This window comes from Cryptomeria japonica, chromosome 4 (assembly GCF_030272615.1).
Source record: "Cryptomeria japonica chromosome 4, Sugi_1.0, whole genome shotgun sequence".
NCBI lineage: Eukaryota > Viridiplantae > Streptophyta > Pinopsida > Cupressales > Cupressaceae > Cryptomeria > Cryptomeria japonica.
In genome coordinates, this window is record NC_081408.1 from 291,922,175 (window position 1) to 291,994,263 (window position 72,089).

Below are 72,089 nucleotides of genomic sequence, written 5' to 3' on the forward strand. Positions count from 1 at the left end.
AGTTCCTCAAAACCCTTATGGGTTTTGAGGAACATTTTGTTAGACACAATGCACCACTGAGAGGGGGGGTGAATCAGTGGTTCTTAATATTTTTCCCATCAACTAACTTATGTGAGTATACTGGTTATGGGATCTAACATGATGGAGACATACCGATTAGTAAGGAGACCAACTACAAATAATCACATGCAAAGAGGCATCTCCTAACACTAGGATGTACGAGGAAAACACAAGATGGGAAAAACCTCGGTGAGCAATGTTGCTAGAGTCTACTGCTCCAGTCCAGCCTCACAATGAAAACACTGTTACAAAGTTTAGGGCACTAACACAAGGAGCACCAACCCCTGCCTAATTTATGGTCTACAACCCAAAGGAGATACAACCCCTGCACTAAGCTACAACTCAGTGTTCACAATATAAACATCAAATACATAAGCTGTTATCTTGTTACAAGTGAATCTTGCAACCATTTCATACAATCTTCCCTGTCGGTAAGGTATCTCCTCTGCCTTACTTGTTCTTTGCTCACTCTGACTGAATCTACACCAACTAAGTCACTATCCTGCTGGATCTTCTCTTCTTACTCACTTCTCTCTCTCTTCTCAGTGCTACTTCTCACTGGTTCACCTTTCTCTCTGCCAGTATGGATAGTACTGCGTCTGCTCTTCTACCAGTTGAACACTTCAACCTTGTTCTCTTTCCTTCTTATACTCTTCTCATATATTCATGGAGCACTTTGTTGTTTTTCTCTTACATGAAGAAGTAACACTTAGTCACTTTGCAATAGCATGAGCTTCTACCATTCAGTAGCACCAAGTATCTCTTAAGCTCACATATTTATGACCCAGACTTTATGCCAAAAACCAATTCAAACTTGGAACCTTAGGGTTTTCTTCACTGATCATGAGACACATCAAATCCAATCAAATCTGATTACCTCACAACTCAGAGATGTGTATCTACACATATCTACAATTTACATGCCTTTTAGAACACACCTTCCTTCTTCAACAAATTGCAATCAATCTTTCAACTTTTCTCAGTCAATCACCATAAATGGCCCAACTATCTCATTTGCCTACTTCGATTTGCACAGCCAATTTGTCTTGGATCTTGATCTACACAACTCTACAACTCTTCCTCAATCTTTGCAGTCACCATTAATATCGAACCAATCAAAACTACCTCACCGACCTTACTTCACTGACGTGTGCATGTTTCATCTGCCACTTCATGCACGTTTTCCCTTTCATCCTTATGTGGCATCACTGTCAGTATCCACCTCATCACACTATTCTATCAGTTCATGCCTAGTCACCAAAGACCCACATAACCGGTTTCGTCTATCGGTAAGCAAACCCTACTGGCTTATGACACCTTTCCAATTGTCCTTGTCAAGACCTTGTCAATTTTGTTAGTGTAACCCTAAAATCGTTCTTTAGACATGTCAATCCAATATACACACATTCTCATCAGGTAGGAGTCTTTTGCACCTGCACCTTGTCAATATTACCAGTGGGCTTTCATACTAGTTACCACTCTTGATGATACCATGTCATCAACATTGAATGAGTTGCATCTTTATCAGGTGAGAACCTTATCTTCCTTGTATCTTCTCTAATGTTTCACCAGTTGACATAACATGTCAACTATCACCAATGCAAATTTCGGTTAATGTGTCTTCTAGAGGGCAACATGTGTTCCTTCTTGTAGATGAGACACATTGATGACACCAAGTCATCATACTCCAATTGTTCTACATAAACCTCTCTTTAGTATTCTGGTATCACATGTATATTCTTGCATACTCTCCATCATTCTCTTTCATCAACCTAATTCTATTCTCATCTGGTTTGTCAAGATGACAAATACATCATGTCAACTCCATATTTATCCTTCATTGTCCTGGTAGCACACCTTGCATGTCCGGTGTGTATTTTTGATCTCATACTCCTACTTCTCTTCCGGTGTACCAAGCAGTATTCTGCCACTATAGCATGACCAACGCTCACCATGTAATCTCTTCACCTTGGATGTATGCAACATCCTCTCGACAACTTCTTGTTCACTAACTGACATCAATGTTAGTGATACTGGTAACATCCTATACTGGTTGACATCAATGACAACATAGTGCCAACAATCTCCCCCTTTGGCATTGATGTCAACACATGTAGTATCTGATATACTATAGTAACTTTCTCCCCCTTTGAAAACAATGGCAAAGGGCACTGTCAGGAGAATATTCCTCCTTGTATCTACCGAGCACTGAAAAAACTTTTTCTCCCCCTTTTTACCAGGTGCATCTCCCCCTGATCCTCAAATATCTGGTCTTCATTTCTCATCTACCAGATCCTAAACTGATACTTATCTCAAAACCTATAATATCCACCCTCATAACCCATAGGTCACATATTCACCTTGTTGACTCATAAAGATGCATGCACATAGGATCTGCTACTAGGCCACCATATGTCATTTAGGTCCTTTTCGATGACACCTGAGACATAGCCACATCCATCCAAGCCATCAGAGTTGCTACAATGACCCCTCAACTAATTGACTTACATAACCTAGCAACACTGATCATCATCTATGCTGGTAACATGCTTCGCATACCGGTCTCTTGTTTCTACTGGGTCACTTTCCTCTTTACCTTCATTTCCCATTTCCAATTTCCTCTGCTACCATTCATTTCACCTATAGCAGTAGATCATCTTCCATGTGTATTCAAGGCAATAACTACTCACACACATTGCCATCTTATTTTCTTCCTCTTACCGGTAACAACTTGTTCATCTTCTTGACCACTTACAACTAAGGGGTGAATGATTTGATCAATATGTAACTCCCCCTAAGTCTTGCATCTCCTTTAAGCCATATGAAATAACATTTGTGCATTTTATGCACAATTCCGATCCATGATCTTCTTCCTCCATATCTGCTTGATCTTATTTTTCTTCCCCTTTTTAGTCCAGGGGGCAGGTTTCTTCTTCTCCTACTAATTGATCCTTGCACTTCTGAAATCTCCATTATAGTCGAAAGTAGTGCTATAGTATCATACAACATCCATCCCAACCTCATGAGTGGGGAACCTTCTAACATACTAGTTAGCTCTTCTTCCTTTGACCATGTCATTTTGGCTGGTTACCGGTTTCTTTGAATTCCTTGCATGTGTAGGAATACTTTTCATTTTGTTCCATGCAGGTCTTTGCTACTCATATGTCCTATAACTACATTTGAGTTGATTAGGACGGTTCCACCGGTTTCCATAGGAAGGTGATTTCTTCTTCCTGCATTCATAATTTCTATGGCCAAAACCATTGCAGTCATAGCATATGACATTTGCATTTCTAGGAGTAGTGAGTGGATTCTTGTTAGCATAACCGGGAGTGGGCATATGCATATTTCTACAATATGATATTTTATGCTTAAATGCATTTCTTCTCTTGCAATCTAACAAGCTATTCCTAGGAGGAATACCCAATCTATTCTTAGGCCTTATTTTACATTCATCTACCCTATAATCAAATTCTTTACATTTAAAGCAATATCCAGAGAAAGGTGGCTTATTACTTACAAATTTGTTCTGCCAAACATGAGGTGATTTTACCAGTTTGACCTCATTATTTCTGTTTCTCTAGGAATGGATCCAAGGTTTTCCATTCTCTGTCGGTCTTCCATCAGATCCCTCCTTCTTCCATGCTTGGCATGATGTGTGGGTAGAAACATCTTCCTGTCTTCTACTGGTGAAAGGCTTTCTAGGTTGTCTTCTCATGTTCTTACTTCCAGTGAAGCTATCTTCTCCTATTTTCCTTTTACCTTTCAGGTTTGCATTGTTCCTCCATGCAACACCAGTCTTCATTCTCAGCTCAATGACCTCACCGATTGTAGTTAGATCTACCTTCTTTCTTGGAGTATCTTTGACTGTGAAGGTTTTCCTTTTCCCATTTTCATTTGAGGAGACAAATAGAATACCTTTGTGGGAGGTCTCCTTGCTTTTAGAGTATTCACTAGCAGCACATCCTAATCCTCTAGTATCCTTGGAATATTTTTGTTTACTTAACATTTTGTCCAAGGGCTCAGTACTGCCATCATATTTCTTTCTTAGTTTAAGCTCGTCTTGGAACTTATCCAACTCTAATGTGAGCTTTGCAATTTCATCCTTAAGAGCCTGATAGTCCTTTTCTTTAGTCTCCACCTCTAGCTAGAGATCCTCACATATTCTCTCCTTAGCATCAAAGATTAATTTCAACTCACCAGTCAATCCTTTTGCTTCTTCTAGTTGAGATGTTAATATGCAGATGTTATCATTTGATTATTTAAGGAATATTCTCAACCTACTACATTCATCATTAACTGAATCCTTGTAATTTTTAAAAAAAATTCTAACACTTTGCAGTTCATCTAGTGCACTTACTAGTTCACATTCAAGATCTACTTCGGCTTCATATTCATCATCATTCCCAAACACATCTTGCTAGTGGGATCTATCAACCTTGTCATACTTTGATGTGTGTGCATCACTTTTTGTCTCTTGTGCCATGAAGAGATGAGTTTCATCTTCATTGAAATTGTAGCAACTGATAGATCTGCTGTCAACACTTGCACTTGTGTCAACATTGTTGTTCTCCATGCTTCCACAATCCGATTCAGTAGTGCATGGCTCATTTTCATAAAGCATCTTCAGTCTATCCCATAGAACCTTTGGTGTTTTACATATGTCCACCTATGAGGAGACATCACTGGTGAGCCCACTAAGTATAGCCTTCATGGCTTCTTCATTATATAGGTGTCTTCTTTCTTCTTCAGTGCTAGTGGGGGGACATACAATCTTAGGGAGACCATTTACAACTACCATCATGACATCAAACCCTAGGGAGGATAGGAAGACTTCCATTCGGCAACTCCAAATAGAATAGTTTGAGCCATCAAACACTCAAGCAGGGATTGACATTAAACAAACCATTGTGTCCTTATGCCAAAATCTACCCAAGTTGGAGAACACTCTTCTAACTAGAAACCTATGCTCTGATACCAATTGTTAGACATAATGCACCATTGAGAGGGGGGGTGAACTTTTGGTTCTTAATCTTTTTCCCTTCAACTAACTTATGTGAGTATACCGCTTATGGGATCTAACACAATGGATACATACCGGTTAGTGAGGAGACCAACTCAAAATAATCACACACAAAGAGGCATCTCATAACACTAGGATATATGAGGAAAACCCAAGATGGGAAAAACCTTGATGAGCATTGCTACTGGAGTCTACTACTCCAATCCAACCTCATAATGAAAATATTGTTACAAAGTTTAAGGAACCAACCCAAGGAGCACCAACCCCTACCTAATTTATGGGCTACAACCCAAAGGAGATATAACCCTTGCACCGAGCTACAACTGAGTGTTCACAATATAATCATCAAATACATAAGTTGTTATCTTGTTACAAGTGAATCTTGCAACCATTTCATACAATCTTCCCTATCGGTAAGGTATCTCCTCTGCTTTACTAGTTCTCTGCTAACTCTGACTGAATCTCCACCAAGTCACTATCTTGTTGGATCTTCTCTTCTTACTCACTGCTCTCTCTCTTCTCACTATTGCTACTCACTGGTTCACCTTTTTCTCTATTGGTATGGACACTACCGCTTCTGCTCTTCTACCAGTTGAACACTTCAACCTCATTCTCCCTCCTTCTTACTCTCTTCTCATATATTCATGGAGCACTTCATTATTTTTCTCTTACATGTAGAAGTAACACTGAGTCACTTTGCAACAACACGATCTTCTACCATTCAGTAGCACCAACTATCTCTTAGACTCACGTATTTATGACCTAGACTTCCTACCAAAAACCAATTCAAACTTGGCGCCTTAGGGTTTTCTTCACTGACCATGAGACACATCGAATCCAATCAAATCCAATTAGATCACAACTCAAAGATGTCTATCTGCACATATCTGCAATTTACATTCCTTTCAGAACATGCCTTCCTTCTTCAACAGCCTGCAATCAATCTTTCGGCTTTTCTCAGTCAATCACCATAAATGGCCTAGTTGTCTACTTTGCCTACTTTGATCTGCACAACCAATCTATCCTAGATCTTGAGCCACACAACTCTACAACTCTACCTTGATCTTTGCAGTCACCATTGTCGAACCAATCACAACTACCTCACCGACCTTACTTCACCGACCTGTGCATGTTTCATCTGCCACTTCATGCACATTTGCCATTTCATCCTTATGTGGAATCATTGTCGGTATCCACCTCATCACACTATTTTGTCGGTTCATGCCTAGTCACCAAACACCCACATAACTAGTTTAATCTAGTGGTAAGCAAACCCTTCTGGCTTATGAGACCTTTCCAGTTGTCCTTCTTGTCATGACCTTGTCAATTCTGCCATTGTAACCCTCAAACTGGTCTTCAGACATCTCAATCCAATACACACACATTCTCATTAGGTATGAATCTTCTACACCTGCACCTTGTCAATATTACAAGTGGGCTTTCATACCAGTTACCATTCTTGATGATATCATGTCATCAACTTTGAACGAGCTCCATCTTTATCAGGTGAGAACCTTATCTTCCTTGTATCTTCTCTGATATTTCACCGGTTGACATAACATGTCAACTATCACCAATGCAGACTCTGGTTAATGTGTCCACTAGAGGGCAACATGCACTCCTTCTTGTTGATGAGACACACTGATGACACCAAGTCATCATACTCCAATTGTTTTGCATAAACCTCTCTTTAGTATTCTTGTACCGCATGTATATTCCTGCAAACTCTTCATCATTCTCTTTCATCAATCTGATTATTTTTTCATCTGGTTTGTCAAAATGACAAACACATCATGTCAACTCCATATTTATCATTCACTGTCCTGGTAGCACAACTTGTATGTCCGGTGTGTATTTTTGATCTCATACTCCTAGTTCTCTTCCGATGTACCAAGCAGTATTCTGCCACTACAACATGACCAATGCTCACCATGTAATCTCTTCACCTTGGATGTAAGCAACATCCTCTCGATAGCTTCTTGTTCACTAGCTAACATCAATGTCAGTGATACTGGTAACATCCTATACCGGTTGACATCAATGACAACACAATACCAACACATTTTATTTTTTAATAAAAAATTAAAAGTTTCTCAAAACCTTTATGGGCTTTGAGAAACATTATTTTTTGGTGTAGGCCATGGCTTTTGGCCATTTTCAACATCAAAACCCATAGAACAACAGCAAGGAAAATCCAAAAAAACATAGAACCGGCATAGGTTTGCAACTATTTTGGATTTTCCCAAGATTGAGAGCATTTTTCAACAATGGCACCTCATCAAACATGTAAGATTTTATTGGTTTGATTGTTTTTGTTTGCATTGTAATTGAAGTATGGGTTTTTAGTTGATTTAAGTTTTGTTTTTATTAATTTGATGTCAGATTCTTCAAGCAATCCCCAAAAATGAAAGAGACAACAAAGAGCTCCTCCTACACAAGCAACACAAGAAAACCCTATAAACATTGCACAAGAGATACATGAAAACTGTCAAAATCCTCAAAATGCTTCTCCTCAACAACTACTGCCACCCTGAAACCCTCCACATCCTCCATTAGATCATGTAGATGCCACACAAGAGGATCTCATCAATTGCCTTACACAAAATAGTGCCCAAATTTCTATATTGGTGAATAGGTTTAGGTTCATGGATGGATAGATGTCAAACATTTTATACGGATGGGTTGTCATATGATCAAGTGAAAAAAAACGGCATAGGTAAAGATGACATATGTACTCTTTTCACCGATCCTTTTACTAGTAACAACCTAGAACTAAATAGGACTTCGTTTCCTATATATTGGTGTGTTCATGCTAGGCTGAAAGAAGATTTTTCGGATAGGTGGTATATGGTCTTTGACCAACCACCTTGTAATAATTTGGAGGTGCCTCTATACTTTTTGAGAAAGTTGTATTGTGAGTTTATCCTTGGTGAGAAGCCGAATTAATTTGACTTTTAACAATTTCATGGTAGAGGGAGAAGCTCTACGCAGGATAGACCTGGGGGCCATAGGGTGGTAGAGCGACAACATAGGAGGTGTATAGCTCCTAAACCCATGGTTCATGTTATTGTCCCTATATCCTTGAAGGAGTCTATGGAATTACATTCTTTAGGCAACTGCATCATTGACTGATATCATTGTTCATCATGGCACACAGTTGGTCAGAGCAGAGGATGTACTAGCACCTGCGACACCTCCTTCATCAGCAACACCTCCTTCCTTAGTGACACCTCCTTCATCAACAACACCTCATGCATCATTTGGCATGAGCCAACCCATTCAGCATGTGTGCCCCACCTGCCAGGGCGTATGTTTTGGTGTAGACACTAATGCAGATGAGGATGGTTCAACATCTCATTAATGTAAATGTTGCGAGATTAGATGCCATGCTTCCATTGCAGAGGATGTGGCCCTCACTGATGAATTGATCAATATGTTGTACCCTTTCTATCAGACATGGGTGCATTCAATTCTGTTTATGACATGTTATCAATTAAGTGACTAAATCTTATAAAAACAAATGAATTTTTATTTTTAGAACAATTTAAAGTGACATATAAATAAAATGCATTATAGGGTGCAACAAGTGGTTGGAGTACACCACATACTTTTCAATCGACTCCATGATCACGAGTAGTTTCACCACCAACGGTAAAGATTTGTAAATTTGTTAAAAGCATAATATCACATTGGTTTCAAAATATCTTTTGTTAATTATATGTATCATTACTTGGTATTTTATAGGGCTTATTAGTGGCTGAGATGTCCCAACTTGATGATATCATGCTTTCGGCCATTGACTTTGGCCAAGATAGCTATGTGGTACCATTTAGATTTATATATTTTTGAGTTAAGTGATATATTAAATACATGCTCTTTTCCCTTATGTTAATTTTTTCTATTAGTTTACCCCACCTGCCTCGAGGACATCTCATGTGAGAAAGACATCCTCTAGCACTCTGAGGCAGAAAAAGATATCCTCTTGGACACCCAAATGACAGAAGGTAATTCAGTATAATTTAAATTCATTTGTTGAAATGTCTTATGATTAAACATGTATATGTAGATATTGATAAATGCACTTAATTTATTTGTTCTATATACAAAAACATATGGGGTTTATGGAATTAATGAATGCACCTGATGTTGATGAGGTTCAACAGAGGGAAGAGGTGATATCTTCATATTCACTTTGGATTGCATTCTTGCTTGTTTGAAAAAAATAAATCCTTTTATGTCTATATCATATGTTATCATTTTTCATACAAGAAATGGTAATAGCTGCATCAGATTTGACTAGGCCTCCTAAGGTTACAGGAGAACTATACGAGGCTTCAGTGTGCATTTCTTCTACATATGTTAAACATATTTTTTTTTATCTAGTTTTTCAACAACTTTGGGTTATTAACTTGTTTGATTGTCTTTAACCTATTATAGGCCCCTTCCAAACTTCCTACTATTATTCTACCATTCCATTTTAGTAGAAGTCCTACATGTATATTATGGGATCCAACATGACCAAGGGAAAAGGTATGTTTGTCTTAGATCAACTCCTTTTCATTAAGTGCACAACCGAGTTGAAACTATCTAGTTAACTCCTTTTAGATCACTTACCATGGATATAGGAAATGGTCGTAATTGATTCATCTGTGACTTTGCCTCCTAGGATCACAACACATCCACCTAAGGCTCTGATATGCTTTACCTTTTTAGTCTATTCATTTTTAGTAATTATGTGTTATTTGACATATATGTTATTAACATGTATTAATGTTGTTCTACTAGTTACAGCCTCCTTAAGGACATCCCATGGATCCTTAGCCACACCCAATTGCAGAAGACAAAGATTAGGTAATCAAAATTTCAACTTCAAACAATTTAGAGTTCAGTATTTAGTTATTTTGATGTTATATCACTCCCCAAGACGTTTGATCATTCCGAGCCACCTCGTAGCGACATTTTCCCTTGAGCGCTCAAAGTGGAAAAAATGGTCAAAATTTGACGTCACGTAACTCAGAGACCATGGTGCTTATGGATGATCTATTTGAACCTATGGGGTTGTGTTGTTTCTACATAAAAAATCCTCTCTTGATTTCAGACAACTCGAATCCGTTTTCTTGTGGTGAGATTTTTTCTGTCGCATCAAAAACTGTCAAAAAACCATCAGTGAGACGTGGCAAAATTGTGCATCTTTCATTCTACTTGTCATAGGAAAAAACCATCAGCATGAGCATATCTAGGTGGTTGGTTTTATGTTATGTGTTCCCTTGTCTCTCTCCCCAAGACATTAGATCATTCTGAGCCACCTCGTAGCAACGTTTTCCCTTAAGCACTCAAATTGGAAAAAATGGTCAAAATTTGACATCGCGTACCTCGGAGACCATGGCACTTATAGACAATCCGTTTGAATCTATGGGGTCATGTTTTTTCTTCCTAAAAAATCCTCTCTCATTTTATGACAACTCAATTCCATTTTCTTGTGGTGATATTTTTTCTGTCGCATCAAAAATCATTAAAAACCTTCAGTGAGAGGTGGCAAAATAGTGCATCTTTTGTTCTGCTTGTTGTGGGAATGAACCATTAGCGTGAGTGCATCCAGGTGGTCAGATTTACACTAGGTGTTCTCTTGTCTTTCTCTCCAATGTTGGTGCCCAAAACCACAGATTGGAAAACCCAAAGACTTGCCAAATCCTCATGCAGTCCAATCAGCCTTGGCCAATGAACAAGATAGTCGAAGACTAAATCCCTCTACACTTTAGGCTCCACTAAACCTAGGTGGGTGTACCTCACACTCTCAATCACAAAAGAGATTATTTAAAGTGGATTTAATCCTTTTAGCAAATTACAAACTGGCAAATTGTTGTCTGCAATTATGCTTTATTATGTGCTTTAAATAAATGCCCTCGAAAAGAAATGATTATGAATGTATATTTAAAATGAGATTGCTTTCAGACCCTAAAAGACATATGCATAGATCAGTTCATATAGGATTTGGGAATAATGTTTTTCTATCAAGGACCTTGAATGCATACAAATTAAAACCTTGAAAAATCAATAACAGACTAGTGCCTCTATCAAGGGATATATATGACACTTTGTGGACAGAATATTTGATCAACTCAAGAGACAATTTCTCATCAGCTATGAAGGTTCAGTATGTGTTACACAAACAATAAGAACTCAATCTTTCACTAAATGCAATAGCATGTGATTCACATCACAACAAATCTATACACAGATTTATCAAGAGGACAAAGATAATCATCAACACAAAAGTGTGGACAATATTTGGAAAAGAAACAACAAACCTTGTACATTAACCTTTAGGAAATGATTGCATACATAAGCTACATTGCAGATACTCCATTACAAATTGCTTGCACAAAATGGTACTTCTTCTTCCTTCAGACTTCCCTAGTACAAATGACTTTCAGTCCTTACAGCAACATGATGTTCTATGAAAATCCCCCCGTCTGTAAAATTGACTCCCTATATATATGAATCAAAAGGCACATATGAAAGGACACACCCTTTCATACACAAGAGGGAGTTACAAATAGTTGCATCCCAAAGGACACACCCTTTGGTTTGAAAAAAGTTACAAATGAATCCCTAAAATATAACACTAAAACATTAATAATGCATATTTAATATTTCATTTCCGCTTGAGTTTCTAATTTCCAAGCTTTGATAAAAGTTTCTTGCACATAAATTAAACCAACCAGGTTCCTCAAATGGAAAGTAAATCATGATTTTCCTTTGGTTAAGTTTTGCATTAAAAATTAGATCTTTTTGGATACATAAATAATAATTCTCCTTAATCAAAGTTTTTACAACTTTTCAGGAAAATACTTTTACAAAAATTCAAACTTTGATTCCGCATAAAAAATTAACCCTAATACACATGTTCCACTTTATTCACTTAGGGTGAAAATATCATCCATTTGACTAATCCAGTATTATTCATGAATACTATTGAATATATTTCATCCATTGAGGAAGTATTTCCAAGATAATGATTTCATGTATTTTTCACAAATAATAAAATCATTACATCTTCTAGTATTATATTAATTTATTAAAGTAAGAAATACATCCTGTCCCATGAAGAAATAATATGTTTTCTCTATAACCCTATTTTTAAATGAGCCCCTTTTATTATTTCCCTAACATATCTCAGAGATTTTATTTGTGTTTGTAGGGGTTCAAATTTTTGTTTGGGTACCATGTATATATATATATACATATACATACATATATATATACATATATGTATATGTACATATATATATGTATATATGTATATATATATATATGTATATGTACATATATGTATATGTACATATATGTATATATACATATATGTACATATACATATATGTATATGTACATATATGTATATATACATATATGTACATATACATATATGTATATGTACATATATATACACATATATGTACATATACATATATATATATATATATGTACATATACATACATATATATATATATATGTACATATACATACATATCTATATATATGTATATGTATATATGTATATATATGTATATGTATTTATTTACATACCCCATGTGTATGTAAATAAATACACATAGAGATATTACTAAAAATGCCACTTTATATATCCAACTCTAAAACCCTATTTTTTATATTATTATTAAGGCTCTACTTTATTTTTAAATGATCCCATTTTATTATTTCCCTAACATATCTCAGAGATTTTATTTGTGTTTGTAGGGGTTCAAATTTTTGTTTGGGCGCCATGAATTATGTAGGGTCGAACATGGAAAATGGTAGGGTTTTTCTTTATTTTGTGAATGTGAATAGTGTAAGGCCGACCGTGGTGGGTCGTGGCCCCCTTGTGTGGGTCGCGGCCCACCTGAGTGGGACGCAGCGCAACTATGTGGGTCGCGGCCCAGACATCGCCCCTGAGCCCCCATTTTGTTGGTTTTTTTATATATATTTTTTAATAGTTTCATTATGTGTGTGTGTGTGTGTGTGTGTGTGTGTCTATATATATATCAACATATATATATGCTGGATGCATATACATGATATTTTTTAAAGAAAGTAGTTTATATATATATATATATATAGTCTTATGTATATATATTTCTATATACATAAGAGTATATGATATGTTTAAATGACATTTAAATCTAAGGTTTTCTTGGATATCTAGAAAGCAGATTTCTAAATCATTTACAGATGTAAAGTGAGTAGATTTAAACTCATTTATTTAATTATCATTGTAATAGCATTTTCTTAACCATGGATTTAATCTAACTACTATATCTTTTTCCAAAGAAAGCTATAATTTTCTACATTGTTACAAATGTAATTGCTATAAATACAATGAAAGTCTTTCTATATTTTTTTGTAAGAGTAATCTTTCTAGGAATGAAAACTAACTATGAATTTATAACAGAATGTAAATAATGCAATACTAGTTTACAAATAGCATAGTTTTATTAATTTTCTCACATTATTTTAAATCTGAAAATGACAACTCAATACCATTTAAACAATAAATCTTTTTCGAGCTTTGCATTTCTATCAAATAAATAATTACAATAAATTAACTAAATATTTCTTGTCTCCTTTGTTTTGCTACTACATACATAAATTTAATGGAATAAATACATTCTTTTCACATACTTTTTTTTTTGAAAACTCAATAGTAGGTAAGTGAAATACATAGGTTTCTTTCCCTTTATAATCTTTTTCCAGATTTCACTAATCACATGAAAATAAGCATAAATTGGAATAATCATGAAGTTGCAACTTGATAACATTCCTGAATGGAGAACATAGGTTACTCTTTATCTTCCATCTTCTACAATTAATATGCAAACCTACAAATAAAATAATTCTTTTGGTTATGACCATGGAGGCTCACCTCCTAACCTAGGCCTACAAGAGGCCACCCTTGAGCTTGGGAGAACTAGGTACCAAACAAGTTACAAACAAACTTAAATGCACATACAAATTCCAGAATACATAGAGGAAACATTCAACACAAAAACTCCCAACCCAAGCTCAACACATAGTCATAAAATGACATTTTCAATGAGGGGTGAAGGTGGACTAGACACGGGGATATCTGCAAGTATAATAACCATAGCCATCAAAAGGCCAAAAACCTCCTTCCAAACTTGGTTTCTCATGACCATACAAGTCCCTTATGACTGTTGGAATGCACTGATACCGACAGTAAACTGAGAGTGGGGGCTGAAATAGTTTCCTAAAAGGTACAACAATTAATTCAATTATAAACCTTATACCAGAACACAACACAATGAAAGATATGACATGAAATAACAACACACATAACACTGATATTTTGACATGGAAACCTCAGAAAGGGAAAAACCATGGTGGGAGACCCTGCCCACAATCGGATAAATACTCTACAGTAGTATTAGGAATATTTACAATGGGGTCTACACTTTCAAAAAGGCCAAGAGCTTAGAGATAATTACTCATCTCAAAGGGAAGTTTCATTGAACTACATAAACATTGAACTACAATCCAGAAAGAAATGAACTATGAGAGTAGCATCTACTAATGCTTGATATAGTTCGAGTTAAGCACTGATGTCTGCTGTGCAACACAAAACTTTTCCAACCTTCACTGGAATGATATGACACTATTCACACATAATTATCTCTCTGATAATGCAAACATAACCACGCATAACCATCGATACCAAATTACTTGAATAAATCACTTATAAATATAGATAATCAACCTTATTGACAAGGTCGGTTAAACCCTAAATCCATAAACCCATAATTACAAAAATTACATCACATGATACCACCAAACCAACATTATGATTTACATTACATATCATGGACCTAAATAAAATATCCAAACAATTATATTCGTCGGAAATTTTTCTAAGACCAAAATCCAACACGCTTCACCAACCAGTAGAAAGCCTTAGTGAAATAACATGAAGTTTAACCGGATCCAAATCAGGACCATCATAAAAACACACCATGCAATGCAAAGTCACCAAAATCTCAAGACACAATCAAGAAACACATTCAACATGAATGAAACCGATCCCATAAGCCGGACCCAAAATCCACCGATCAAGTCACCAAAAGCGCATACTAATAAAGCTAACCTGGATAGCTAGAGGCAAGCTAATTCTGATAAATACCAAAAGTGATAATAGCCAAAGCACAAAATCATGAACCAAAATAATATATTAAATATGTAACTATCCAGAATGAGAATCCAAAACCTATTAGAGATCTGATCATACCAGATCCGAATCATAGCTGAAACTAAGAAGATCAACAAGACTAACTACAATATAGTGTTGAATTCAATGACACCACTTAACCAAATCTAGCATATTATCAATAATCTCCCCCTTTTGCATTGATGACAACACTGAATGAGAGAAACATCCAAGTGCCAAGCAATGCCAACAATCTCCAAAAGAGAAAAGACTGATCTAAAATAACTCCTCCCAAAAGATCTAACAATTTTTCACATGAATACCTTCTCCCCCTTTGACATTAATGAAAAAGGATGGATACCAGACCAAGAATATTGAACCAAACAACTAACTACTCCCCCTAAGTAATAGAATCATCTTCATCAACTTGGATTAGAAAAGTATGTCTGATAAGCTCACTGGATTGATGCATCCCTGCATCTCTAAGTATCTTCTGGAGGGTTGGTAACCCCCAACTGATCTTTGAGATATTCATAATTTTATTTAGGTAATAGTTTTGTTAGAATATTTGCAATATGCTCCTTAGTAGGAACATAAACCAATTTGACTTCCTTTGCTTCAACCTTTTTTTTCAAGAAATTATACCTTATATAAATATGTTTTGATTTGGAATAAAATATGGATACTTTGATATATCAATAGCAGCAATATTATCATAGTGAATAGCAATAGGCTCATCATAACTTACCCTTATATCCTTAAATATTATTTCATCCATAAAATCTGAGTACAGTTGGTAGCAGTTGCAACATATTTTGCTTCAATAGTAGATAATGAACTGCATGATTGTTTCTTACTAAGCCATGAAACCAACTTCTTCCCAAGAAATAATGCACCACTAGTAGTTCTCTTTCGTTCCTCCACATCTCATGCCCAATTAGAATCTGTATATTAACATTATGTGAAGTCATCATTCTTTGGATATCATAATCTAAAGTCAGCTGTACGTACCAAATATCTGAATATTCTCTTGACAACAATATCATGAGTTCTTGTAGGATCCGCCTAAAATATAGAAGTAATACAATAAACATTCATTATATCAGGTCTTGTTAGAGGTAGGTACAACAAACCACCAATCATTGATTTTTATCTGCTTGAAATCACTTTAGGAGATTCATCATCCTTTGACAATTTGCAATCGGTTATCATAGGAGTACTAACAGGTTTAGAATTCTCATGTCCAAATTTATTAAGTAACTCCTTCACATACTTTTTTTGACAAATAAAAATACCTTTATTAGTTCGAGTAATCTACAAACCTAAGAAAAATTTCATCTCACCAATCATAGACATTTCAAATATATTCTTCATATCATTAGCAAATTTTATGCATAGATCTTCTTCTCCTCCAAAAATCATATCATCCACAAAGACTTCAATAATCATTATATCATCATGTTAAATTTTTTAATATAAGTTACTATTAGCATTACCTGTACTAAAACCAAATTTTGAAAGATACTTATCCAATCTAGCATACCATGCTCAATGTAAACTTCCTCTTCAAGATCTCCTTTCAGAAATGCACACTTAACATCCATCTAATATACTTTGTAGTTCTTGTCTGCTGCATAATCAAGAAAAAGTCTTATTGCTTCAATTCTAGCAACCGGGGCATAAGTTTATCCATAATCAATTCCTTCTTCCTATATATAACCTTTCCAAACCAATCTAGCCTTGTTCCTTACAACTTGACCTTCCTCATTCAATTTATTCCTGAAAACCCATTTAGTTCCAATAATGTTCTTATCTTTAGGTCTAGGTACTAGTTCCCATGTCTTACTCTTTTTAATCTGATCTAATTCCTCTTCCATTTCTTTTATCCAATTTTCATCCTTACTTTCTTCAATAATGATTTTGGTTCAATTTGGTAAATTAAACATACCTCTTCAATAACTAACCTTCTCATTGTCATTACACCTTTCCTTTTATCTGCAATAATTTGAGCTTCAGAATGATTTAGTTTTACATACCTAGGAGTCTTTGAATTTTCTTGATTTGCTAAGTCATTATGTTGTTCATCTTCCACTATTGAATTTTTTGATGCTACTGGTGTCACTAGTTCATTGTTCTAAATTGTTTCTTGCATGACCAATTCTAGTCTAATAAATTCATCTTTCGGTCCATAATAAAATGATCTAATCCGATTACCACCATGCTCATCCACCTTGACATTTATTCTTTCCATTATCCTGTTAAATCTTTTGTTATAACATTTGTATTGTTTTATCTTAGTAGAATAACCCCCAAAAAATCCTTCACTACTTCTAGGATTAAAATTTCCTAATGCATGATACTATTAATCCTGTTAATGTTAATACTATTAGCATTACCTATACTAAAACCAATTTTTGAAAGATACTTATCCAATCTAGCATACCATGCTCAATGTAAACTTCCTCTTCAAGATCTCCTTTCAGAAATGCACACTTAACATCCATCTAATATACTTTGTAGTTCTTGTGTGCTGCATAAGCAAGAAAAAGTCTTATTGCTTCAATTCTAGCAACCGGGGCATAAGTTTATCCATAATAAATTCCTTCTTCCTATATATAACCTTTCCAAACCAATCTAGCCTTGTTCCTTACAACTTGACCTTCCTCATTCAATTTATTCCTGAAAAACCCATTTAGTTCCAATAATGTTCTTATCTTTAGGTCTAGGTACTAGTTCCCATGTCTTACTCTTTTTAATCTGATCTAATTCCTCTTCCATTTCTTTTATCCAATTTTCATCCTTACTTTCTTCAATAATGATTTTGTTTCAATTTGGTAAATTAAACATACCTCTTCAATAACTAACCTTCTCATTGTCATTACACCTTTCCTTTTATCTGCAATAATTTGAGCTTCAGAATGATTTAGTTTTACATACCTAGGAGTCTTTGAATTTTCTTTATTTGCTAAGTCATTATGTTGTTCATCTTCCACTATTGAATTTTTTGATGCTACTAGTGTCACTAGTTCATTGTTCTAAATTGTTTCTTGCATTACCAATTCTGGTCTGATAAATTCATCTTTCAGTCCATAATAAAATGATCTAATCCGATTACTGCCATGCTCATCCACCTTGACATTTATTCTTTCCATTATCCTATTAAATCTTTTGTTATAACATTTGTATTGTTTTATCTTAGTAGAATAACCCCCAAAAAATCCTTCACTACTTCTAGGATTAAAATTTCCTAATGCATGATCTCTTCTGATGTAACATTTGCTTCCAAAAATTTTGAAATATTTGATAGTAGGAGTGTGACCAAACTATAATTCATAAGGAGTCTTACTGGTATCACCTTTAATGTGTACTCTATTGAAAGTGTACACAGTTGTATTTGATGAGTAATGATAAACAATAGATACCCTAATCGATACTGAGAGGGGGGGGGTGAATTAGTACAGATAAAAACTTTCTTGACAACTTGTCTAGTTAAAACAATATCAACTGGTTATAACCATTACTGAACTTAACCACAACAATACTAGTTAAACATAGTAAGACACCAAACACCATAAACTGATAAGTCTGAACACTTCAAATACGATCACTGCTTGATTTTGTACACATAAAAATGGCTATGAGAAATTAAATAAATATATAACCATTTCCTATATTCTCTCAAACACCCCTACATCTTAGGAAGGACTTGAGTCCACTTGTCCTCTCATGCCTAAATTTCCTCCAACCATCCCTAGATTCCCTCGGTCAGCAACCCAGTCAAGGTGAGATGAATGACACTTGTCTTCTCCTTCCCCCTTTCTCTCAACCTTTACCTTTGCTCACAACCATCCAAATCTATATATTTGATCATGACCGTTGATCTGAGCCACATCATCTCATCCTCTCAAAGTCTATAAAATCAAGAGCTTCAGTTGAGAGAGATTAAGACTTCAAGTTCATTTTGCAAGCTAATCATATGCATCTGTGAGTTTTAATTTTGAAGCAAATAGAAATTATCATTTAGCATAATCATGTAGTATTGCATATCATAGCATTTGTTAACTACCAGTTATTAGTCCATTCTTCATATGCCATCTTGGAAGCTATCAATGCATTGTCTAAGAGCACACTGTCTGCAACCAAGACCAGTGGAGTTAGGACACAATAAGACATAAACCATGAAGGTAATACTAATATTTTTATTTCATATGTATTTCATGTAGTTTCATTGGTTGAGTTTGGATTTCCTGTAGCATTTCCATTGGTATTTTGTGAAACTGACTTGTTTCAGGTAGCATTCTGAGGATGAAATTCAAGTTGACACATTTTGGCACCCACTGTGGGGCTCATGGACCTTGCATATACCTTTAAAAATCTTGCAAAAATAAAATTAACACATTTGTAATGTAGATTCATGCATGTGTGAATTCTGACAACACTTTTGCTCATAGGTTAGTGCATTTTCATCACTGGTTAGTGCATATGCCATGCAGGTTAGCACTTTTGTCTGAAAATCTATGCATTTGCATCACTGGTTAGCGCATATGCCAAGCAGGTTAGCACTTTTGTCTGAAAATATGTGCATTAGCATCGTCGGTTGGCACTTTTGTCTTCTAGGTTAGCACTTTTGTCCTCTACATTAGCACATTTATTAAATAAATCATGCTTTTGTATCTACAGAGTAGCGCTTTTGTAGTCTAGGTTAGTGCTTCTGAAGAGAAAGATAGTGCATGTGTTAGATTAGTGCTTTTGTTTCCAAACTAAAAAAAATTCCTTGCAGGTCCGAATGTCCAAGAAATTAGATTTTTCAAACTACTAACATGCATGTGCAGGATGGTGTTTAAGGCAAATTTTATGCATTTCCTCATCTAGTTAATTAAAAGTCTTATTTTAGGAAGTAACATATCATATTTTGTTCATTTAGTCTAACTAAGAGGGCAAATTGACAGCATGGAAACTTGCATTTTTAGTTACTTCTCTAAAATAGTTGCACATAGACTTCTAAAAAGGCTAAAATAAACACCGTGCTTGTTGGAGCAACATCTCCAAATAGGACTTAGCCAATAATTGCTTTGAAAAGGTTAAAAAGAACACTTATATTCTATGTCTTGAAAGTGGTAGGTATATGCTCTCCCCTTAATTGGGTGACCAAAAAGCCAAAACCACTCTTTTATGCTTTCTTTACCTTCAAGCAATTAAATCCTTTAGAGGACATACCTTCCCGAGCTTCCTTGAGGGGGCCAATGAGAGGGGAATGACTTAAAGTGGAAATGGGCTAATACTGAGTCCTTCCAATCCACTATAAATAAATCGTGTTTGTGACAAAAGTCTCAAATAACATGTGCTGATAAGTTCATAATGACACTATGTTTCCCCATAAACCCTATGGAGCGTAACCTGTATAGGATAGAAACCTTCTGTAATTACAGAGCTGAAAGTGCCACATGTATGGCCACATGACCAGAAGCATTTACTAAAAACCACTTGTACTAGTTGCCAAAATCCTTCTATTTGTTGGCACAGGAGGTCGGACCTCTGAAGCGGCTCACACACATATTGTTCCTAGTAGAGATATAAAGTTTGCCATGAGGAGTTTTCATGGAAATTGGTGCTTGGCTGCCCCAAAGAAGTGAGTGCTGAGGGTGGAGTCAGTGGGGTCAAGCATCTAAATATCTGCTTTGAGTAGCCTAGCCTCAGGAGAAACCCCATGTGAGATTCAACAACTATTGTCTCAACCTGCCATAAGATTTGGACTTGCTTTTGCATTTTGTTTATTAAACATTGTGTCTTCTATGTCTGTAACATGTTCCAAATAGTCAAAAATTGAAGAAGATTATCATCTACGAGTGATAAAAAATCCAACAAATTGCTGAAAAAAATTGATCAAAAGGGTAATACAAAGGCTTTCCAACATTTGCAACACCAGATCAAACCAAGTGATCAAGAGTATATCATCCAACTATCTCAATGACAACAATACCTAGATAGGTATTCAAGTTAGTCAAATCGTGTTTCCATATCAAGAGACTTTATCCATATCATTTGACATACTTTGTCATAGGGGCCTATCGAACAAACCCTCTATTTGACTTAGTGAGCTTGAGTATCCAAAATGAAGTATCCATCAAGTCAACAACATCAGCCTATCTAAAGTGAAACTTTGATCGCTCATTTGATCATCCCTTGTCACTTAAAAAAGAAGAATCTTATTCAAAGGAAATGAGTCCTAGCATAAATCGAGATCAAGATATCATGGCTCTCTAATCTAATCCCATTTTTCATCAAGATCCTACCAATCAAGAATCTTATGATGATCCCCTAAAATTTTTGTATTCCATCCACGATGATCCCCTTTTATCTCAAGAGCAGAGTCCCATTCAACATCCACCTCCTAAGAAAGAGCATGATACCCCTTCCATCTCCTTCACTAATCTAATTCAAAATCAAGAGAAAAGCACAAACTCAAATGGTCCTACTCCAAGTCAAGATCAAGGAATCCTTTCATCCTCCAAATCCATTTTTGGACCTTTTTTTCCAAAGTCAAACTCTTCATCCTCCAAATCCATTTTAGGCCCTTTCATTCCAAAGTCAAACTCTTCATCCTCCAAATCCATTTTAGGTCCTTTCATTCCAAAGTCAATCTCTTCATCCTCCAAATCCATTTTAGGTCCTTTCATTCGAAATTCAAACTCTTCATCCTCCAAATCCATTTTAGGTCCTTTCATTCCAAAGTCAAACTCTCTATCCCTTCCATCCATCTTGGGTACTTACTTCCCTCCATCCACCATTCCATCACCTCAAATTATCCATAAGAAAGATCAACAAAGGCACCCACCTTTGAAATTATTTCAGAAAACTATCTAATAATCTTTTCAAAACTATTCTTCCATCATTTTCTTTATCAATTTTGGGTTCTTATGTCCCAAAATTCAATTTTCCTCCATTTCTTCATCACTTCTTAAGTGGTGTACCAACACTCATCTTGAATACATTTCCATCTATCCTCGCTCAAATCGTCAAACATTCTATCTATTATCCAACACCTCTTTTCTATCCTTCCATCCCTTTCATTCAATCCTTTGCATAAATTCATCATCTGTGAAATAGGCATTTATGTCATTTTGTCACATGTTTTCCCATGCTCAAATCTCATGTTTAGTCCTTTTCCTAGATATTTATTCATGATACACTTCAGAATCTGAGGTTGTTCCTCTTTAACATTATCTTTTGGTTGGGATACACACTCAATCCAGAACAACTTATCGTATCTTGGTACCAACATCTTTTGATTACTACATCTCATACATTTAATCAATTGCTCTAAATCATTGTGATCTCTTAGTCGAAGACATTGCTAGTGAAAAATCTAGAATCTTTCTTCAGCGCCATTGTAATTATCAGACCCATATAAGTTTCATTACTTACAAGCCAATGCAATCAAAATAAGAAAAGAAAAAGACAATATCAAAAGATCCAAAGCATGATCAAGAAAAGAAATATCCAGAAAAGAAAAGAAAAAAATGAAATATCAAAAGCTTGGCCATGGGAAAATGTGAGTAACTTCATCGGGGCTATGGATGCCTAGTTGGCAATGGAGCAATATTTGTGATATTACAATGATAATCTCGTTGGAGCTATGGATTCTTTCTAGTAGTGAGGCTCTATCCAAGATGCTTTTGAAGTCAGGGTAACTCATGTAGCTAGATTCTAAAGATTACAATGATCATATGAGCCTAAATATTGTGACAATCTTACATATCACCTCTTTGCAACTTGAGACCTCTATACTTAGGGTCAAAGTTCCATCCACTCTATTCTTCATACAACATCTCCCATTATCCTTCCTCCAGTATCCATTACTCTATCTAAATTCATCCATTGCTATCTACGATCTTGCTTCATGCTAATATATACCATCTATCCTAACTATCTGTTTCTTCCATTATCTATCACTATCTATGATCTTGTTTCTCCTATCCATATCCTATCTCCATCCATATCCCATTTTCAATCCTTGATCTTGATCAAAACTATGGACAAAATCATGATTTTAAAAATATCTTGACATGTCTCTTCATGTTCCATAATAAGATGCATCTATCTTTCACCCTTCATCTTCAACTCAATAATTCATCCATTCCTTGTCTTCCTATACATTGGGGCAACCAAATACATCTTTATTCTAATCCAAAAAACTCCAAAAATTAAATAAATAATGTCCAAAAACAAAATTTAAAAAATTGACAAAATCAAATAAAAAATTGAAAATCAAAGCATGAGTGCATGGCCCATCCATCAAATCAACAACAGGAAATCTATCAAAGTCTACAATCAAACTGATCACATGTATTGTTAATCAATTCATCCATCAAATCATATCAACAACAGGAAAACTCTCAAAGTCTACAATCAAACTGATCACATGTCTAATTAATCAATCCATCTATCAACATCAACATGTCTTATACAAGGAAAGGTACACTCAAAACCAGACAAATCGTTCTTACACGGGGTACTCACTCTTTGAAACCAGACATTCTTATCAATCATCTAACAAATCAAAACAATGACATAGATCAGTATGACTGCTAGATTTTGTTCTGGGTAGTCTTATCTTTATCAATTGATGGCAGGACATGTTTCATCTCTCAAAAATAAGAAAAAGCATAAAAAGTGAAAATCAGGAAAGACAAAAATCAAAATATGAGAAAAATGCAATAAATTTAGATGGTGAAAACTTGGTAAATAGGCACTATCTAAGAAGAAAGTTCCTCCATCTATGAGATTGCTTTGCGCACCCATCCATTCCATCCTATCACATCTAACGCTTCCATATATCCTAGCTTATCCATTCCATCTTCTGCATCCATTGCTTTAAATCATTTAGCAAGAAATATGCAGCTTACCAACAATTATCAATCTTTGACATACTTGTCATATTCACTGTCTTAGATTTTATCAAAACCAATCAATCTGCATTTGTATCCCACCATGGTTTGGATCTTGATCAATTCATATATCCATAATAAATTTTTGTTTCCGCTGGGGGGAAATATCCTAATTCCTTTTGCTAAGGTGATCTTTTGAATCTTTGAAAATCCAAAACATTCAAAAAACTTAGAAAAACCAAAAACACCTAGGATTTTGAAATAGATAACGAGCAACAAAGCAACGAAAATCAAGGTATTTCATCAACAACTGAATCATGAAACTCAGAAACCAAAGAATCGATCAGCAGGTAATAAAGGATTATTAAATATCATTCATCAAGATGATTATATCAGTTAATGACCATAAGAACATGTGAATGACATGCAAGATTCAATGTTTATATCTTGATTTTATTGCTAATCATGTACTCTATGCAACTCAAGGATGTCCATGACTAGAGAAGCTATGATGGGGCATGATTATTTTCCTTGATTGTTGTCTGTGGTTTATCTCTTACTATGGTATGAACTTGTCTCAGGATATGATCGGCAAAAGATCAAGGAGGACATTCCAAGTCATGCATGAAAGGAGATAATCCTTGTCTGTTCTGCAAGCAATACTTAGGTCAACTTGATCCATTATATCAAGTTGCTTGTATTAACTTGCTATATCAAAATCCATGTAAGGAATACTCAGGTCATCTTGACTCATTATGTCAAGCTACTTGTATTTTCTTACAACATTTTAAAGCTAAATGATGAAATCAAGCACTATTACAAGATAACATATGAAGAATGGCAGTATCATTTTTAGTTAGATCATTTCATTAGCTCATTATTCATCTACATTATAAGCATTCATGGTCAATTGCATTATAAGCATTTAATTTCATTAATAGATGAATGGTCATAAATAAATATTGAGTATACTTGGACAAGCAAAAACAATTTGCATTTAATCATTATAGGTGCATTCATTTTTAGAATCATTTTAATCATCATCCATTTCATTTAGTTGCACTTTAAATAATTGCATTAGTTTGCATTCAATTAAGTGCATTTCATCAATCATGTAGAAATCATTCATTCATTCTCATATAGATCATTGTATTTGCATCATTTGAGTTAGTAACCATTTTAATTTGCATTATCAAAAATCAAAGGCATTTATCATTGCATCAATGCATATAGATCATATTAATATAGAGTAACATGCATAATAAAAGATCATCATCATATAGAGTCCATGTCTGCATATGGATCATCATAAAACAATAAAAAATATCACAAAAATAATCAATAATGTACAAAGTCCTATAAATACAAATCAAGTCAGGAATCATGACTGCCTCTTGAGCCCATGGGTCTAACACCTAGATCACCTACAACATTTGCACCAACATCATCATCCGATGGAATCATTCTTCACTTTAATACATTTATCATTCATTCAACTATCATCTATCAAGTCTTATACAGGATGTATCTTTCCTGAAACTAGACATTTTGATCATCTATCATGTCTTATACAGGATGTGTCTTTCCTAACACCAGACATTTTCATCATCTTTTGTCTTATATGGGATGTGTCCTTCTTGAAACTAGACCTGATCTCAATCCAATTAATCTTATCAATCTAATTCATTTGATCAATCTGCAATATATTCACTCATCTATCTTTCATATAACATTCTTCTTCTATCGAGAGATCATTCATTTCTTTAATGAACAAACGATCTCTCAAGGGGGCATCATCATAATATCAATATCCAAAAATTAGCATCTAGGGCACACAATCAGGATTTTCAATCTTCATCAGGCACATTATCGATGTTGGCATTTTTTATGATTATGCTTTGATTGTCATTGATGGACACACACTTGCTTTGAGATCACTTTTTGTATGTATGAGTTATGCTCAATTGGTACTTGTTCCAAACTGGTATCATGTATTAGTCTTTACACTATCGGTGTTTTGCAGAGAGTGTCTACCAATCTCAAGTGGCACAAAGACCCAAGCGGCATGAAGACCTCAAGTGGTTCAAGGATCTCAAGCAGAGCAGAGCAAAGGAACTAAAGTGGTAGTTATCATATTCCCAGTCTTCATTTTGGCAAACCAGTAATTGGTGAAAGTGTGAACTGGGAATCAGTTTAATATTTGAACTGGTATTACTCCAAGTTCCTAACTAGCAATTGGTATTTTGTATGAACCGGTAATACTCTGTGATGAGTTATCATCCACGGTTTGTTTGGTGGTGCCGACACTCTGGCGGTGCTTTTGTGTTGTGTTACCAAATATGTCTAGATACACTGAACCTAGGAACCTGCAAAGTAATCCTATTGGACCGACATGAAATCGGATTCCTTTATAAAGACATCATGTATAGGGTTTTAGGAGTTGTTAGGGTTTTTAATATTGCATGAGTTTTGTATGAGAAATATAGGAGAGAACAGGTAGTCTATGTGAAGTAAAAGAGTGAGAAGTGTCTAAAGATTGAATTAATGCAAAATGCATTAACAATGAGCTTTCATGGATCTAACCAAGCATACTGTGCTAGTATCTAGATCACTCACTTGTTGATTACTTACATCTTTGACAAGTCTGAAGACCCTTAACTGAGAAGGCTTGGCAAAGCCTTTGTAAATCCTCTAAAAAGGTGGCTCACATCTGTGGATCTTAAATCCTCTCACAAGGTAGTCTTTAATCAGACTTATCTCCTAACAGAGATTGAGATTCCTAACAGGGTGTGTTCTGGTAAAGAACATTGTATGACCTTAACCGGCCTGACCTTAACCGGTTTGGTTACTATTCTGTAGATAGTTACTTGTGAGTTTCATCTCACCGTGGTTTTTCCCATTTGGGTTTCCACACCAAAATCTCTTGTGTTATGGTGATTGTGCTTCTATGGGTGAATGCCTTATTTGTTGTTTGGTTTGTATATGTGTTAACAAGTTTGTTTGTAATACTGGTTTACCAGTTTATAGCTAGACTGTTTAAGTGTTTGAGTTCAGTATTTTTTAGTATACTAATTTACCCCCCCTCTTAGTATTCATCAATTGGTATCAAAGCCAACCTTTCTATAAGTCTAACCACTTGGAAGGAGATATGGGGGAATACACTATGAGGGAACTTACTCATCGGCTCACTCAGACTGAGCAAGCCTATGATGAACTTAAAGTCAAATATAAAGCTTCTTAGGCAAAAAGAAGAGAGCATGCTGAAAAACTAATGAAGCTAACAGAAAACAGTTCCTCTAATGAAGCAGACATGGAAGCGCTAGTTCAAGAAGTGGAAAAACTGAATGAGTCTAATGCCAGCCTAAGAAGGGAACTAGAAGGACTAACCATCAGAAAGTGTCAGGAGCTGGGAAATAGGAGAAAAGCTGAGGATCTTATTAAAGACAAAGATCATGAGATCTCCAAGCTAAAACAAGAAATCAGTGCCCTAACCGCTCAACTCCATGAGAGTAAAGTGGAAAAGGAAGACATGCAAGGAGAACTGAACATTGCTGTCTCTGAGAATGCGAACTTGCTTGAAACAAATGCTGCTATTTCCAAGGAACTCTCTGAGTCAATGGAAATACTTGCTAGGTTCAATAAGAGTGTTGTCAAGCTAAAGCAAAAGCTGGAATCAGCAAAACTGGTAAAGAATACTAATGGACTTGGTTTCTCTGAATATGAGGAAGGTGAGACCTCTAAAACAAAAGATGGAGCATCAAAGAAGCTACCGGCACCAAAGGATAAAGGTAAGCAAAAGTTCAAACCTGTTTGCTTTAATTGTCTTAAGGAAGGACATACTGCTAATATATGTAGAAATAAGGCTTACAATAACTTTTCTTACTTTCTAAATGATAAGCCTAGATCCAATAGATTCAATGGTAATTGTTATGCATGCAACAAGTTTGGGAATAGAGCATTTTAATGCAGGTCTATCAAGTACAATACTGAAAGGTATCCTCAAAGGAGTCAAGGAGATTTTCCTGAACCCTCTGGGAACCGGAATCCAAACTGGTTTAATACTTATAATAATCAGTCAGGTAATGGTGACTATCAAGTGGCAACCAGAAGGAGAGCAACCTGTTTGATTTGTCATGGTCATGGTCACACTACTGCAACATGCAGAAGGAAGAATGGAAACATGAATAATGCACCTTGGAGATCACATGGAATGATTTGCTATCATTGCAACAAATTGGGTCATACAGCAAGATTTTGCAGGATGATAAAGAACATATCAGATGATATACCAGTCAGTCTAGAAGGAAACATTAATGTTGAAACTATTCAAGTGGATATGAAGAAAGTGTGGAAAAAGAAGCCAGAAGAAGTGATTCAAGAAGAACTAGTTTTTGCACCTAGTGTGGAAGTGGCTGAACTGACAAACTAAGCCTAAAAAAGCTTAGGGGGAGCAAATGGTGAAAAAATTTTAACCCTCGATCTACACCGATAAAAGACCTTAACTGGTATGTGATTCCTATCATTTGGCAGAAGACCAAAAATAGTAAAAGGAAAATTAGGGTTTACGCCCTACTAGTGGAGCATTTACTACATTAGGTGAAGAATTTGTTTAAAAGGAACTTTGAAGTCATTTTTCACTTATCAGTTTTTGAGCGAAGAAGTTTTTAAGTGCAGAGCCATGGAAGGCGATTTGTGTTGCAATTCAAAGAAATTTTGAAACCCTGAAGAAGATTCAGAAGCTAATATCAGATGGTCAAGAGAAGAACTCAAAGCGGTGATTCAACAACCGAAGTAGTTTTTGGCAAAGTGGAATTAGCAAGCCCTAATTCTCAATTTCTGAAAGGTATTTTTTGAGTTTTATGTTTTATCATGGCTTCTGCATCACACTCTAGATCTAGTGCACCCATTGATTCAGTAGATTTCATCAAACAAAAGGAAAAATACAATGCCCTATCCCAAGTACCTGCTAGAGTTATAGTGGAAGAAGATATTTCAGATTACATTTATTGTAAAATTGAAGACCTAGGATCTCTTGCAATCCATTCTCATCTAGGTCTATTCTGTAGGAAGGATAAAAAGATTAAACTAGAGTATAGCATCTTGGAAAAGAAGAAGCTTCACAATGTGGTCTATTTGCTTGAAGATTTCATGGATGATCACATCCGAATAATTCTGAGTAGAGTTCATGGTGATAAAATGTATCTTGAGAGAACACATGACATCACACCAGAAGCTATTCATGTCGTCACCGGTTTTTGCAACGTCGGTGAAGTGCCAACTCTAAGGAAGATCATCAAGACCAAAATGACCAAGCTCACCGATTCTGTGAGCGACTCACGAGGAATGACTATCAATTCCATCAAGGATGACCTGGTCAAATATACGTGTATGGTGATAGGATACCGGACATTCGATGTCAGCAGAATCAACTCTATCTCAGCAGTGGTGGTAAATGTAGCCTACCGGATGATCAAAGAAGATGCATCATTTGATCTATGCACCTGTATGCATAGAAAACTCCTGATAAACCTAAACTCTATCAAATAGGACAATGCTTTGAGGTTTAAGTTTGGACAACTACTGGTAGAGTTATCCTTCTACTTCCAAGGTTACTTCCTAGGAGTTAAAGATATTCAGTGGTCTGCAAACCAATCGGTTACCAAGCAAATCAAGGAAAGCCTGCAAGTAGTTGGAACCGGTTACCCTGAAGTCCTGAACAAGTACTTTGATGAGTTCAGAAGAAAGATGATCCTAAGGATGAGGATATCTAGTGATAATGTCAAGAAATATGAAGAGGACATTTTCTTTATCATCAAAGTGGATGAATGCATAATGGAGGTCGTTGAGCCCAGATGGGAAGAAGTGGAGCCTATGGGCTATGAGGTAATGTACAATATGTTGGATGGGTATGCCTCTACCATAATCACCTCACCCCTTGATCCGAAGAAGAAGAGAACCGACACCTATTTGGAAAGGGTGACACCGATTGAAGAACCTTCAATAAAGAAGAGAAAAGAACCTACAGTAAAGAAGGGAAAGGAACTGCCATCTGTATTGGCATCGATTACTGCAGCAAGTCCCAAAGTGACCAAGTGGTCACTGACAAAGAAGAAACCAGAAGTAAAACCGGCCAAAGTCTTTAAGAGAAAGTGGAAGATAAAAGACACCATACCGGACTTAGAAGAAACTATGTCAAAATAAAAGTCTAAGAAGACTAGGAAAACAAGGAACAAAACAAAGACAACAAGCAATGAACTGGCATCATCAACACTGGTAAATATAGATATTTCCTCTTACAAACCTTTAACACATTGTCAGAGGATTATTAACAATATCAAAAGGAAATTGCTCAGTGATTTAAAAGAGTATTTTGATGATTTTTCCAATATAGAGAAAGAAGAAGTAGAGCAGGAAATTATTAATTATTTATGTGTTTGGGAGCAGTCACCATCATATATTAGGTCTGATGTACTTGATTCTTTATATAATTCTTTGGATAATAAATGGCACATTTCCATTGAGAAAGAACAGGAAATAAGGGAGGAAATATTTGCACAATATTTTCCTGATGTATCTAATTCAAAACTCTATGAAGTAGTGGACAAATATAAAGGTCTCTTCTTCATGAGAAGAAGAAGACTCTTGTTACTAGAGGGAAAAGCCTCTGAAGTGGTAAAAGATACCCACTCTCATTCACAAAATGCTTTGAAGATGCATCAAGTGGTAGAAGCCAACCAAAAAGTTGAGCAAGAACTGGAAATCAATAAATTGGATGAGGTGTATGACAGTGAAGGAGAATGGGTCATTGAACAAATGGACCTCATTGATGTTGACATCTTAGATGGTAAAAATGTTACTCAGGGTACACCATTAGAAGGAGTAGGATAGGAGAAGCAGCCAAAAGAAGATAAGAAGCAACAGGAAGTAGAAAAGAAGAAAGAGGCAGATGAAGAGGAAGAGAAGAAGAAGAAGGAAGAGGAAAGGAAAGAAGAGGAGAAGTAGAAAGAGGAAGAGAAGAAATAAGAAGAGGAGAAGAGGAAGAAGGAAGAGGAGAATAAGAAGGATGAAGAAGAGAAGAAGTGAAAAGATGAAGAGAAGAGACAAGAAGAAGAGACAAGGAAGAAAGAAAAAGAGGAGCAGAGGAAGGCACAAGAAGACAAGCAAAAAGCCAAGGACAAGGAAGCAACAGCAAAGAGAACATAGGTGGAGACCCCAATGGCAACTAGTAGTCAAGCTAAACTAGCTGACATTAATAGTCCCATTGATCTCTAATCTACAAATGAAATGGAGCTGGTCCAAAGCATCAAGCTTGCCCAAGAGTGACTGGAAGCTCTAAGGAGGAAAAAGGAGGAGGATATTATTCAAACTACAGTGGAAACACTCACCAGTTTGATACCTGGTACCAATCTCCCTAGTATGTATTCTTCTCTTGCACAACTGAAACTCTTCTGTACAGTTGTAGAGGACTAGGTGCAAAGCTTGGAAGAAGTGGCTGAAGCTAGTGTAGAAAAGAAGCATCAAAAGGCTCTAAACACTGCCTTGGTGAAAAAGTTGAATGAGCTTCGGACAAAGATTTAGAAAGAACAGAAATACATCAGGGATGCTCTAGATGAGGGGAATCTGCTATTGAGTAAGATAAGCCAACCCCATCTTTTCTATGATGATGTACCTACACAGAAGGAAAAGCTTCAATTTGACTTACAGTCATACATAAGCACCTTCAAGACACCATATGACTCCTTCACTGCTTATGGGAAAATTGTTCAGCAGGCTCAAATCTAGTCTGCCAGAATAGAATTAGAGATCAGCAACCGGACATGAGATTTGCAGGAACTTCAACTGATTCTACTACCCAGACTGCAAATACTCCAGAAATGCTATCTCAATCTGGATTCCTTAACGGCCACTCAAGAGATGAGTACCAGGGATGCCATGGAGGAACAGGTATCCCAGATGCAAACAGAGAGTGAGGTTGCTACCTCATTGCTTGAATCATGGTCCTTATCCATGAAGCAATTTATGCGGGACTTTAAATCTATTTTTGACAAGTTTCACTCTTTATTGTCATAAACTCTTATTATTTCAATACCAATGAAAACAGGGGTTGTTCAGCTATACTTTGTCATTAATGGCAAAGGGGGAGAAGTATTCTGGTATTTAAAATTTTGATGCATGCTATGTATACTTTCATTTTTATCTCTATAAGGGAGTAGTATACATTGTATTTTCTACAAAGGGATAGTGTATATGCTTAGGGGGAGCAATTTTGATTATGGCTTTTTTTTTCTGTAAAACACTTAGATGTCAAAATTTTTCCTAAGTGTTGCCATTAATGCCGAAGGGGGAGATTGTTGGTATTTTTGATGATTATGCTGTGATTGTCATTGATGGACACACACTTTGAGATCACTTTTTGTATGTATGAGTTATGCTCAACTGGTACTTGTTCCAAAATGGTATCATGTATTAGTCTTTAGACTATCGGTGTTTTGCAGAAAGTGTCTACCAATATCAAGCGGCATAAAGACCCAAGCGGCATGAAGACCTCAAGCAGTTCGAGGATCTCAAGCGGAGTAGAGAAAAGGAACTAAAGTGATAGTTATCATATTCCTAGTCTTCATTTTGTCAAACCGATAATTGGCAAAAGTGTGAACTGAGAATTGGTTTAATATTTGAACCGGTATTACTCTGAGTTCCTAACCGGCAATTGGTATTTTGTATGAACTAGTAATACTTTGTGATGAGTTATCATCCACCATTTGTTTGGCGGTGCCAACACTCTGGCGGTGCTTTTCTGCCGTGTTACCAAATATGTCTAGATACACTAAACCTAGGAACCTGCAAAGTAATCCTATTAGACTGACATGAAATCAGATTCCTTTATAAGGACATCATGTCTAGGGTTTTAGGAGTTGTTAGGGTTTTTAATATTGCATGAGTTTTGTATGAACGATATAGGGGAGAAGAGGTAGTCTATGTGAAGTAACAGAGTGAGAAGTGTTTGAAGACTGAAGTAATGCAAAATGCATTAACAATGAGCTTTCATGGATCTAACCAAGCATACTATGCTAGTATCTACATCACTCACTTGTTGATTACTTACATCTTCGACAAGTCTGAAGACCCTTAACTGGGTAGGCCTGGCAAAGCCTTTGTAAATCCTCTAACAAGGTGGTTCACATCTATGGATCTTAAATCCTCTCACAAGGTAGTCTTTAATCAGACTTATCTCCTAATAGAGATTGAGATTCCTAATAGGATCTGTTCTGGTAAAGAACATTGTATGACCTTAACCGGTCTAACCTTAACCGATCCGGTTACTATTCTGTAGATAATTACTTGTGAGTTTCATCTCACCGTCATTTTTCCCATTTGGGTTTCCATGTCAAAATCTCTTGTGTTATGGTGATTTTTCTTCTATGGGTGAATGCCTTATTACTGTTTGGTTTTCATATGTGTTAACCAGTTTGTTTGTAAGACTGCTTTATCGGTTTACAACTAGACTGTTTAAGTGTTTGAGTTCAGTATTTTTTTGTATACTAATTCACCCCCCCCTCTTAGTATTCATCAATCGAGACTTGATTTAATCTTTGAAACAATGTTGTCTCGACATCATTTCAAAGAGGGCAAAATGTATACACATAAAAATGGCTATGAGCAATTAAATAAATATTTTATATTTATTTAATAATTATTCTTCTATTAAATAGTTAATTTGGAAAGATTAATTTATTTAATTCATTTTTTTGTGTCTTTCTATTAATTAATTTAATTGAAATAATTTATTAATTAATTCATCTATCCTATTCTTCTAATTAATTAAATATATAATATTTAATTATCTCCTCCAATCAATTAAATATCTAATATTTAATGGTTATTCTCCTATCCTGTAGTCTCAAATATTAAATAATTTCTTAAATTATTTAATCTTTCTTTGCCAACTCACCTTCCATCTCCACTTCATCTTCCCTTTGCCAGCTCATTAAACATGTGGCTAAGGAAATTAATATTTCTTAAATATTAATTCATCATTTATCTTCAACCACCAAAATTAATGAATATTGTGTGCATACACATATTTCATAATTATCTCCTATATTCTATCCAACACCCGCTACATATTAGGAAGAACTTGAGTCCACTTGTCCTCTCATGCCTAAATTTCCTCCAACCATCCCTAGATTCCCTCAGTCAGCAACCCAATCAAGGTGAGATGAGTGACACTTGTCTTCTCCTTCCCCCTTTCTCTCAACCTTCACCATTGCTCGTAGCCATCCAAATCTATAGATCTGATCATGACCGTTGATCTAAGCCACATCATCTCATCCTCTTAAAGTCTATAAAACCAAGAGCTTCAGTTGAGAGAGATTTAGACTTCAAGAGACTTCAAGTGCATTTTGCAAGCTAATCATATGCATCTGTGAGTTTTAATTTTGAAGCAAATAGAAATTATCATTTAGCATAATCATTTTAGTATAATCATGTAGTATTGTATATCATAGCATTTTTTAACTACCAATTATTAGTCCATTCTTCATATGCCATCTTGGAAGCTATCAGTGCATTGTCTTAGAGCACACCATCTACAACCAGGAACAGTGGAGTTAGGACACAATGAGACATAAACCATGAAGGTAATATTAATGTTTTTATTTCATATGTATTTCATGTAGTTTCATTGGTTGAGTTTGGATTTCCTGTAGCATTTCCATTGGTATTTTGTGAAACTAACTTGTTGCAGGTAGCATTCTGAGGATGAAATTCAAGTCGACATAGATATCAACTTCACCCATAAACATATGCATGTGGTATACTAGTAATATCATAACCTATTGAGTCTGCATGTATAATCTCTTAACCAAATAATTCATAATCATCACATGAAAAATGCATAACACATAACACATAGATTTTTCACATGGAAACGCAAATGGGAAAAACCATGGTGGGGATGAATACCCACAAGCTTGTTTTGAACTCTTTTGAAGATTGCCCTATTAGGAGCCTAGTCTGATTAAAGACTTTACAATAAGGTTCTGCTAGGAACCAATCCTGTTAGAGATCACCTGGTTAAGGGATGGCTATATACCCTGTTAAAGGTTGAAACCCTGTTAAAGGTTATCTCACTGGAGGATTTGAAGAACTCAATAATCTTGAGTCACCTAGTTACAGGTTTTACAATAAGCCTATTAAAGCTACTCGGTAAAGGGATTTTCCAGCTGTTGGAATGATTAGAAGACAACAGGTAAAACTCTGATTTGATAATAGCACTACATGCCAAGGCAAATCCTTTTCATATCCTCTACTCTGCTATCACACTTTGTAGTTTCCCTCTTACTAGTCTGGAAAGTATCAAGTATCTCTTTACTCAAATATGCACACACAACATTTGCCAACAGCTTTACAACAACAAACATCATCGACCTTATAGACAACAGATAGGTTGGTAGCATAAACCCTAAACCGTAAGCATCTTAGGTTTACAACACAGGCGGTCCAATCATGACCATCCAAACACATTGCATAGAGCATTACAATTTCAAATAGATCACAAGACAATCTGCATCATTCATTCATCACCGCACATGGGAATCAGCAACCCATCACGCTCTCTTCTCATTCCACTAAGAAGAATGATCATTCCCAAGGTAGACTTCAAATGCGGTCGATCTCCTCATACCTCAATCCTTTACGCACACAAGGCTAACGTGGCACCTCGATCTCATTCACATCTCTTAGATAACTCATCACAGAGTATCATCGGTTGCATCGCACAAGCTGGATCACAAAACCGTAGAGCTGAGATTACCAACTAGTAGTCACACTTAGTGAAACATCGACACCGGTTCACTACATCTCATCAATCTAAATACTGGTTCACTTAGACTTATTGACATCAATGACAACATACATTATCATCATATCAACATACTGGTTCATCAAATACTATCATATATAACAATCTCCCCCTTTGACACTAATGATTGTACTGATTTAGCATTTCTTATTGAAAACATCTCCCCCTTTGGCAACAATGCCAAAGTGGAGGCATAAGCTTCCAAAATCTACTATGCTTCTCCCCCTAAGGAGTAGCATCCTTCAACACATCATTCTTGAAAGATTTGACACTATAGTACTTGACTGATGCAAAGCACACATCTTTTAGTTGACTTCATGAAGGGGCATAACCCCTAATTCACCTCTCAAATAGGTAAATGTAGTCTTCGATAAGGGCTTAGTTAATATATCTGCTATCTGCTCCTTACTGGAAACATGTTGTAGAATAACCTCCTTATTCTAAACTTTTCCTCTCAAAAAGTGATATTTAAGCTCAATATGTTTAGTTCTAGCATGCAATACCGGATTCTTGAAAATATTTATTGCACTTGTATTATCACAAAATATATTCACCGGTTTAGATACAAGTACCTTGAAACCTTCCAATACATGCTTCATCCAAATTGCTTGAGTGCAGTTCATAATTGCTGCCACATATTCTTCTTCAGCTATAGATTGAGAAGTACAACTTTTCTTCTTGCTTGTCCATGATACTAATCTTCCACAAAGAAAGAAGGCTCCACTAGTTGTGTTGTTCTCAAATTTTGATTTCCCTTCTATCCTTCATGTAAGAAATTAAGTAACTATGTTTGCATATGAAGAGATCAAGGAAATAAAACTCAAGAATAACATATAACAAGGTTTCAAAACCTTCTACACTTTGAACTTATCCAAAGTTCAGTTGGGTATACCTTTTGTAAATATTTTCACACTTTAAGATTGAGATCCACGGTAAACTAGTGCTAAAAACCCATGGATTTCATCACCTCAATGAAACTAAAACATTAAAAGAAAAACTTGTGTTCATTTTCAGTATTGATCTTCAAGAAAGATCGAAAGAATCCCACAATTGGATACCAGTGCCTTATTCGGGCTACAGAGTCACCCAAATCAAATTAGAATTCCAAAACTGAACAATCTCACACATTTCACCACCTCGGCCTTAGTTAACCCCATACATGGCTAATATATACATGAGTTTTATCCTCTTAAAACTGAAACCATTCATCAAATTCAAGATGAGCAAACAATTGATTTACTAATATAGATATTTCATGCATATTTAATTCCTCTCCCTTGAAGAGAAAAGCTAGAAACATATCCATATGACTACCTTACAATCCATGTTCAATCAAATAACCCTAGACTATTCAAATGAAACCAGCAAATTAATGAGTGCACACCAAAAGACAACATAGATTTAGGCCTGAAAAGTATTGATCTATATCTTAATATTCATTTTAAAAAAAATAATCTTACATGACTCAATGTATTCTCCATGATAGCTAGAAAAACCCAGATATATTTCTGTAGAGTTTCTTTACATAAATTCTTGTGATCATTTTTCTATTAGTCTTGGTATCCATTTATAACATTATGGATGCATACAAGCTTCAGACATTCCTAAGAATAATTAGTTGCAACCTTAACTCCTTTCAAAAAAAAGTTACAAGTCCTCTTCAATCTCAGCAGCCTTTTTGGTTTGTTGTTTATCTCTAACCATTCTGGGATTCCTTCTTCTTGCACCGCATACTTCTTGGTCCACTCTTGGAACACATCATCAGTAGGCCATGAGTAGCCAACAATTTTCTCCTTCAACTTAAGTAACCTTTTCCAAGATTTTCTTACTTTCCTCACCTCTGATTCCAAAATGCCATAGTGTGACTTTATCTTTTCTATCTCTTTGATTGTTTTAACAAACAGAGATGTGTCATCTTTGTTAATGATTTCATTCACCCTTAAAGACAAATTAGCTCCCAACTTATCAAGCCATACCTGTTTGTCCTTCAACTAATTTTGGCTGACAAAACCCCTAGGAAACAATTCAAATTTATGCTCAGTATATTCTTTATTGTACAAGTTAGCTTTCCTCTCCACATTGGCTCTTCCTTCTACTAACTTGGTCAGACCTCTTGCTAACTCACATGTGGATTTAATAATAGCATTAGATCCCGCTTCATCATAGGATGCACACATAAGTTCTAAATGCACTTCTCTTGGCATCCACTTATTCAAAATCGGTTCTAAAATAGCCTTGTCCTCATTTAGCTCACACAAGGTGTCCAAAATTCTTTTCATATTAGTGTGCATAGTGGGGGCTTCTACTGTATTAGCAAAAATCAAAATGGTAGCCTTTCCCTTCTCTTCATATTTACTTGCAAATAGGGCTTGAGCCTGTTTCAACTTTTCCAACTCATGTTGAATGGTCTCAACTGATTGAAAACCAGAAGGCATAGGAGAAGGGGGAAATTCTATGATAGGACTGGTAGGTGGAGGTCTTGTTGGAGAAGATGCAATCATCAAGGTAGAGGACTAACCTCCTTGGTGTTGTCCTGCCAATTGACTCTGTAGTCTAGCAATTGTAGTATCCCTATTGGCTACCTCCCTTTTGGCTTCATTATAAGCCTTTAGAATTGTTTCCAACTTCACTTGGAGACTGGCTCTCTCTTTTGCTTCTTTCTTTTCCACTGCGACATTGAACTTTGCAATTTCTAAAACTATGCTGGCAGCTTCTACCACCCCTGTATCCTAGACTCTTTTTACTATCATACCTCCTAGAAACCTAGATCATGAGGTATCCTTCCTTCTTCTACTTTCATCCCTCTTTAGGGACAACATGACCAGAGCAGCATTATCTTTGTTGAATGTCAATCCCTCCATAGGCTTGGTTTCTTTTCTGGCTGCTTCAAGTACCAATGCATCTGCTATATCCCATTCAGGGAGGATTAAATCACCAGGCTTTGACACCATTTCTCTTCCAGCTTCAAGAGTGATGGCTTTGAATTTAGGCATCATTTCTTGTTTAAATTCTTCCTCCACTAAGGTTGTATCTTTGTGAGGCTTCTCACTCATTCTCTTTTCACACCTTGCCTTGAATTGTTCAATGTTTTGTTTCCATACAAATTGCATGAAGGCCCCTGTTGTGACAAAATTGTTTTCAGCTAGAAACTCTTCACTAGCTAGCTTGATGGTTGGGTCTAACTCTTTACCTTTGAACTCATCTTCAGTTAAGTTCATCTCAGCACTAGGTGGCTCTTCTAGCATTCCCTCTTGTGTCTCTTCATATCTATAAGCAATCTCTCTGAGGCTTCCTAACTACAACAATTCTTCTGCTACTGCCTATTCATCTCTTATATGGATAGGGGATTGAGATGGAGAGTACAGAGGTTCACCGTTTGCACTTCTTTCCCCACCCTTTGCCTTTTAGGAGATTCTTGGATGTCAATGACATCTTCAATTCTTCTCTTCCCTCTTGAAGTGGAGGGCTCACCTGTTACTGGCATCAATACACTATATTTTGACCTTTGATGCATCACATAATCATCAGGAGGGATGGCTTTAGCAAATGCAAGCTTAGCTACAACTAACTTATCCTTTTCAGGGTTATCTCTGTGAGGCCTCACCTCAACTTAGTCTGACATTCAGTGGATTTTATATTTTGACTATTATGGATACTTTATTTTGATGCATTTTGAGACTTAGAACTTATATGATTTTAGGATTTGGATAACATTGCTATGATTTGATGGTTTACTTACATGCTTTATGAGATAGAACACTACATGATTGTTAGATAGGATGATATTGCAATGGTAGATGTCGTTATTTAATTTACAGGACTTTACTATGATAATAGAACTATGATGTGTGGTTTAGTTTATGTGAATTGGGATGAAATTTGCTTATGTGAAATTGCTTGATGAAAGATGTATTTAATCTGTGCAGATGAAAATTTTATGCAAGTGATGATGTGTATTGTTATACTTTTGAGTTATATTATATATGGATATTTGGAAATACTAATGTGTGAATTGAGATGCGCAGGAAATTTACCATGTGACCATGGAAAATTACGGAGAACCAAACCTAGACTTATGTATGTTCGTAAGCCCGGGGTTGTCTATTTGGAGAGACAACACCCCGTTTGTGTTGTATTTTATTCGTAATAGTATATGTTGCATGAGTGTTAAGTGTTATTTAAATTTAATGTGTAAAAACCACAAGAGACAATTTCACGTTTTATTTTGTAAAAGTGTTTTATTTGTGTCACTTGACACGTGTGGATTTAATTTAAATGTTTTATTTTTGTCTCTTGGTGGGAAAGTGTTCAACTATAGTTTTTCTTAAATAATATAATACGTTGTCATAAATACTTTGGGAATATAAACTTTGGAGTGGTCAACATATGTTTGACCCGAAAATAAACTTCAGAGGGGTTTAAAATGGGTCAAATGAACACCTAGGGGTAGTTTAATAGGGTTTCCTAAAGCCCATAAGGTATACCTAGGGGTTAGGGGTAATTTTAGGCAAGTTTCTACTTTTTAATGATCTTTTTAATGCTTTAAAAATTGGTTTTTTTGAGTTGTGCGAAAATTGAAAATTAGAAGTTTAAATCTAATTGAGATTTTTCCTTTTGGAATGAGAGTCTTTTTTTGCATTCTACTTTTCTTTCCTTTTTGGTTTTTAGAAACTTGTGAGAACTCAGAGAATGAGCTTCTTAAGCAAGATTTTTGAGAATTGGAGGGTAATCACCCACTCTCCATTTTTGGAGACAAGAGAAATTTTGAAAAGAAAAGAATAGTTTTGGAATAGAAAATTTAACAAAGGCTAGAAGAAGAAGATCCATGGATTGGGTAGCTCTTCCTCAAATATTATAGTACCATTTGGCAGATTAAGGTTGGTTTGATTTTTCTATAAAAAAAATGTCTATTATCTTGTATGCGTTTGAGTGTATGATTTGTGTGAGAGACTCTCATTTGAGAGCGATCACAAGGGATCTTTGTGTGACCCTTGCTGCATGGCATGTTTGTGCAATGGGGGTCATAAGGAGGGATATAAGGCTAGAATGCTTTTGGGGGGCATAAGGAATAAGGGGTTGAGATTCTTGATATATTTATTGTGCCATGAGGTGGCTACTTGTTTTTCCATACTTGCAGTTCTCCTCAGGGTATTGGTCCAATACCACCCTTTGAAAAGATCATCACCAAAGTGTGGTGCTGTGAAGCCAAGTCGGGAGTGTGTCTGAAAATTTGTATGTATTTTGCCTTCTATGTGTTTGCATGTTTGTTACCCGTCTAGGAATTGGTTCTCTGAGCTCGGGGGTGGCTACCAGTTAGCCTAGGCTGGGAGGTGAGCACTCCGTGGTCATATTGTGTTTTATTATGCAGGAAAAGTTAGGAGAAGAGAATAGGAACAGTGAAAAGATGCAGAAGATTATTGTTGAAGATACTTAAATCCATTTGTAGATATTTGTTTAAATTTGTTAGTAGAAATATACCTCATTCGTTGAATGAGAGGCAAGTTGTAATTTTGAGATAGGACATGTGATTTAATATTGTAGTTAAATAAAGAAACATCTTGTAGTATTTGCAGAATATTGAAAGAGATGTAAAAAGCCAGATATGCTTCTATTTTCTACTTTGAAAAGAGAAAGAGTTTCTTTGATTTGCATGCAAAAGTCTTTATTTGAAATATAAAAGAAAATCAGCTTTTTAATTAATTTTTACCTTCATTCTACTTGCAGAAAAAAAAAAAATATGGATAGTATTTATTGTTAATATTATAATGAAAGAATGCATGTTGTTTTAAAGGTGAATATTGCAGTTTATTTTTCTATTGTGAGATCTAAGTTTTTTTTTGGATCCTAGAAAATAATAGTAGCAAGAATGAAATTTCACAATGAAGTTTAAGAATAAAAATCAAAGCATTCATCTCTTCTAATTTCTAAATTTGAGTTTATTAAACTTTAGATTATTTTTTTTAGTTGCTATTAAGTTATTGATTTCTATGATCATTTTATTGCAAGTTATAAATCTATAACTATTACTTTGCTGTTATCTTATTAAATTTATTCATCTCCAGCAATATCATAAATTTTGCCTTTGATAATACTTAGAAAAGAAAGAAAAAAAATCAGAGTGTTAAATACATAGAAATTTCTTCTAATCCCTATATTCATAAAACAAATGAAAAAGAGAGCCTAAGTTTATTTACCAAATATATATATATATATATATATATATATATATATATATATATATATATATATATATATATATATATATATATATATATATATAAATTAAGCATTATGAGGTTTCTTTATTATTTTGTGTCTTTTATAAAAAAATTTGCATATTAAATTAGCTTTGAGCAATATATATATATATATATATATATATATATATATATATATATATATATATATATTTATATTATATATAAATAAATTAAAAAAAATTTTAAAAAATGAAATAAACAAAACGCGGGGGCCAAGCACTGTGCATCGCACAGTGAACGGCGGCAAGTCGTGCACTGTGCAATGAACAGTGACCGGCGGTGCCGCGCACTGTGCAATGCACAGTGACCGGCGGTGCCGCACACTGTGCAAAGCACAGTGAGCGGCGGTGCCGCACACTATGCGCTGTGCAGTGGGCGGCAAGGCCAAACACTCTGCAGTGCACAATATAAATACTTTGGGAATATAATCTTTGGAGTGGTCAACCTATGTTTGACCCGAAAATAAACTTCAGAGGGGTTTAAAATGGGTCAAATGAACACCTAGGGGTAGTTTAATAGGGTTTCCTAAAGCCCATAAGGTATACCTAGGGGTTAGGGGTAATTTTAGGCAAGTTTCTACTTTTTAATGATCTTTTTAACGCTTTAAAAATTGGTTTTTTTGAGTTGTGCGAAAATTGAAAATTAGAAGTTTAAATCTAATTGAGATTTTTCCTTTTGGAATGAGAGTCTCTTTTTGCATTCTTCTCTTCTTTCCTTTTTGGTTTCTAGAAACTTGTGAGAACTCAGAGAATGAGCTTCTTAAGCAAGATTTTTGAGAATTGGAGAGTAATCACCCGCTCTCCATTTTTGGAGACAAGAGAAATTTTGAAAAGAAAAGAATAGTTTTGGAATAGAAAATTTAACTAAGGGTAGAAGAAGAAGATCCGTGGATTGGGCAGTTCTTCCTCAAATATTACACTACCATTGGGCAGATTAAGGTTGGTTTGATTTTTCTTTAAAAAAAATGTCTGTTATCTTGTATGCGTTTGAGTGTATGATTTGTGAAGAAATCTAAGCTTCTTGAATGGTTTTGTTTAGAATTTCATTTGGAAATTTTGCATTATGTTTTGTTGTGCTTTGGGAGTTTTCTCAAGACCTCTTACTCTTGGGAGAGAGGAGGATCTTGTGGGTGGTAGCAGTGGCAACCCTCGAGTGATAGACTCTCATTTGAGAGCGATCACAAGGGATCTTTGTGTGACCCTTGCTGCATGGCATGTTCGTGCAATGGAGGTCATAAGGAGGGATATAAGGCTAGAATGCCTTTGGGGGGCATAAGGAATAAGGGGTTGAGATTCTTGATATATTTATTGTGCCATGAGGTGGCTACTTGTTTTTCCATACTTGCAGTTCTCCTCAGGGTATTGGTCCACTACCACCCTTTGAAAAGATCATCACCAAAGTGTGGTGCTGTGAAGCCAAGTCGGGAGTGTGTCTGAAAATTTGTATGTATTTTGCCTTCTATGTGTTTGCATGTTTGTTACCCGTCTAGGAATTGGTTCTCCGAGCTCGGGGGTGGCTACCAGTTAGCCTAGGCTAGGAGGTGAGCACTCCGTGGTCATATTCTGTTTTATTATGCAGGAAAAGTTAGGAGAAGAGAATAGGAACAGTGAAAAGATGCAAAAGATTATTGTTGAAGATACTTAAATCCATTTGCAGATATCTGTTTAAATTTGTTAGTAGAAATATACCTCATTCGTTGAATGAGAGACAAGTTGTAATTTTGAGACAGGACATGTGATTTAATATTGTAGTTAAATAAAGAAACATCTTGTAATATTTGCAGAATATTGAAAGAGATGTAAAAAGCCAGATATGCTTCTATTTTCTACTTTGAAAAAAGAAAGAGTTGCTTTGATTTGCATGCAAAAGTCTTTATTTGAAATATAAAAGAAAATCAGCTTTTTAATTAATTTTTACCTTCATTCTACTTGTAGAAAAAAAAAAATATGGATAGTATTTATTGTTAATATTATAATGAAAGAATGCATGTTGTTTTAAAGGTGAATATTGTAGTTTATTTTTCTATTGTGAGATCTAAGTTTTTTTTTGGATCCTAGAAAATAATAGTAGCAAGAATGAAATTTCACAATGAAGTTTAAGAATAAAAATCAAAGCATTCATCTCTTCTAATTTCTAAATTTGAGTTTATTAAACTTTAGATTATTTTTTTTAGTTGCTATTAAGTTATTGATTTCTATGATCATTTTATTGCAAGTTATAAATCTATAACTATTACTTTGCTGTTATCTTATTAAATTTATTCATCTCCAGCAATATCATAAATTTTGTCTTTGATAATACTTAGAAAAGAAAAAACAAAAATTTCTTCTAATCCCTATATTCATAAAACAAATGAAAAAGAGAGCCTAAGTTTATTTACCAAAAATATATATATATATATATATATTAATTAAGCATTATGAGGTTTCTTTATTATTTTTTGTCTTTTATAAAAAAATTTGCATATTGAATTAGCTTTGAGAAATATATATATATATATATATATATATATATATATATATAAAATAAAAAAAATTTTAAAAAAATAATAAACAAAACGCGGGGGCCGAGCACTTTGCATTGCACAGTGAACGGCGGCAAGCCGCGCACTGTGCAATGCACAATGACCGGCGGTGCCGCACACTCTGCGCTAGGCAGTGGGCGGCAAGGCCGAACACTGTGTAGTGCATAGTGGGCGGCCATGGCCATGCCGCCGCCTTGGAAACCCTCCCCTTCACTCCTTTATAAACTTGCATAAAAAAAATTCATGGCCGCCGCCATGGGGTTTCGGCCCTGTGGTAAATAAATGGTAATAAAAAAAAAGATTAAACCCTAGCCCGGGTAGGGCTAGGGTAAGTAAAATAATATGTTTTAAATTAATTAAATTAGAGCCATTTTATATAAAAGTAAAAAATAAAAAAATCTCTAATTAGGGTTGGGAGGCATATTGAATATTATATTTGAATGGTATTTTTAAAGGTTTAATATATATATATATATATATATATATATATATATATATTCTGGTTATTTTTTTTGGAGTAAGTATTTAATAGAGATTTAAATATTTAAATACCTCCGTATTGATTACTAATAGGAAGTAAAAGAAAGAGAAATATATAAATTTAAGAAAAAAGCCTAGTCTTATAATTTTAAATGTATTTAATGTGTTAAATGCTTAATATTGCCCTAGTTAATTTAATTAGAGCATTAAAATTTTAAAATGGATGTTTAGACTATATAGTCATATTGGAGATTGAATTAATCTTCCTCTCCTAATTCTTTAACGTGATTGATTTAATAAAATTTAATTACTAGGTATCTCGTGGAGATAAAAATTAGACCAGTTAGATTTCTGCAAATAAAATTAAACAATAATTGATGCTTGGTTCGTTTCAGAATTAACTCGAATAAAGATATGGCAAATGCATTAACGCTTGTCGTGTGAGTGAACATGTTAATTAATTAGTATTTTAAAAAAAAATTGTTCCGTTTTTGCCCTAAATTTTGGGCATGACAATCTCTTATTATAGACTCCCTCTTTTCTTTCAGAGTTTGCATTAAATCTTCAAAATAAAGAATTAAGAATTTAATCTTTTCCTCAAAGGGATTAAATCTAGACAGAGGGTCATAACTGCTATCAAATTGATGAATGAAATCCAGACCTTTTTTGTATGCCACCCACTTTTCTTTCCTCAATTCTTTCTCATCCAAACTAAATTCATTTCTAATTATGTCCTTAGGGAAATGAAATTGGTGTGGCCTACCTTTGCATACTGCTCTCTTCCTGAACATGTCGTTGAAAAAATCCTCAGGGTCAGCAAACCTGGTTACTACAGTAGACAACCTACATGGTTGAAAAAAGTCATCAAAGAATTTCCAACCACCTTTGGTGATCACAAATTGATGGGCCATGGTAATAGTTGGGAATATAGTCCCTTTACCCCTATTTGTTAGCTCTGCCTCTTGCACACCTCCAATTTGTCTTAGGACTTCTGCAATTCCTATCTTCAATGGGACTTGATAAGGCAATAAATATGGAGTGCCTTTGAAACCATAAACTTTGAAAACTGTAGAAACAGGGTACCAATACATATTACACCAATTATGAACAATATTAATACCTTCAACAAACTCCTTAGACCTGAGGAACTCCAAAAGAGTCTTTGGGATCCTACGGTTCTGTGGGCATAGAAGAATCCTAAGCCTAGATACAAAGAATCTATCAAACTTCAAGTAACCGACAGCCTCTCTATCCCAAGACAAAATTGTGCTCCACAGTTGCACAGGCATCTCCTCACCTTCCTTTTCTTTGACCAAGTCCATTTCCTTAGCAAAAAAATCATCTCTTTTGAACAAAATATGTGCATTAGAAAAGAATACCATCCAAAAGGTCTATCCACCTTACCATTTTTTATCCCTACCAGCCCTGTATGAATTGCATCAATGAGGTAAGGTGCATAATCAAATGTTACTGCTAGAGAGGGGTTTAGAATCTGTGCCATCATTAGCATATAATGGGTTGGCATGGTTGTTTCAGCATCTTCCCCAAGCATCTGACATAGTGACCAATACATGCCTTTGGCCCTTAAAGTGAACAAATTCAGGTAGAAGGGTTCCATGGTGCTAGGGCCCACTACAGTTAACCCTCCTATTTTAACAAAAATTCCTTCAAAGGGCCACTCCTAAGGTGATCTCTCTGCACATTATAAACCTGGGTCAATGTTTCAAAATCAATAGGCTCTAATAAATTTGACACCTCACTGAACTTAAAAACATTCCTAAATTCATCATCATTGATCTCTATCAGGGCTCCTCCATTGACATTCCTCATACATCTAGCAACGGGATCATAATTGTGTGCGATCTGGGTTAGTAAGTCTACATCCATAAAAACCCCAAGGACTATGAGCTTCCCTACCTCTAGTTCCCATATGCTATTCATTGGGACAATGGCATGTCTTTGATTGAATCCCACTTTAAAAAGACCTGGCCCTGAATTCCCTACTTGTGAATCCCTTAACCATCTACCTTTGTCATACAAACTGTCTCCAATCCTTAGACAGGGGGATTTAGGAACCAATTCTTTGATTTTGGCTGCAGCATTCATGGACATTGTCAATTGTTCTAGGAAGTCATCACATATGTTTCTATCTTGATAATTTACCTTCCCTATGAAATCCCTTCTTGGTGCTATCCCATTAATGCAATTATATCAATTGAGATTCAAACAAAACTTTGATAAGGCAAGCACATAGAAAGTACCAATTTTCAAACTTTAACTATAAAGCAAGACACAAAAAACCTGTTACTCTCCTGAAGAAATTCGCTCTGCACCAGCTCCTCTGCAGCAAACTCGTCGAGATGGTGCCAATATTCAATTGATGTGAACCTTATTATGGCAACTTGGCATTGAATTGAGATATTAAGCCCGCATTCTTTGGCCATCAACTCATAATTGAATTCACAAATGGAATTCAAAAAATGGGCTCCAATGGATCACAAGTTTTCTAAGTGTTTCCCTATTTCATTGTTTCACCATTTCATGGAGTTTAAAACCCTCGTACCATTCCTTCGCAAAGCAATGATGTTCATCAGATATTTGGAAACTTGCACAACCTTTACTTCCCCCGGTCCTTCTGTATTAGTAACGGGCCCCACCTTCATTTTTCTACTTCGCAAAAGGTAATCCTTGTGCACTTCGATCACGCGAAACAACGTTGGTCATCTTATCAATTACCACTCACTCGATCTTTACTACTTACGGTGACCACCAATCTTTTCTACTAACCGTGCATAACCATCACTGCTAGTGGTTTTTGCCACTTCACGAAAGCTAACCACCCTACAACTTCAGGCTGTGAAACAACGCCCATCGTTGGATCCACCTCGAGATGTACACCATTTAACACTCTGAAACCTTTAAAGTGGGCCCTCGACTTGGAAACAACTTTCTTTGTTTCATCACCAGTGAATGAATCTTATGTGTCAATCGGCTATTCGCTCAAGAACTCCATCGGGCTCCATTCTAGGACTACCATGTGTTCTATTTCACCATGGGTTTCAACACCATCGCCGGTTAAATCAAAGTGGGCCCTCAACAATACTTTGGAGCCACATGCATCTGAAAAGCCATCATTTCTCTCAACCAAGCGACCCACCTATCATGCCATGTCATCTACCATGTGACTGCCATGTCATTTTGCTATTTTGCAAATAGTAAACTTCGTTTGGTTTGGGGCTATGAATCCACGTGGGTTGTCTGATCATTTACAAGTTGATTAGTCTTTAAATCATGACTTACCTATCTTTCGGGCCCACCAACCCTTTCGCTACTTCGCAGACTTTAAACCTCAGGTAAATCTTCTTCACGAAGTAATGACAATCGTTAGATCTTTGGAAACTACTCATCTGTTAACTTTTTCATGACCACCTTGCCCGAGCCCTCCACCATTTCACTCCTTTGCGAATGGTAAACCGCAGACCATTTTCGGCTGTGAATCCACGCACACCATTGGATCAACTCCAAGTTGATCAGCCATTAACCAAAGAATTGCTTACCTCTAGGACCCACCCATTCTTTCACTATTTTGCAGAGGATAAATCACATGCATCTTGGGCTAGTGCAGCAACGTGAGCCATTGGATCCACTACGAGATGCATTCCTTTTACCTAATGAACAATCATTTGGCCGGGCCCTCTTACCCTTTTTTCCACTTCATGAATGCTAAACTGCAGGCATCTTCGCCCAACAAAGCAATGCACACTATAGGATCAACTTTGACTTGCACGATTGTTAAGAAGCCTGACAAAGATTAAAACAAGACATAGGTAAAGGCATAAAAATTGAAAATATTCAAAAGATCACCTAGGGAAAACCTACAGGGGGGACACTTTCATGACAGAACAACCCTTCCACCTAAGTGGAAAAAGTAATGCAGAAATAGAACGCGGGAAATTCAAAAGGGCAAAAAGCAACATCTTAAACCTTTGGACCTAAAACTCAGAGGCAACATGAGGGGTTTAAGCATACCATTTCACACCTTAAAGAGCCAAAGAACAAAATTATCCAAAAATTTAAAACAATGATAACAGCAGCTCTGACCGGGGATGGGTGATTGCAAGATGAACACAAGAATTATTGTATTGACTGCATCGAGACTAGATATCATGCAATTTATATGTCTAGTAGATAGATTTCAAGAAAATCTAAAGGTGACACATGAATAAGAAGTGAAAAGAATTTTTAGATATTTGAAAGGTATTGTGGACTTTGGACTTTGGTACAAAAAAAGAGATTTCATGTTGAAATCTTATACTGATGCAAATTGGGCTGGAAGTGTTGATAACTGAAAGAGTACTCATGGTGGTGGTTTATTTTTAGGGGAAATATTGGTCTCCTAATTTAGTAAGAAATAAGATTTAATTTCCCTATCTACTATTCAAGCAAAGTATATTTCAATGGCATCTTGTAGTACTCAGGTAATGTGGATAAGATAGACTCTAAAGGATATCAATGTAAAATATGATGAAGATATTTCTATTATGTGTGACAATACAAGTGCAATAAACATTTTGAAGAATCTAGTTATGCATTCAAGAAAAAAATATATTCCAATCAGATATCATTACTTAAGGGAGAAAGTTGTTGATAAGGAAGTTTGATTGGAGTACATTTTTACAAAAGAGCATGTTGCACATATTTTCATGAAGGCATTGGAAAAGGATACACTTGAGTTTCTTTGAGAGAAGCTTGGGGTTGTTGCCCCTTTTTCTTGCTAGGTGCATTATAGAGATGCATCTTTCTAAAAGGAGCTTTCATGCCTAATTCTTTTCTAAATTGATGTTTTGGCTACTCTCAGGAAGAGCAGTAGTGTGTGTATTATTGATGTGGCCTTTTTCCTTGATGGAAAAGGTGCAGAGATTGAGCAGTTTGAGATTATGTTTGAGAGATAGAAGTTGTTTCTTTTGGGGAGAGATAGAGAGATAGAGAAAAGATGTGGTAGTTTTAGAGAATTTTTTTCTAAGAGAGATTGACTAGTATTGTTTTTTTGCAAATTGATCAAGTTTTCATTGCATATTGAGTTTTGTTAGGTACATGTCTTGTCAAGTGTTGCCATCAATGACAAAGGTGGATATTGTTGGAAGTATGTGTTTCTATGGTTGTCATTGATGTCAAACTTTTTTTTCTAGATAAGTGTTGGTCTAGAATATTTGTGGTGGAAAGATATCTTGTTGTGTTGGTGATGTAGATGTTCATTGGTTGTTCTAGAAGTGTTTAGGTTTGGAAAGTGTTGCTGACATTATCTAATAGTGTTATCTTCTTTGGATAGATTTTTGGTATCATTGATATGATACTTTTATGGTTCAAAAATATCTTTCTGTTCTTCGGATGTTGTTACATTATTCATGGCTAGTTGTGATATTCTTTATTAGACCTATCGTTAGGTCCAAATATGATTTGTGGAAGATGGTTTGATGTGTTATGGGTCTCATCATAGTGTGTGGAGATACAAATTAGAGTTATTTTTCTTGGAGAGTATATTTTGATGATTAATTTCTTATATGGATACATAGCATGTGGATATGTCATTTTCTAAGTTCTAGTGATTCTGGATTAGTAAATTAATCTTTGGAAGATGTGTATTGTTCCTCTCTTTCTCCTCGAGTGGATCTATATGTGTGTGTGTGTGTGTTTGGTCTAGAAAATATATATTGGCTGAAGCCTAATTGGTTCAAGTTTTGATTATCTATATTATATATAAGGAATATGTATGATTGAGTTGAGTATAATAAAGAAAAATACCAAGAGGAAGAAAAGTGAGAGTGTGGGAAGAATAAAGGAAGTGTGTGAAGTTCAGTGAAGAGAAGAGAAGAAGAGTTGTATTCAAATGATATGCAAGCTCTATGTTGAGACTGTGGCAGAGATATGAGAAAGAGTGTTAACAGTTGAGGTCTGAGTTGTGTGTGCTAATATTGGTCACTTGATGTACAGTACAAGGACATGTTTATGATCAAGAGATCCTTCTTTTTCAGATCATTTTTGTATCTTTTTCATATTACAATTAGCTTCATATTTTGTAAGTCCTCTTTTGCATCTTCTCCCAAGGGAAGTTAGCACTGGTTTGCAAGTATAGAGAAATGAGCTCTATTTATTGTAATCTAATATACATAGTAGATATATTTTTGTGGGAAAGTGCTCACCATGGTTTTTCCTATTTGGGTTTTAGCATAGAAAATATTGGTGTTCATGTGTTGCATGTGTGTTGTTGATTAATTGTGTGTCCTGCATTAATTTCTATTTTGACTAATTAACCTCCCTCTCAGTCCTTCCTTGGTTTCAATAGTATTTTAGTCAACAAGTCTAATGGCCCTAATACTAATAGATTTGTGACATATATGAATAAATTATAAGTAAGTTGATTATTAAGAATGTGGATGAAAATTTTGAAAAGGCAAAGATATATTTGGAGAAGAATTCCAATGTCTAATCTAAAAGTATTGTTGAGGCATCTAAAGATCCTACTGATGCCACATAATCACCAACTAGACTTAGAAGAGAAATCAGGTCTTCTTCTTCTACTATCACTCCACCTAAGGTTTTCAAAGTTATTCAAAATCCATCTATTAGCAGAAGGATTTCCCCTATGATCCAAGAGCAAATAGAGACACCAATTGAGAATATGAAGTAAAGGATATAGAAAGAGGCCAAAAAAGAAAAGATCAATCTGGTGAATCAGGATGATGATGATGAACAAGAAGAAAAATTTATACTAAATAGAAGAGATAAAAGAACAAGAGAAGAAGAAGAAGTAAGTTCTAAAGGAAAAGAGAAGATGATGTTGGCAAGAGACATTGCATTGTTAAAGATTTATGCTTGGAGATAGTTCTAAGGTTGTCATTGATGGAAAATCAGCTCAGAAATTCTATCTAGTATATATAGAAGTGATCTACTGGAATTTTGGAAGTTTGTTATTCATTTATGCTTAAGTCTGGAAGGTGGAATACTAAGTACGGGTACATTGAATAGAACTCCATCTTGGTTGCATAGTTTTAGTTATGGTGAAAGAGTTAGATAGCTAGATGTTCAAGGAATCTTATTTCACAATCCTAGTCTCTGGTATTGATCCTCATACAAGATTGAAGATTTGGTAATTAGTAATTCAAAAAGAACAAAGTTATTTCGGTGTAACATGTGGTGTAGAATCTTTGGGTTGGTTTTGGTGATTGGTTTGAGTTCAAGGTAATTGGGCCAACATATGGGAATCTTATTATCAATTTTTTTAGGTCCGCATATGGATTGGTAAATGGATTGAGATGACTTATGGTTACACATTTCATGTTGAATGTTACACAATTTTCGGAAGTCGACATGGGAATTGATTTATTTTATTGATATGGATAAGTGTGATCGATTCATTTGAGCATTTTGAGATGGTATGCGAGAGAGAGAAGATTGTATTGGTGATTGTGCAAAATTTTGTGTGTGTTGAAGGTTTTTATGCTCCAATATATGACAGAGAAGAAGAGAAAAGTAGTTTGATAGAAAAATGAAGACAATCACTCTATGCTTAACCAGAACTATAATTTGACATTATTATATGCTATTCTCTAGTTCAATAATTCTTGTACTCATTTTTAATCTTTATAAGCAAGTTAGCCTTCCTTAGGGTTTATCCCTCTTGTAATTAAGCAGTGAGCTCTAGGTAGTGTGCCTGAATACATGTGCATTTCCCTTTTATAATATTATATACTCCTGATCACATCATTATAATATTGTGGACTCCAATCCCATCGTTGTTTTTTCCTTTCTAGGTTTCCATGAAAAAATTCTAGTGTTATGGTTTTGTGCTTGTTTGCAATTTGTTTCTACACTTTTCTTTTATTTATTTGTATCTTGTGGCTACAGAATCAGTTTCAAAAAGTTGTTAATTGTAGAACACTAATTCACCTACCCTCTCAGTATTCATTGATTCTAACAATTGATATCAGAGCTTAGTTCCTCCAAGGAAACCTAACAGATTGAGGAAGATCCAGAAGATTTAATCAATGGACTATAGTTTTTCAGAGACAACTTATTATGGCACTTGAAGACCTAGATGCAATAAGGAAAGAAGTATGTGATATGAAAAGAAATTTGAGTGATGCAGAAAATTTTATTGAGTCATTGAAAGATCAAGTGAACACATCCAGAAAGAAGAGAAGGGAGGTGATGGAAAAACTTAAGGAGAAATTAGATTAATTCATTGATGATCAAGTTCTCAAAGACAAGACATATGAATGTGAGAAACTTGCTAGAGATAATGTAGTCAGGAAGAATGAAATGCAATCCATTGTGATGAAGTTGACAAAGGAGAATGGGGGCTTGACTTAGTGAGATTGGGTGATAGAACTGCGTTCCTGGAATACTAAATAATCCCCCCTATTTTCAAAAAATATTTCCCTAAACTCCTTTTTTATCCCCCCCTCCCAATTCATAGCTCGAATTAAAATCCCCCCTTATTTCACCAAATATTGTATTTTTTCATAGCTGGAATTTAAAACCCCCCTATTTTCACTGATATGCAATATATTGCACCCTTATTTTTGGGATATTAAAGCCACCAAATGAATGCATGTGATATAATATTGTAGAGCTAGTGAAGCCCTCATGCAAAGGAGATTGAAGACAAGAAAAAGAATGAAGAAAGTCTGACTCAGTCATTAGAGGATATATTTGATTAATGTTGCAGATTTAATCATGAGAATGACTTGGTAAAGCTTGAACTAATACAGTCCCAAAATAATGAGCAAGAAGTTGAAAGACATATCATAATTTTGAGAGATGAACTTACCACTGATAATGAGTACAAAGAGAAATTCAATGCTATCTTAGCTAAGCTAGATGAGATGCTGAAAAATCAGAAGAACAAAGGAGATATGGGATGACTTGGATTTGAGAAAGGAGAAAGCTCTGGATTTGGTCTGAAAAGAAATCACCAGAAGAATAAGAGATCTTCAATAAGAGATCCCAATGCTTATAAATTCAATGGCAACTGTTTTGTTTCTAATAAATTTGGTCATATGGCAAGTCAATGCAAAAATAGAGCTAATCAAAATACTACATCATTCTCTGGTCAATGTTTCAATTACAATAAATATGGTCATAAGTCAGTTGAATGCATAGGTATGGTAAATAGGAGAAATATAAGATGTTATTCTTGTGGAAGATTTGGACATATTGCCAACCAATGCAGATCAAAGAGTAATCAAGGTAGTTTTAGACCCAATTAGAAAAAACACATTATTTTCTATGCTTGTAACAAATCCTATCATATTGCAAAATATTGTAGAAGCAAGAATGTGAGCAAGAATTCTTCGACAAACAAGAACAAAGAAGATGAAAAGGGAAAATAAAAGGTTGAAGAGATCAAAGAGAAAAACTAGAAGATGTGGGTTAAAAAGGAAAATTCAAACACAAAAAAAGGGTCTGCACTTGATTCCACTATTGGATCTTCATCTGGTAACTAAGGCATTTTGGCCTTATGGGCACTCTTTTCATGCAGATCTTTAAAATCCCCCCTTTCTGAGATCTCTAACTGGCTGTGGATGGCTGCATATGATTGTATATGGTTGTACAAATGATCCTAAAAGATATCTAAAAGAGTTGATACTGATTTGATGATTGGCTACAATGTTCATGAGTGTCAGGGCATCTGAAAGGACGTTAGCATTGAGCATTAATTACACCTTAAATATAGGTATTTGAAGGATAAAAAGATATTTTAACTTTTATTTGTCATATTGAATGTAAAGAAAAAGAGAAGAAGAGTGTGGTGAAGAATATTATGCAGCTAAAATAGAGGTTGTGAATATTTAGCAAAGATTTCATGTGTCGGGTTGAAGTTAAAAAGGTAACTTCTAAAATTCAAAGCTATTTGTTCATAACCTAGACTATGATAATGGCATCATCTAGTTCTTGTGTGGTGAATCCATTGGTTGTCAAGATAACTAATAGGGCAAGATCTCAATTCAAGAAGCATCCATAAAAATCAATGAAAGATGATATGAATGGTGCATTCTCATCTGTTCCGTATGGGGTATTGCATGTTGAGGAAATTAGGGAATACATCCACTACAATATTGAGGAGATTGGAAATGAAAAAATTATCTCTTTAAACCAAGTACATGAAAGATAGTATAAGCAATCTTAAATTTGATTTCAAATCTTTGTAGGATAAAGGTTTCATTTAGTTAACGAACTTTTAGGTTTTTGTTGAACCCGAATGGGTTAAGTATATTCTAAGTAGTCCATGATAAATTTACATGGATTGATAAACCATACAAGATTACTAAGAATGCTATCCAGGTGGTAACATGTTTGAATACAACTAGTGAAGTCATTGATTTGAGAAATGTGAACACTACTTTGATAGAGGTAAGTGGTTCATAACATGACATTAGATAGATGACAATAAGTGATATCATTGAGTATGATGTGAGTTTTTTGTCCATGGTGACTAGATACAAGATATATCAATCTAGCAAGACTAACTAAGTCTCGAGGACAACTATTTATGCAGCATATCAAATTATGAAGGAGAAGAAGTTGTATGACTAGTGCAAACTACTACTGAGTGAATTGATGAGAAATTTGAGGAAGATCAAGTAGGATAAGAATCATGTCTTTAAGTTTGTCACTTTGATTGTCTATTTGGCTTTCTATTTCATGAATGAGATTCTTGGTAATGGTAAAATTCAATGGGCATATGATAAACAGGTGGTGGTGTAGATTAAGGAAGATTTTCAAGGATTAGGTGATGCACAAGTACATAAATTTGTTCTGTGGGGACATTTTAAGTCATTCCAAGGCATGATGCAGAGTAGGGAAAGGATCCCAAAGGAAATTGTAGAAAAATAAGCGGACACCATATGCTTCATGGTAGAGATTGATAAATGTTTGATGGAATTTGTTAAGCATAGAATAGTATGGATCATGCCCATGGGTTATAAAGTTGATGTATATATGCTCAACATCTTTTAAGAAAGCCGATAGATGAGAAGGAAGAAAGATTTGGTACCTATAAGGAGAAAAGTTTAAGCTTTCATTCTCAATTTACCAAGCCTGGTATGCAGAAGAGAGTTAGGAAAGAAGTTGAACAACTCATTGATAACATGTGTATAATAAAGGAAGTTGTTTGTAGAGCTAGAGAAAAAAATATCTTGAAAGAGGAGGACACGGTCAGCCAAAGAAGACTAAACCAGCCTCTACCCCTTCGAAGCCAAGGCAAATGAAGTCAACACCCTTCTCCAATTCTTAGATGCTTGTCCCTACACCTAAGCCTCAAACAAAATCATCTAGTAGACCAGAGAAGAGGAAGAAAGGGAATCTTGAGAGAGTCTATGTGGAAACCACTACTGAGGAAGAGACAAAATATGATGAAGCAGTGAGTGAAGTGAAGAAGACTTCTATCTCTTCTAGGGTAGTCAGAAAGTTGTTGGAAATATTCTTGATATGGTTAATTATTGTCATTGATGTCAACATTGTATATTGGCTGGAGACTATGCCAGCTAGATCTATCCTAGTTAGTCTTGGTGATCATCTTGGCTTTGGTTGTGTTTCCGATTTGGTATGATCAGATCTTTGGAATCAGTTTTAGATGTTTATTATGCTAGTTATATGATTTCTATATTCTAGTGGTTTTATGATTTGGTGATCGCTTTTGGTATCTACTGGCTACCAACTTGTTTTTGGATTTACCAGCTTCTGGCATTCCCGGTTAGTTTTATCGTAATGCATTATTTGGTGACTTCATCTATGTATTTTGGGTCCATCTTATGGATTTGGTTTCTATCATGATTTTGGTACTTCTTGATCATATCTTGAGTGTTTGATAAATTTGCATTGGATGGCATGTTGTTAAGGTGGTCCTATTTGGATCTGGTTAAACTTTCACTAAGGGTTTCTACTGGCAAGTGAAGCATGTTGGATTTTGGTCTTGGCGGAAATCCTGACAGATTTAATTGTTTGGTTATTTGATTGAGGTCCATCCATGCTATGTATTGTAAATCATAATATTGGTCTGGTGATATCGTGTGATCTAACTTTTATAATTATGGGTTTATGGGTTTAGGGTTTACCCAACCTTGTCAATAAGGTTGATTATCTATATTTATAAGTAACTTATTCATGGAATGAGAAATATATAGGACATGTGATTGTTATGGTTGATTAAGTCTGTATTATCAGAGATTTGTTTATGAGTGAATAAGGTCATATAATTCAAAGAAGGTTTAAGAAAGGTTTTATTGCAGGGTAGACATTAGTGATTAATTGGAATTGTATTAGGCATTTGTAGATGTTACTTTCATTGTTCATTGTATTCTGGATTGTACTCCAATGATTTTGTAAGTTAGTGATACTTCCTGTAAAGTGGAAAATTGAATCCTAGTGATTCCCCACCTAGGAGAGAGAAAGGAAATCACTAGGATGATTTTCACTTGGAGATACTTTACATTCAAAAGAGGGGATGAATTCACTAGATAAAAACCCTAGACTGAATAAGGATCTGAATACTAAGTGAATTGCAAGGGTACAATGCAATTTAACATATTTTGTAAGTACAAGAGTTCACTTGTTGACTATGAAGAAAAGAGAGATAAAATGGGTGAAATGAGGAGCTACCAGTTCGGGATCGCGATGTAACTTTGGATCTGAGATATTTAGACCGATACATATCTACCATACAAATTTGGAGAAAAATTGTCATGACTGTGTTGAAATTGCACACGGTCCTCTGAAAAATCCAAGAAATGAAAACAATTTTTCCATCTCTACAAATGAAGCCCAAACTTGCAATTATAGTTGCGCACCTACAACCTACACACAAAAAGGAAGAGAAGAGGGGTTCTGGATAGGGGTTTTCCTTAGTCAAACCCCGATTGAGGAATCAAACTTGAAAGAAATTAATTGCAAATGCTTAGATGTAAATGATCGAAATGTATACCTTGTAGATCTACAATTTGTTGATGATGATAGCTTTGCTTCTTGAATGTAATCACAAGTGTTACATAAAATGACATGTAACACGACAAAACCATAACACACACACATGCTTGCAAATGAATGTTGTAATGTTTCTCCAATGGATTAATGAAGAGGACACATAAAGAAGAAGACTTAATGCGTGCTTGAAGACTCGAATGCTTGATGAAGAGATTTTGCCTGAATTTCACTCATTATCTTTTCTTATCTAATTTTTGCTTATGCAAATGAGACAACTATATCCATTTTTATACTTGCCTTGGAGGATTAATTTTCATCTCACTAAAGGCCGACATAGGGGAATTTATGTCCCTAAGATCAAAATTAGGTCCAAGGGTCAAATGGACCCATCGTAAGGCCACCGTAAGAGGCAGGATAGGGGCGCCACACCCCTGTCTTGCCCTATTTTGGGGCCTGAACAAGGTCTCAAGGTGACATGAAGGTTGAAACATGAGGATATTTGAAAAAATGATGCAAAGAGGGGTCCCAATTGAGTAGGGGAATGCAGTCACAAAGGTGAGGGCCTAAAATGCAGTCAAAATTGCAAGGGTTGCAATTTTATGACACAACATTTAGCCCCCACTTTAGCGGGAGTATGGCTGATGCCAATACAGTCGATAAAGTAGAAGAAAGAGAGAGATGAAGACAAGAGATGTAGAACAATACCACAAGGAGTATAAGACATCACAAATATTGAAGAATAGAGCCCCCAATCTTAGGATCTTGACTCACTCGATCATATACAAGAGCACACAAAACAAAAAGAACAAGACAAACAAAAACAAGACCAAGAACAAAATAACTCATGAAAAAACAAAACACAAGACCATAAATCAACTAGCCGAAGAGACCTCAATAAGAATGTCTCAAATAACTAATTGAAACACAAAGACAAATGCAATCACATAAACACCAATAATCACATAAAAGAGAAAAGCTGACATCATCCATGAACCATCACTAGTAAAACTATGAGCTCATTAGAGGAAGGAGAGAGAGGACATGAATATGCACTTGGTGATGGATGAGAAGAAAGATGAACAAGAGGAAACCATTTACATCTTGCCCCTATAATTAGGTGATCCATGTAAGGGAGGAAGGTGTGATATCTTGCTCTAAGAGACCATGCTCTAGTTCTGAGAATAATCACCCTGTATAAAATAAAAGCGGTGACATCTTTCTCTTAGAGGATGTGCTCTGGTTACAAGAATATCCCACTGCATAAAAGCAAAGTGGCGACATCTTTCTCTAAGAGGCTATGCTTTGGTTTTGAGAGTGACCCACTATATAAAAGAAAAGTGATGACATCTGTCTCTCAAAGGTTGTTCTCTAGTTCCGAGAATGACCCACTGTATAAGGGATACAATGTGTGAGAGAAATATAATATAAAAGGAGTAGTGTGGGTGCCCCCCCCCTTTAGATGTCAACATAGTTCAATGTTGATATCTTAAGGAAAGTAGAACAAGGATACTTACCTTTAACACAAAGAAGATATCCATCATGTAACAATTCCATAAATCCAAGAAAGAGAGGGAATATTCTTCAAGAAAGGATAAGACATCTACCTCCAAGAGGAGTTATCTTAGACAAATATAACATCTTCTAGAATGAAGCATAGAAGAGAACAAGAATTCAATCCTTCCTCCTATTGCTAGTTGAAAGGGATTCTTGATGAAGGATTACTCACTTTTATCCCAATGTGGATGGGTGAATTTATTATAGATGTACAGTACCAAGTGTGAAAGAGGTTTTAGTCAAGGACTTACACCTCTTGTATAAGAGAGAACCCTTGAGTGAACAACAATAATTCCACACAAAGAATTAAATAAAGTAATAAAACTCACACCATCCACAACATAGGAAAGAGTGGATCCTTAAAGAAAGAGAGAGAGAGAGATCATTGCCCTCCAAGTGTAGGACAATGAGAAGAATTACACAAATTCTAGAGAGAGACTACTCATAAGAGATGTACCATTTCAAGCAAGGGATACACCCTAACCAAGGAACAAACTTGTGCTCGCATGAACGATAACTCCATTCAAGAAAGGACATCAAGTTATGAATAACACAATAGAAGAGGTAATTTTCAAAGAGAGAAAAAGAAGAAGTTTCACAAAATTTCTGTAAGGAGAGATAGTTCATAATAGACGTATTTTGTCAAGCAAGGAGAAGATCCCACTCATGGAACAAACATGTGCTTGCATGAAGGAAAACTCCATGGAAGAAAGGACATAAAGTTTATGAATAATGTACTCCATAAAGAAAAGAGTGAAACCTTAGAAAGATGAAAAGGAATATTCTTGCCCCTCAAGAATAGAGACAAGAATAAATAGACTATTACGTTTCTCACTAAGTATGATTGCACCTGAAATTGTACCACCATGAATGACAATGAGCCCCCAATAGGTAGGCTAACTATGTCACATATTGAGGAGCAAAATAATAGGAACTTGAATGTTATTTTAAATGATCATGATGAATATGACATTCATTGTGAGATGTTATTTTTAACATGCCTCAATCAATTTAATGTTGTATTTGTATTTTCAAAGCTTGACACTCATTAGTAGAATGGCCATGGGTTTGACAATATTTACAAAAAGAAGAATTTTGAGAATGTTGTTTATGTTTTCTTCTTCGTTTAGGACAAGGAGGAGATATTAAGTTGTAATTTAGAATATTGGTCAACACATTTTCTTGTTGTGAATCAAAATTAGAATGAGAAGGTGTGAATTTATAAGATAATGGAGAAGAAGATGTTGTTAAAGGAAAGTGTAATTTCTCATGAATTTGTACCTCACATTCAAGAATTTGTCCATTGCATCCATGTGTATGCTAAAAATAGGTTTCACTCTTAGATGTAATTGGATTGAAGTTTAAAGAGGCCCAATCAATTTCAAGATTTGTGTTAAGAGAAAAATTTGGAATATGAAATTCAGGCATCTTAGACTTGCTAGAAAAGGTCGGAGTGAAATCTAAGGACCCCAAATCATCTTCTAAGAGTTATTCTTTAGGAAATTCTTTGCTAAGAGATGGTGTATTTGAGTGAATTGAAGAGAGGATTGTAGGAACTAAGAAATCATATGATTCTTCACTTATTTTCTCATCAACTACCTCATTAGTATATGTATAAGGCACAACATGATAATTAGGAAGAATTTTTGGTTTCCTAGAAACATGAATGAAATTGATTTGATTTTTTTTAGGCTCTTTAGTTTTGGGAGATAGATCATTATGATGAGAAATAATATCATCCTCTTGTTCTAAGGTATCTCTATGTTTAAGACACTCATTAGGAAAAGGACTATCATATGTAATTAATGCTTCATCTTTAGAGGGGAGATCATGGAAAGGAGGTATGGTATCACTAGGATAAGTAGCCATAATATCATCCTCTTGCACCGAATAATCCATATGAGGGAGGTACTTTTTATTAGACACAATGCACCACTGAGAGGGGGGTGAATCCATGGTTCTCAATCATTTCCCTTTAACTATCCTATGTATGTATAACGATTATCAAATCTAACTCAATGCAGACTTATTAGTTAGTGGGGAGATTAATCACAAATTCATTCACACGTAAAGGGACATCACATAACACTTTCATATATGAGGAAAACCCAAGATGGGAAAAACCTCGGTGAGAAATGTTGCTAGAGACTACTGTCTCTAATCTAGCCTCACAATGAATCTCTAGTTACAAAGTTTAGGGCACCAATCGAAGCAACACCAACCCCTGATTTTAGGGCACCAACACCTAATTTAGGGCACCAAACCAAGGAGCTACAACCTCTGCACCGATCTCCAACTCAGTGAATACAAAAACATATTTTCATAGAAAAGTTATCTTCATGTTACAAATAGATTTTGTAACTCTTCTTCAAATCTCTCTACTGGATCTTCTATCTAGTTCAATATCGGTTCTCTACTAACCCTCACACTACTACAACCTTCCTCTTTGCTGCATTCTTTTTGGTTCAACCTCTTATCCTTCTCTGTCGGTTCTACTCTCTGCCAGTTGTGCACTTTAGTAGTTCTCTATTCTCTTTTCTACACCACTTCTCTCCACTGGTACTACACTCTGCTAGTTCTATTCTTGCCTTCTCTATAGTCTCCTTCACTTTTTCTCTGTCAATATGGTCACTATCAATTCTGCACTTCTCTGTCAGACTTAGTGGCTGACTACCGTTTGCTTCACTGATGCTAGTTGAACACTTCAACCTTTTTCTTCCTCACACTCATTCTCTTCTTCTTCTTCTTGATGAGCACTTGACTGATTTCTCCTTGCATGCAACAAAACTCCCTCATTCAGTGACACTCTTCATCAATTTTGGCTTACAAATTTATAAACTAGTTTTCCTGCCAAAAGCCAATTCAAATTTCAAGCGGTTAGGATTTTCTCATCAACCTCGAGACAAACCAAATATAATCACATCTCATCCAATTTGATCACCTAGATTGATGAAATATAATTCATCAATCAAATCCGCCATTGTCATGCCTTCTTGATCATGCCTTCTATTTTTAACATCCTATTCTTAACCTGTCAGTGGATTTCTTGGTTGATCACCAAGAATAGTTTTGCAGTTTCCTTCTCCTTCCTCGATCTGCTCAAACAATCTATGTCAAATCTATATTCTTCATTTGACCTCAAGTCGCAAACCTCTACTTTTCATATCGTGAATCTCGCAGTCGATGTGAATCTCGTAATTGACGTAAATGTCGACCTATCACCATCTAGCTCGCTGACTAACACTTCACCAACTCAACACATCGGCCTATGCATGTTTTCCACTTCACCTCCACATGGCAACTATGTTGGCATCCACCTTTGCTTTAACATTTGTGTCAGTATGGATTGGATCACCAACCAAATCCATTACTGGGTTCCTCTACCGGGTTACTATCCCTGTCGGTTACACCCTTAACCAGTTTCCTTTCAATCTTGCACTCTCCTTTTCTTCCTATGGAACACTCAACTGGTCAGAAATCTTGCTAACCTTAGTTATGCACATCTTCAATAGACAAAAGTCTTCTGCATCTTCTCTTTACCTCTTCTTCCTTATGTCATAGAACTATGATGCACACTATGCATAATAGGAGATAAGCTCCACTTTCCAGTGGTAGTGAATCCTTGTCATCTGTATCCTATAATGCACTCATGTGGTTTACCTGTTTGTCCAACATATCTTCAAATAGGCATATGTGATCCAATGTGGACACATTCTATTGAAATCCAATAACACTGAGAGGGGAGGGGGGGTGAATTAATGTTATACTGGAATGATCAATTTTATCCTTATTAAAACATGCATACACCAACTGGTATACTGATACATACAAAATTGAAAGTAGTAAAGCAACCAATAAGACAATCACATAAATCAAAACCATAACACAATTATACATGGAAAACCTCAATGAGGAAAAACCACGTTGGGATTTGTGACCCACAATATCAATCCATTGGCCATATGAAGAGATATTACAAAATATAGGGGCTTGTACTTCTAGGAAGGCTTATGGCCTAGAGCACACTACTCAATCACAAAAGGAGCCTCACTGAATACATATAAATCTAGACTACAATCACAAGAAGTGTTGAACTACAAAAGATAGCATCTCCTATACCTAAATACAGTTCTGGTTAAATTCTATAAGTTCTAGTCTGAAACCCTAAACCCTTTATCAGAACAGCCCTTACATAAATATCCTCACATACATGATCTCTCTTATATATTCTACATCTCCTTCCTAATACATATTTTCATTATATCACATCTACATATATCCCAATACAATATCAAAATGATCTGATTCAACTGACCTATATACCCTATACAACCTATCATGCCTTATGTCAGCTTACAAAGATAATTACAATATCAATATACATGTCGGCTAGATAACATAAATATGTAAACATAAAAAACAATTGTTGATGTCAGTTTCAAGAGATGTTAGCCTCCAATACCGATAACCTTATTCTAAACCTTGTTGGCTTGCATTGTTGGTAACCTGATAATTCCTTCTATCTTGCGGGGGTTGGTGTCAATGTAGTGTCTGTGAAGTGGCTATCAATACACAAGTGAACCAAAACATGAAGCTAGAACAAGATACCATGTTTCCATCAATGACAACATAGTGAAACCAACCAATTGAGTGTCAATTACCAACAATCCCCCCCCTTGGCATTGATGGCAACACTCATGTCAAAAATGGTCAAGGTTTCATCTACCGGTTTCATCCTACCTTGTCCCGCTGAGCCGAATATTCTTTAATACAAAATACTCCATACTTCCATAGTTTTCAATCTATATACTCCCCTTAATGTATATAGCTCCCTTTTTATTTTTCACATCTATATATCAGTCCCCCTTTGACATCAATGTCATCAAAATTTTCAAAAATTATACCACAATCCCAAAACTACACAATGAGTATCCCAAAAATACCTTACCCGAGCTTAACAAATTTGAAAACTTTTGTATATGCATTCTCCAATATCCCAAGATAAGTATCCTAGCCAAATTTGAAAGTGCTAGAAATAGATACAAGTCTATTTAGCATATGGGCAAAGGACTCTTTCTCTTTTAGGTCTATTGGTGTGGGCTTTCCAACTAGATCTATACACTCCTTCTTATGTACACTAAGGGAATCCAATCGGGGACTCACCAAAACCCTTAGACTTCTGGCTCTTCTTATTATTTTGTCTTTTTCTTTCTCAAGACCAGAAATTTGAGCTTCCCAAACTAAAATTTGTCCATCAATGGATGTAGTCAATTAAGTCAATCCATGAAAATAATTATCTATACTTGCAATTTTTCTCCTAAAATTTCATAATCTTCTTATCCACATTAACTGTAAGTACATTTGTGTTACAACACACCCTATAAATATTTGTACACTGCTTTAAAGATTTGTCTATTAATTTCAACTTTTCATCAATCTTCTTCCTCTTAGATTCAATCATCTGATCAAATGCAGCTCTTTTAGCCCGAATGAACCTCTCTAGTGCTTGCCAGTTTGAAATGTGCTTAGTAATTATCTTCATCTTTCCGGATGGGAAAACTTCTCTATCAATCTTGCATTCTGGGACTAGTCTGTGTAAAATAGTGATTGACTGATCAATAATCCCTTTGTCCATAGATCCCTCCATCAATTTCTGTGTAACCATCATCATGAGTTTAGTAGGACTCATCTCGATTATGTTTTTCTTTACAACCTCTGGGGTGTCAATTGACAACAATGATGGACCTACTATCGGTTCCTATCAGATTCCCCTTTCTTCTCCTTTGATGATTTATCCTTTATAGCTTCCTCACTTGCACTGGTGGCTTTGACACTTGGTGCAATCTCTATAACTACTGGTTCCTTTGTAGGAATTGTAACCTCAACCTGTACAATTGTATTCGGAGGAATGTTGTCCTTAACATTAGTATCTTGTACATTATCAACTTTTTTACTCTCTGTATTTGTCGATATCTAAACATTTGCTTGTACATTTGTATCTACCGAGGGCTTAATTTCCACTATCTTAATGTTTTTCAAAATTGAGAGTGACGTACCCATAATACCCTTTCCTTTCCTTCAACCGGGATATCTGAAGTATCTTTTTTAGATTTCGGTGAAGTAAAGAAACCTCAGTTCTCTTAAAAGAACTTAACCCATGCCTTGCGGTTCTCCTTTATTATCTCATTTACCCTTACTAGCATCAAACTAGTTATTCTATGTTTGTTGTTAAAGACTTTCTATCTGCCATCTCAAGTGTCCTATTCATTTCTTCTAGAGTAATAAAAACACAAACAGATAACAACTCTTGATTTTTTATGTGCTTGTCTTCTTGCATTGTTGATAGTCTCCTAGCATCTAACATACCATACAATTTTGCCAGTATTTGATCCTCAATTTCTATCAAGGCTTTCTTATAAATATCCAAATATAACAATACTACTTCCTCTACCTCTCTTTATTCATCATTCTCTAAACCATCATAGTAAAATTTTACATTCTTTAACATGCCATCCTTAGTTATTTCATCTACTAACTCTGCACAAGTTTTTGGTGGAATGATGGTTAGATTACTAGATTGAATTGTCATATCAATGTCATTCTTCTTCTTCCTCTTTGCAGTACTAGATGGAGCTGAAGGTGTTACTTTTGGTTCTTTCTTCTATGCCAATAACTTGAATGTAACTTTCCTAACCGGTTGTTGTTTAGCCTCTACTTTTGTTTCCTCTATTTTCTTCCTTATAACCCTTTTGAAAGCTAGGGGTGTTTCATCCTTAGATGTAGACTCACTTGTAATAGACTCAATGAATACTTTTGGTTATTTCCTCTTCCTTCCTTTCTCCAGGGCATCATCAATCAATGCTTTTATGTCTAGTGAGACCTTCTCAACAAACTTGCTTGCCTTTCCTTCTTGCTTCCCTCTTTTCTTTCAATTGAACTCTGTTTCAACCTCTTATGTCTTCTATTTAGCAGTACCACAAGGCTTCTCATCTTCATCAATAGGTGCATCAATCAAAATCTTTGCATAAGCATCAAGGATTTGTGCATCAACTTCATAGACCATCTCCTCAATCTAGATCTTCCGGGGTTTGACCGCTTCCATGAGTGTTTCATCTTTCTTCACCACGAAGCATATGTCAGTTGAGTATTTCTCAATAATATGCTTAGGAACCCTTTCCCTAGATTTCATAGACTTCTATAATCCCTTAAAATATCCCCATACTTTGTCATCCCTCTGACTACCTAATGTAGCAATTGACTATTTCAATTACCTCCATATTGGGACGTCAAATGCCCCTTGCCTCTTCCCAAAACTAGGAGTGTCATTCATGAAAAATAACATTAAGTAGACAATTAAGTTTCCATATCGAAAAGTCCCTTTCTTTTCACCTTTACTCTTTCCTAGGTTTATTAATAATTCATGTAACATCCAACCACATAGATCAAATTTCTCATTTTCTCTCATCATCTTATAAGTAGTGAAAATGCAGGGGCTAGAAACCAAATTTTGTCGGATTGATTGTGTTACCTTATAATCAATGATCATGCTATCGAATCTAATGTTTGTGGAGGCCCTTTAACCCCCCTGTAGGGTGGGAGGGATTCAGTTCATTAATTAGTTAATTAATTAGCCCTCTACAATAAGCTTTCATAAGATTAATTAATCAGTAAATGTGTGTGGGGCCCCTACAATTTTGATGGAATCAGTAGATTAATGACGCCTACTAGAATAAGCTAAAATAAGTAATTAATTAGCTTTCTAGCCCTTCGACATAGTAGGGGGGTTAATGCTTGATTTGATGCTTCTCCCATGGAGCCAGGCTCTGAGCCATTGATTCTCCCACCCTTTTGCTAACTCCACTAGTTATGGAAGCAAGCCCCTAGAACTATACGGCTGGAACTCCCACCCACACCTTCTATTCCTACCCAACCCTTCAAAGTGCTTTCACCTTTCCTTCCATGATTCAATCATACTTTATATCTATCTTCGTTACCATGGGGCACCTTCTATTCAAACCGGAATAGATCTCCTGTCCCATGTTGCACTCCTAATTTTGTTGACATAATCATTAGAGACCTTCTTATCTGGACGTTCCCCAACCTGTGGTAAACCAATGATTTCCTTGATGGATTCCTTGGTGATCTTGTAAGGTCTATCCAACTAGATAAACTCTCTATGTACTCTACTTAAAACATACCTAACTATTTCATCTTTGAATTCAAGAATGTCTAGAATGTTGGTAAACCCTAAGTCTGAAATGTTCTTGTATTCAGGATTGATCTTTCTAGAATCTCCCATAAGCTCTCTCATGTACATGCTCTTTATATCAGATGTCCCCAAATCCTCAATGTGATAGTGTATGTGAGCCCTAACATCTTTGACATATACAAATCCCTCTAGAACATGGGAAAATACTCCAAATGAATCTTCTAGGGTAGCCACATGCCGATACCGCTTGAAAATTGGCCTGAGATGGTCCTTGTCCTTAACAATAGTCATATTGGAACAAAGATAGGAACAAATGATGATCTTGCTTCTGTGATTAAAGAAAAATACTTGTTAATCACTTTTGGTGAAACCCTACGAAACTCTTCCAGTCACCAATGAAATCGCTCAAGAAGATATCTGATCACACTGAATAGCCTTTGATTGCTCTGAATCACTCTTAATCACATTGAATCTCTTTTGAATGCAAAGTGATAAAAAATGAAGTAGATTCAACCTTATGTCCTCTAAGTAAAACCCTAATCTTTCATTGACATCAATGACTTCTAGTGAAAGATACTAGATCTCAAACAAAATATATCCATGCCAGATAAGAGTCTTCAATGCTTGGAACATCTTCCACAACCTCTTCCTGAGGCACATGCAAAATCTTCATAAATTTTGTCTACCCCTAAGGAATCTACCTCAGTTACTAGATGAGTTTCCTACCAATGTAGGAGTAACCTCTTCTGCTGGATAAGTAACTGGTGCATTCCAATCTGTTGATTGTTCTTTAGTCTTCCTAACCCATCTTTGGGTATGACCTTGTCAAATTTCATTAGCCTTTTCTTTACCTTTCTCATTTGATCCTCCATTACCAGCTGGTGGATTTCTTCTTCTATAAAATTTAGCAATATTTCCAACCTCATTACATGCATAACATGTAACATTTCTCTTTTGAATTGCTTTGCTAAAACCGGTATAATTGCTTGACTTGTATTGATTAGCCATATGTCCAAATTTTCCACATGGATAGAATTTAACATTCATTCTACAATCTTCTATTTTATTACCATACTTATTACATTTAGAACATTGATCGGGAGCAGATTTGGGGTTCTGATTTGTTATGTTTCTACATTGCCTAGCTATGTGACCAAATCTATTGCAAACAAAACATCTACCATTAAATTTATAATAATTAAATTGCCTTATCAGTTCCTTATGGTTTTGATCTTCATTAGCAGTACCATAACTCTTTCCTTGCTCAAATCCAAGTCCACTAGAATATCCATCCTTCCTTTGTCTCTTCAATAACTCATCTAGTTGTCTTGAACTAATCTTGAATTTTTCTTTATACTCACTTGCAGTAGTTAGATCATCTCTCAGAATTATCATTTGTCTCTCAAGCTCTTATTGATTACTTTGGGATTGTACTAAATCAGTTCTTAACATATCATTCTCATGAACCAACCTACCACATTCTTCAAATTTGTTCTTCAAAGATACAACAAGATTTTCTTCCTTTTTCTTCTAGTCCTCAATCTCTTTAGACATTCTCATGGTTATAGCTTGCATTTCATTTTTCATGACCATGTTCTCCTGACTCAGCTTCTGACATTGTTCCTTAAGTGCATATTTCTCTTAATCATCTTGATTTTGCAAAATTTCCTTCCTCCTAGCTTGAACAGATGATAGCCTCTCCTGTAGGACAAGAATTAATTCCTTAGCAGAATTCAATTCATCTTGTAGCTTTAAGTTCTTCAACCTTTCAACATCATAATATTCAAGTGCTATCTCAAGTTACTTTTCCAAACCCATATACATGGATTTCGGATTCAGGATCCTCATCAAGTTGTTAAACTTCCTCCAAGGCACAAGCCTTTGATACCAATTGTTGGAATCCTATAACACTGAGAGGGGGAGGGGGGATGAATCAGTGTTATACCAGAATGATCAATTTTACCCTTATTAAAACATGCATACAAAATTGAAAGAAGTAAATCAACCAATAAGATAACCACATAAATGAGAACCATAACACATAGAATTATACGTGGGAAACCTCAATGAGAAAAATACGCAGTGGGATTTGTGACCCAAAATATCAATCCACTGTCCATATGAAGAGATATTACAAAATATAGGGGCATGTACTTGTAGGAAGGCTTATGGCCTAGAGCACACTGCTCAATCACAAAAGGAGCCTCACTGAATACATATAAATCCATACTACAATCGCGAGAAGTGTTGAACTGCAAAAGATAGCATCTCCTATACCTGAATACAGTTCTAGTTAAATTCTATCAGTTCTGGTCTGAAACCCTAAACCCTTTATCAGAATAGCCCTTAAATAAATATCCTCACATACATGATCTCTTTGATATATTTTGCATCTCCTTCCTAATACATATTCTCATTATATCACATCCAAATATATCCCAATACAATATCAAAATGATCTAATTCAATTGACCTATATACCCTATACAAATTATCATGCCTTATGTCAGCTTACAAAGATAATTACAATATCAATATACATGTTGACTAGCTAACATAAATACATGAATATCAAAAATAATTTCCGATATCGGATCCAAGAGATGTCAGCCTCCAATATCGATAACCTTATTTTAAACCTTGTCCTGGGAATTCCTTCTATCCTATCGGTGTTGGTGTTTGCGAGGTGTCTGTGAAGTGCCTGGTGTACACAAGTGAACCAAAACATGAAGCTAAAATAAGATACCATGTTGCCATCAATTACAACATAGTGAAAGTAACCAATTGAGTGTCAATTGCCAACACATTCATTGTCAATCATCTCTTCACATGGTGACTGCATCTTCATGTGGTGGGAGTCCTATTGTTCTGCATCCACATAACATACTGATGACTTGTACATTCTTTCCACACAAGTCAAACACTACCTTGTATATCGGTGACTCCAAAGGTCATTCTTGTGAATGCCATTTTCTCCATTACCTTACCGATGCACTACAACATAAGGTGATATCAAAGATATCTCATCCTTAATGCATCCATGATAGTGCAACACATACATCTCCTATTCTAGTATCCCTTCTATACTAATTGACATCAATGAAAACACAATGCCAACAATCTCCCCCTTTGGCATTGATGTGAACACATGTAATATTTGACATACTACAAAATCCTTCTCCCCCTTTGACAGCAATGGCAAAGGGCACTGTCAGGGTCTCTCACCCCCATGTATTTATTGGTCACTGTCAAAAAAATTTCTCCCCTTTTTCTTTACCAGATTCATCTCCTCTTTTGATACCAATTGGTACAAATTCTCAAGTTACAGCTCTTGAGATGGAGAACTCAGCCACCAAATGAAACCAATTGAGTATGCAAATTTGATACCAATTGTTAAAGCACTCAATTGCAGAAGGATGTGTCAGTGAAAAATACTCACCTACTGGTAAGACTGCATCACCTCCCATTTGACCCTGAATTTCTTTAGAATCAAGTGTAATTGTACTATGAATACAACCAACCAAATGAAGCATGGATACCCTTAACCATGAAATTATCCTCAGTATTCCTACAATAATTTCTATCATCTGCAATTTAGGTAGTCAATACACTCACAAGTTTAAGCATGTCGGCTCTGCTTCATAATAACTTGAACTCCCCCTAAGTCATACATCTCAGGTCCAATACCAGTTGATTTGTGCATATATGATCATCTAATGATCTTTCAACTCCATCATATCCACCACAACCTATGACATGATCCTAGATCTTCACAATGCCATACAATGTCATCATCATGCCATAAATTAAACTGGTTAGCCCAAAACATGCATGCTTGCATTATCAACAATCGGGCCAACATATTGTTGGTATTATGAATGAATTGATTATGTGTTGCATTGATGTTTTGTCATTGATGTCAATACTAGTTGTCATGGTTGGTTATGGGCAGACAGATTTTGGTTATTGGCATAAGAGACTATTTTTTGGACACTTTCAATATGTTTGGATCAATGAAGTATGTTTGGATTTA